Raw genomic sequence first — 72,089 nt, forward strand, 5'->3', positions numbered from 1 at the left:
TTTCCCCCCCCACCCCCCGCTTCTCCTCCGCACCTCTACCCCTTCCCCTTCCCCTCCTGACAGAAAGCCGCCTGGCCGAGGAGCTCCTCAGGTGCTGCTTCATTGCGGGGAATGACGGCAGAACCGCTGCTTGGACGGATATGGGAGAGGATGGTCCCGAGGTGGGAATGTCCTCCAGGCCAGAAGCAAGATCTTCCTCCTGGCTCTCATGTGTCATTGGCAATGGGGTGCCGTGCCGCGCTCCGGGACCACTGGGAGGTCTCTGCCACTAGTATTCCTGGCTATCAGCTCCAGGGCCTCCGCCATCCGTGGCACGTACTCCGTCATGGTGGCAGACATGCTGGCCAGCTGGAGTGATATGCCCCCCATTGTCTGTTGGATCTGCTGACCTAGTGTCAACGTTTCTCCTGGACAAGTGTACCATGTCCCCGCTCAGATCTGCCGCTCATGGAGCAGACCTGCCGCGTTGAACCAACCTACGCTTGGTTGGTGCCCTCCTGGAGACACCTGAGGTGCCTTGTGGCAAGGTGCTTGGGCCCAGTACCTCCACGGTGGATGTGGGAATGGCCCCAAGAGCACTAGATGTCATCGGTGTCAAATGGATTATGGAGGTTGGGAATGCAGGCTCCTCGAAGTCGGCACTGTCATCCATTGAGAAGGGACCCAGCAGATGCACCGGTGAGAATCGGTGCTCCTCAGCACCTGATGGAGGAGAGTCCGGCGAGTCCATTCCCGCGCCCCCACCTTCTAGGCTCGGTGTTGTTGCATGCTGGCTGAGCTGCAAAACATAAATGAGGTTATTAGAGCAGAAGGGGGTGCTAGGGTCACAAGGTGAGTCCAGCGCTACACACAGCATATGCATGGCAAAAGCAACACTGCTATCAAGATCACCACAGACATCACATTTCATGACCATCACTAAATTCTGCATTGCAATGATTCTCATGAGGACATCATTATTTTTAGAGAAGAATTTTATGATTCATCTATCATATAATATTGGTCAGATATGAGTGGGTGTGGCATCTATTGACTTTACATCACGCAATGGTGTATACTTTACTCACGTGGCATCACATCGGGCTCTGCTGTGCATGCGTGACCGACCGTGGGTGGGTCCCCACTCGTGCCAACACCCACTCCTCGATGTCGGTGAGGTCGATGATGACTAGTGGCCCCTCCACCCGTTTGCCTCTGTTCGGCCCTATTCCCCGAAAGCTTCTTCTGTAAAAGGTAACAACAGCACCACATGGCATGAGATCATTGCGTGATATCATTGCTAGATTTTGTCACAGAGACTTAAACAACACATAACGGACAGATGTAATCATGATTATAATGAAAATTATCATTCTTTACCTAAAGAAGTACACTTTGACTGCAGGCTTTGAGTACAACCTTCCCGGTATAAGTGCAAGACATCACATCTGATTTTAATCACTCATTACACTTACAATTACAATTATATAAATATATAAGTACATGTAAATAAATGTAATACTTACTCTGGCGGATCCGACAAGGTCGTTCCATCGCTTGCGGCATTGGTTGCCCTCATGCACCTCGTTGGTTGCCGACGAGACCACCTCGGCTATCTCAGCCCATATCTGCTGGTAGGCCTTTGGGGTGGGCTTCCCATGCCCTCCCTGGGTCAATTGACCCAAGCGTAATTCAACCGCCTGCATGAGGGAGGCATTGGCCTCATCCGAGAATCTTCTTGCTCTTTTGCATCCTCCCAATTTCTCCTCTCCAACTCATTGCTTTCACCAGCGTCCTCAGTCTCTACAGCGTGTTGGGTCACCTCCTCCATTCCTTTCATGTCAAATATTATTTTTTTAACAAAAACTCGGTTCCAACTACCTTCTTTGTGCTTAGTCGGCTTTTTGCTGCTGGTGAATCTCCCTCATGCCTCCCACAACAGCCAAAGAAGCACACACCACACCCACACACGTGTTCAGTCCCTCTCTGCTCCCTCTCTCTCTATCTCCTCTGATGCGCATGTAATGATGACCCCTGACCTTCTGAAACACGGGAAACGAACGTTGCCATGTCGTTGCTATAGTCAGCGACACTTTACGGCAGAAGATCAAACAAATTTAACACGAACGCCCATTTCAGATCGCTCGTGATAATGCCCATTTTCCAAAATAGAAAGTTAGGGTTTTGAAAATGGGCAATAATCCGGCGATCTTAAAACCCATTTTTACCACCATGATTGAAATAATGCCCATTTTTGGCCGATCTGCATAAAAGTGGGAAGTCTAGCCCATAGAGTACATCATCAGTCAGTGTACAACATGTCAATCGCAAAGCAAGAAACCACTATCAGTACCATTACATCCATGGAAATGGCCTCCCAGGGTGTGACAAAGGGTACATGTCGATTTTTCTGAGTTAGAAGGACAACAATTGTTCATTGTGATTGATAGCCATTTGAAGTGGGTTGAGGTATTTGCAATGCGGAAAATAACAAGTAAAACATTAAACATTTTGCGAAGATTATTTTCTTCATTTGGCCTCCCAGAAGAAATTGTTTCTGACAATGGACCACAATTTTGTTCAGAAGAATTTACACAGTTCACAAGTAAAAATGGTGTGAAACATACCAAGGTTCGACTGTACCACCTTGCTTCAAATGGTGCAGCAGTGCGCAGAGTACACATTGTAAAACGTGCCCTTATCAAACAGATATTGGATCCAAATCCAAAGAAATGACAGTTGTCATTGGGCCACAAATTGGCTAATTTTCTAATTACGTATCATAATACTCCTCATTCTTCTGAACAAAATTGTGGTCCATTGTCAGAAACAATTTCTTCTGGGAGGCCAAATGAGGAAAATGAAGAACACCAGCAGAGTTGTTTCTCAAACGACAACCACAAACCAGATTCTTGTTGTTAAAGCCAAACTTGGCACAATCTGTAGAAGAGAAACAATTAAGACAGAAAGAGAAGCATGATAGAGGTAGAGTAAAAGAGAGAAGTGTGAAATTAAATCAGAAGGTGAGAATGAAGAACCATCACCATAAATGGCTAAAGTTGTTACCAGGAAGAGTGGTGAAGATATGTGGTCCTTGCACATATTTGGTCAAGATGTTTGATCATGGACAGGTTAGATTTGTTCACATTGATCATATTTTACTGACAGACATGGAAGGAGTTGAAGGTTGGAATGATTCAATTATTTCTGATTCATCAGATAGTTTTGATACACCAGTAGCATATCTTACATCAAATGTACTGAAAACAAATCCAAGAGAAAGTCAGAATTTAAGTCTGAGTCCGAGTCAGGCAGACAAACAGTCTGAAGTTGTAGAGAGTTCAAATGTAAATCCCTTGGAGGGAAACTTTCCTCAGGATCAGCCTCGAATAAGTCTAAGTTCGTCACCATGTTTGGAAGGTTTTGTTCGAGAGTGAAGGTTTTCTCTTCGAATCAGAAAACAAGTGGTTAATCTTGATTTGTAAATATGGCAAGATAAGTCCATATCTATCGTTATGTATAACCATGCAAGTTATATATGATGATTGTTTGTTATAATTACTTCTTCTTTAAGGAGGGAGAAGTGTAATATATATAGCTCTACCCAGTGGATTACTATGGCATTGCAGTCATTGCTGTTTACGTCAATAAACGGGTCAGGTCACCTGACAGGTTTCCTGAAGTTATCAGCCATCTTACAGCCTGTGTGTGTTTGTGAAGTCGTACTGAAAACATAATATTTTGTGTTAACTATACTCCACAATTTGGTGTTGTCCGCAAGTTTTGAAACTGTATTTCCAATCCCCGAGTCCAAATTGTTGATAGGCCAAAAATTGTAGTCGGAGCCTTCCCACAGACGTAAGCCTCCGACCACTGAATATGATCCGCACCTACCTGCAGTCCCTGCACACACGGAGAATTCCGGTTTGAACCGGCAGAGTCCTGGGTGGCGCATGATGTCACGTCGCCTCGGGTCGCCGCACTCGCGAAGCCTATAGTACACACAAGACCTATCAAAAAGTTAAATTGAATAGGCCACACCCCCAACTTTTAAAAAAATCCACAGTTGTTGTACAGAGCTACCATTGCTATGAATGGAAATAACCTCCAAAACAAAGAAAACACTTTACATAAATTAAAAAAGCACCTCACTTATTTAAAATTAATAGAAAGTGAATTCAATTAAATGTTTTAGAAAAATTTTTTTTTTTTTTTTGATTTTTTGATTTTTTTTAAATGTTTTAATAGTGTCAAAAATAAACTTACCTTAATGGACAAGGTTTTTAATATAAAAAATTAGTCATCAAATTAAATTTTTCTATGTTTTAAAATTCTTATGCTGGTAAAAACAGTCCTTACGCCTGCTTTTACCAGCATGATCATATTGAATGGTGGTGCAGGCTTGAAGAGCCGAATGGCCTACTCTTGCACCTATTTTCTATGTTTCTATGCGTAAGAGTTCTAAGGACAATTGCTGGGCTGGAGTTGGGCAAATAGCCCAAATCTCCGCCCGCGGAGGCTCTTTACTTTCGCATTCGTACAATCTGTCAAAAGAACACCCGAAGAGGCCGCAATTTAGGGCCCAATGTAAATTGTGAACAGCGGTGGTCTCATCCCTGTGGAACACCACTTCCTACCTTTTGCCATTCTGTGCAGCTACCCTTAAGTCCTACGCTCTGTTTTCTATTTTGTAGCCAGCTTTCTATCCATTCTGCTACCTGTCCCCTGACTCCAAATATTCTAACCTGAGTCATGAATCTACTATGAACTACCTTTTGAAAATCAAAATATATTGCATCGCTTGCATTACCCTTGTCGACTCTTTCTGTTATTTCTTCAAAGTTTGTCAAGCATTCCCTTTTGAAATCCATGCTGACTACTCTTTATTATATTCTCCGTTTCTTTGTTGATTCAATTAATGTTTTGAGTAAAGATTTCACAATCTTTCCTACCACTGTCATTAAGCTACTTGGTCTATAATTCCCTGGATTGGTTCTAGTTTCATTTAGAAATATAGGAATCACATTAGCTGTTTGCTAGTCCTCTGGCTCCATTCTCTTTTCTAATGATTTTATGTATATTGATATATATATATATATGTTATATTGCCTCTGCTATCTCTTCCCTAATTTATTTTAATATGTGCAGATGCAATCCATCCATAACGGGGTTTTATCCTCCCTAATTTGATAGTGGGCAGCGGTCATCTTCTCACTATAGATTTTAAACAGTTATCTGATCTTCCTCAAGCTGTTCAATAGCAGTGACAATTGTCTTTCTGAATAAGGCATTGCTCTACATTTACATTTAAAAGTAAAACAATTAATTTGCTCTAAACAATAAAGTTAATAAACATAAATCTGGATTTAATTCCAGGTGTTGAAGGGTTGCAAAATTTGTGGGAACCCCCCCCCCCCCACCCCCCGCCTCCCCCCACCCCACCCCCCCGCCACGCCCCCAGAGTGTTTGGACTCATTCGAAAATAAATTTAATTTGGAACTATCTACCAGAAAGTTTGAAATCCTAAAGTGCACATGAAAGAAACTACAAACTTTAATCGAATTTGGGATTTTACAAGGCAGATTGAGTCTGTGTGGGCAGGACTAAGAGCTAAAGGATAATTATCCTGCAAAAATGCCAGTTTTGAGTATTGAAGCTGTTTGGAGTATTGATACTAAAGCAAATTATCTGGAGAATTGTGGATACTCTAAAACCTTTCTCCCCAGGAGACATTAACATAGCAAGAATTGACCCAGAGATAGCTAACCATCATCCCAATCTGGAAAACCATTCCAGCGCATACATAATAACAATGGCACATCCAGCCCGCATGAAAAACCTAAGCACAGACAGACATTGCAAATACCAAAGCTAATATTCCCATCAAGAAAACAGATTTAAAAGATCGACACATCCGAGACAGGTTAACATTTAATGAGCCCGCCAAAATATGACAAAGCAATATCAAGCCCGCCAAAATTAAACAAAGAACCCAGGCTGATTTGGCGTGAAGATTAGAACAGCTCCAAAGGTATAACTGGGCCCTGCTTTAACAAAGGACATGCTTATGCTCGGCAATGCTATACTATGCATCAGATCAAGAAGGGAGAAAGACCACCACAGCAGTATTAACTAGCTTCTCCAGCCTCGACGTCCTGAAATTGAAAAGGAAGGAAGAACATCAACATTGCGGCAGCAACCAACCACAGCCAACGCGATACCGCCAAAAGCACCGCGATCGACCAATTTCGAAACAAAACTCCACAAGGAAAAAATTGAAGAATCGAAAGTTTCCACTCTACAACCTAGGCCTGACTACCAACAGGTGAAAACATTATCTAAAAAGACTTTGAAACCTATTTCTAACGAAAGAAAACGGGTACTTACCCCATAAGTCCAAAACACGCTCTACCGCATCAGTGGACACCACCCAGCTGAAGATTGCGCAGTAAGAATTCTTCTACGACGTTCGGGGTATGGCAAGGAGAACCAACAGAATCCAGCGAACCCCGAAATCGCGAACCACTGCCAACTGTTAGTAAAGGATCGGTGAGCATAGTCCCTGTTTGCCCTGGAGTTTAACCTAGTCAGTTTTAGGCGGTGGGAGGTGTAACCCCTTTGAATGTGTGATGTACTGTTCTTTACTTGAGTGATTATAAGTTTGACATTGTATTTTCTTGCCTTTAATAAAATCGAAGTTCTTTTGCACCAAACTAGTTGTCTCTTGCACTTTATCACATCCCCCAAATAAATCCAGAGTCTAGAACCCAGGGAGTGGGAGCGATTTGAACCGCTCAGAAGGTCAGAGGTGAACTTGACTCCACACACTACCCCCTACAGTGTGAATGAGGTGTGTGGGGGCCAAGGCAGACAGGAAACTGTCTAGTGCCCCACAATGTGAGGACCAGAGATTTTAACTCGCAAGCCTTACTTAAATATTCCAACTTGGATCCTGCCCGAACCTGGTGGAAATCATTACATGGTCGGCAGGCCAGAGTGCAATTTTGGAATGCCGGGGATTGAGTGAACAGTCCCCGCCATAATGTAAGTGTTGGGAGGTGGGGCGGGGAATCTGTGGAAATCATGGACTGGTCAGGTGGGCAGAACAGTGTCAAATGGAATTCAATCCCGAGAAGTGTGAGGTAATGCATTTGGGGAGCGCCAACAAGGCAAGGGAATACACAATAAATGATAGGACACTGAAGTGTAGAGGAACAAAGGGACCTTGGAGTGCATGTCCACAGATCCCTGAAGGTAGCAGACCAGGTACATAAGGTGGTTAAGAAGGCATACGGGATACTTTCCTTTATTAGCTGAGGCATAGAATATAAGAGCAGAGAGGTTATGCTTGAAATGTATAAAACACTGGTTAGACCACAGCTAGAGTATTGCATGCAGTTCTGGTCACCATATTCCAGGAAAGATGTGATTGCACTGGAGAGAGTACAGAGGAGATTTAAGAGGATGTTGCCGGGAGTAGAACATTTTAGCTATGAGGAAAGATTGGATAGGCTAGGGTTGTTTTCTTTGGAACTGAGGAGGCTAAGGGGAAACCTAAGTGTATTAGATTATGAGGGGCCTAAATAGAGTGGCTAGGAAGGACCTATTTCCTTTGGAGAGGGGTCAATAACCAGGGAGCATAGATTTAAAGTAATTGGTAAGAGGTTTAGAGGGGATTTGGGGAGAATTGTTTTCACCCATACGGTGGTGGGGGACTGGAACTCACTGCTTGAAAAGGTAATGCAGAAACCCTCATAGCATTTAAAAAGTACTTGAATATGCACTTGAAGTGCCGTAACAAACAAGGCTACGGACCAAGAGTTGAAAAGTAGGATTAGGCTGGATAGCTCTTTGTCAGCCGGCATGGACATGATGGGCCGAATGGCCTCCTTCTGTGCTGTAAACTTCTATGATTCTATGGTTGGGGAAAAGGGAGAGAAACCCATGACAAGGAAGACTCAAGGCTCCCTTCTGGGTCCCAGAGAAGCGCTCATGTTCCTCCTAGCCCACAGGAAACATGAAAGAAATGTAAAATATTGATATTCCTGTTTTTTTCTGGTCCAGATCCTGCTTGTTGCCAGCTTTCACTGGCAGCTCCTGCACTGCCGTAATGGAGAATAAAAATTGTGATCCGGAGTAAATATCATAATTGTGTAATATGATCCTGATATTTAAATATTAATGAGATCCACACTTGCTTGTGGCAGACGCTCCCACAATGCCGAAAACCCAGCAGTTAAAATGGCAGCAGTTGCAAGCGTATCAGGAATGTGGAGGACAGTGCATGGATGCAATTTTAACCTGAATCTGAATAGAATGTCTTCAAGATGGCTCAAGCTCTATTTCAATGCATCCATTATATTAGCATCTATATAACTGGAAGCTAGTCTGGTTAGGGAGGGGCTGTAGCTTGATAAATGTTCGGAATAATTTTAGCCTAACCCACGTGGAAGGAATGGGGTGGATTCAGGTCGGACGCCCAATTTGCACACAACCACACAACCCAATTTTACTCTCCATTAAAGTCAGTGTAAAATCAGGCTGTCCAATCCGAGCCTGCCCTATTCCCATCAGGTGGGTTCGGTTAAAATGGGGGCTCTTGTTAATGGAAGACTCCGCCATTAAGATTCGATCAATAAAGCAGATTATTTTCAAATCCAACCTATTGACTGGATATTTTAATATTTTTAGTAGTTTAATATATTGGGAAATTCACAAACATTTTCCTCTTGAATACATATATCATAATCCTCTATTAACAATTCAGTGATAGAACATAAATAAAAAAGCAATAAAATAGTAGTGTGAAATCTTTGTAAAGTTTATTTTTGCTAATAGCATTTTTGAATTTTAGAGTCTATTATTAATATTCAAGGAATGCTTGAGGAATTTCTTCTTCTGTTACTAAAGTAGTTGTGAATGGCGGTCGGATTTTCATGCTTATCTTCTTCAAAGAATACCATGACCCTTTCCAGTCCATCCATACAATCCCATCATCTGTGCCATGTTTTGCCATTTCACTTGTATATTCTCCACCCCAATAATATCTACCATTTGGATTTGAAGAATGACAGCTGTTGTACCACCAACCACCGCCATCTTCTCTGGCACAGTGTTTGGCTGGGTCTCCAGGTTCCCTGTCAATGTTAAAACAGTTTAAGTTACCCACCTTATGTTGAAATACATTTCAATGTTACAATTTACCATCAAGTTACATATAACAAAAAAAAAAGACTGGAGTATGAGGAATAATATATTAATGTTCCTTTTGGAAAATATATTATTTTTGGAGACAGCTTGAAATTTAGCTCTTTGGATATAAAATATTGGTGATTTGGTTCTCTCTGAAACATAATGGCCTTGAAATTGTACTGTATAATGTTAGATACAGTTGCTAACTGGTTTGTAGAAAATGCCTTTTTTTAACAGAGATCCTAACTTATTTATTTTAAATGGGTTAGCCTCTATTTTAAATTTAATCTGAACATGTTAAACACACATTTGTTTATATTGCATGGCATCATTTCAAAGTCAAAGGGCTAGAAATTTGTCGACTTTGTGGCCATTCTTTGGGTGATATTTCACCATATTTAGCGAAAAACCGGTCAGTGGGAATTTCAATGACGTTTTGCGGCGGCAGTTTTCAAGTATCACTGGGGAGAGGAGCGCCGCCGTGCAAAACCCGAAATAGCGCTTTCGTCCTAAATTTGGCTCTCTGCGCACATGTATTTTGCACGAAAAATATCGACATGTAAAAAGCTGTGTTGCAGCCCTTGGAGCAGCAGTAAGTATGAAGACCTGCAAAAAAAGTAAGTTAAAGTTTTTATTTTTTAATTCTTTTTCAGCAATTCGATAGATAAGTGTCTTGTGAATGTTTTGTGAATTTAATTTTTTCCAATTTTTTCGGGATGTTTTTTACCCCTCCCAAGGCTTCGCTCGCAGCGCAATTGATCTTGGACTACAGTTGCTGAAATTTGCGGTTTGCGCCACGAATCCTCGTGCAACGCTGATTTTTACCTCTGCGCAAATTAAAGCTTGAATTTACGGCCTACTAGTGGTAGCAAAGCGAAAGTGGTATTTTTGCTAAAAAAAACAAATTTCTAGCCCACAATGTTCCTAATTTATCCAAAAATCCATGTGCAGTACCTTAAATGAAAAATGAAAGCTGGGTAAATGTTATAAATGTAATGATTGATAAATATGTAAAAATAATGACCTTGAAGTGTATGTGGTTTTGTAATAAGCCATTTTAAGTGTCGAAGAAATTAAGCAAGACACATTTAGGGTGGATCATATTATAACTGTAGTGTTGTGCAAAGCGATTTGATTTTCCATTGGCGCTGCAGTTATAGTGTAAATGCAGCTTGGATTGGAGTCAAGGTCAACCTGAAACCAGACCAAAGAGAACTGAGGCTTCCTGGAGGAGAGGACCTCACTCCTCTTCACTGCATGATATTCTGCAAGTTTAACATCAATTTGAAACCAAAATACCTACACATCAACACATTAAACTTGCAGAATATAAATTGAGTTCCACATTCACAACAAGTCATGTACCAAATCAACCCACGGCACTTTACATGAGAAGCGATGGACACTGAATGGGAAGTAGGGAAGAAAAATTAGGGAAAGGAACAGTCGAAGGGTGGGTTTTGAGGAGTGTTTTTTAAGATGGGGAGATTGGTAGTGAGACAAAGCGGTTTTAGAAGAGAATTCTAGAGTACAAGCATGAGGTGGCTGATTTCTATACCACCGATGGTAAAATTAATTAATGGAAATTTTTTGCGGGGGAAGTGCACAGCTAAATTTCTGATATGTGCTGCTGGCATGCAAATTTCTGCATTTAAATGCTTAAGATAAAAATATCATCCCGGAAAAACTGATTAAAAACATTAATAACAATGAAATAGGAACAAGTTATTCTCCCAGACTTACCATCTATCATTGTCTCTGTCATACGTGCTGAACATCATATTCTGATGGATTGTCATTGTTCGGTTTAACCCAAGGAGCATTTTAGCCCCTTCCATAAGTGTATTGCCAGCTATTCCTGAGTAGCCGTCAACTGACAGTCGATATTTGTTGATTTCAGATTGCACTAAAAATTTGGTATAATAAGCTGTCAATTTATCATCCTTCCAGTCCTGCATCTCAAAAAGGAGCTCTGTAGGTTTCTGTTTTGTCAATTGGCTGATTTGATCATTTCCAAGCCAATATTCACCTGGAGAAAATGTTATAAAAAGAGCAACTGTGATCGACAGAATATTAGCAAAATAAAGTGCACTATGCTCTACCAAAGAGGTTTCAGTGCAAACCAGGAAGGTCCAACTTTTGATCACTGATTTTGGCTGAGTTAACAGTTCTCAGTTGGGCTCAGCACCCCTGGATTAGGGAGGGGAATATCATCCAGGGCTCGTGCTCCTGATCACAGATGAGTGGCCCATCCTGGGAAGTGTATATGTGGGGACGTCAGGTGAGAATAGGATTAAGCTGAGCTTAGATGCCTCTTCCTGCAGCTGCATATCCTAGCAGTGCTCACACGTCAAGTATAGCTACTTGGGTGAATTAGCAAAGGGTAATGAGTTTCATGGATCCATGACCCCAAAAGACATCAATACTTTCGGTGGGGGTGTGGGGGGAATGGATCTCAGTTAAAAATATTCCCACTTTTCCAAAGTGAGACAACATTTTGCTCTGCTGATATATTAGCTTTATCCAGTTTTCAGCTGAAGGTAGCTGATCTTGACAGGTGTAACAGTGGGGGTGTAACTGGCCCTAAAACACCTGGATTTGGGAAGAAAAATTGGGCATGGCTATTGGAGGGTGTAAATGGGTGGGCATCAGGTGAGGACAGGATTGGACCGATTGTAATGCTTCCTTCAGTTGAATAAATGGTCAAGATTCATATTGAATAAAGACAACTTGGGTGAGTGCCAGAGTACCAGGGTACAAATGATGCTTATAGAACCATACTATAGCAAGTAGTCAATACCTTCAGAAAAGAAGGCAAGAAAACCGACAACAGTTAAAACAAATACATGTAATAAAATGGTTTAGAAAAATATATTATCATTTCTATTTCATTAATTATATTTTTGACATGTTGGACAGTTGATATCATGGTTTGAAGGATTGAAGTCAAAAGGTCCTAAAATTAAAATGAAGATGCCATTTGAAAGCCTACTATTTAATCATGAGTATCTCCAGGAAGAAATAATATTTTAAAATATAAATTGTGTGAGAAGATATAAAAAGAAAAAAATCCAAATGCTGGAAACCTTGAAACAATTGAAAATGCTGGAATGCATAACAGGTCCATCAGCATTTGAAAAGACAGGTAAATCAGAGTACATTGACTGTTTCTTTTCTATCTGTGAGTAGATATTGAAATAAATATGGCTTACAATACAGGGTGAACATAAAAACATGTTCAAGTAATCCCCTTACTGATAATACCTCCAGAATCTAAGAGCTGGTGACACCACTCTATCAGACCCTGACATGACACTATATTCTGTACATGAAAAGAGTCATTTTACTCCAGTGTGATTTTTTTTTGTTTAAAAAAAAATCTACACAGCAAAGCAATGAGTTCAACCATTAGCTGCTAGCAGCAGCTGTATTTAAGGTTCAGTTCAAAAAGAAAATGCAGAAAATTCACGATAAGTCAATCAGTATCTGAAAGAGAATGATAAATTAACACTTTGGGTGCATTCCTTAATCAGAACTCAGTGATTATCAGTTTTGATAAAACCCTAGCTGAAATATTAACCTGTCTTGCTCTTTCAGATGCTGTGAAATTCTAGCAGTTTCAGTTTTTATTTCAGGTTTTCAGCATTCAGAATTTCAAATCCCTTCCCTTCTCTGCTGAAAGTCTTGCTAGATTTTACAAGCTGTATGATACAGTTGAGTAATGAGATTTACTGAAGTTCTGAGGAAGGGTGATTTCAAATGTCTTTTAACATGCCCCAATAACTGTGACAAACCAATGTTTGAAAAGAAAACTGGGCCCTGGAGTTTTTCGGGGAAGCAATCCTGCAACTTAACTGCAGTATTGAACTCACAGGCGCCCTCCAGCACTGACCCGGTTAGGATATGCAGGGTCAGGGGAAGGCACCCAATTAGCATGGGGTCAGTGGGTGCTCGTACTGCTAGGTACTCACTAGCCTTCTCAATTCAGAAACTCCTATTGACAACTGGGGGACAGAGGAGCATTGTGGTAATCCTTCCAACCCCAGGAAAGGACACCGCTCATTAAAGATAATATACAGAATTTTTTTTTTACTGATTCTTCGGGGGTCCAGGCCACTTGGAACCCCCATTAGGGCCAACTTGCACCCTTCTGAAGGTTGGTACACCTCATCTCACTAGGTGTACCAGCCGCCACCATACATCCAAGTCCCACTGATGCCAAGGAAGCAAGAACTCCCAGAATAAGGAATCCCTGCTCCCAGCCCCATTCCCTCAGATGCAGGAGGCCATGTTTTGGGGGGATGGAGGTTCCACTCCAGACAAGGCCTCTTGGAAACTATCGGTGCAAGCTCCCCGTGTATCCTCATGCCAGCCTATTTTCTGGTCCTTCAGCCACACTCCCATTAAAGTCATAAGAGGAGTGCACCAGATGGCCTGCTCGTTTTCGGAGCCCTGATGTTTGCTGTCAATAATAATGGATAATCACAGTTAAAATCCATTACATTTTGTATTTTTCCAATTTCCCTTGTCTTTCCAGGCTACGGAGCATCTATGGACAAAAGAATGGACAAGTAGGCAACTTACTGCCAGACCTTCATAGGAGCATTCACTTGAATTGTTGATATGCTCTCCTCGTGAGCAAGGTTCCTGGCTGAGCGCACAATTTCCATAAAATTACTCCTATAAATGCAAGTAAACCTGAATTGCTTGGGTTTTCATGAGGCTGGCTGCCAGAACTCAATGACCATATGTGGTCCAGGGACCATAGTTTGGACACCCCTGCAACCGAATCATCATTGTAGATGATTTCCCTTTAAATGTTTCACTGTAAGGTAGCTACCGTATTGCAGTGAGCCACGTCATGCTTGTTTGAAAGAGCGGCTAAGTTTTCTAAACCGCCTTTACAATCTCACCTGGAGTATCACAAAAACCTTTTCCCACATCAAAAGCTATGTTACCGAATCCTTTTTTGTAGGCATCCCAGGATCTGCCAAAGTCAACACTACCATCTTGTCTATTTTGAATCTGTGCCCATCCTGGAAAACATTTGTATTGTTACAAATACAAAAGGAGCAGCATTAAATGATATACAGAAATTAAAGTTATTCATTATGAAGCACAAAATGGGTACCTCCTTCTGCAGTTGTCATGTCGCAGTAAATTTTATAGGGTGATTTGAAAAAATCTGGTTGGATTAAATAGAGTTGAGATGTTCTACCACCTTTTTCAAAAATGTCGTTACATTCTGCAAAATAAAGATGCAACCAATTTTGTCTTTTAATAGGAAAAACTGAACATTATATAATGAAAAGGTTGAACATTTGGAATAATTTTTTAAATGTACGAACCTTTGCCTGATACTACTGGTATATTGCAGGAAACTGTGCATGGGCTTTTACAGTACTCTTTCTGTGTCATTACTGCTCGTTCAAGCTTTTGCAGCTTCTCTTTGAGATGGTCTACAAGAGAACGCATCATGCGGATAGTCGAGGGAAGAGTTGTCTCTACCTTTTCTTTTATCAATGCAAAACGTTCCTCCAATTCTGTATTGTATGAACTCACTATTTGATTGTTACCTGCAAAGATGTATATGTGTATTACTGCAGATTGTATAAACAAGACAATGGATGAGTTGCATACTAAAAACCAAGACATTTGTACCTGTGTATTGCGATTGTCTCTGTTGCATCTCATAATCTACCCTTTCCACATAAATGTGCATCGTATTTGTAGATTTTGTAAGATTTGAAACTTTCAATTTTAAGTCTACAATGATTGGTTCCATATTTCTTTCCTCCTTCACAAGACTGGTCCTCAGTTCACAACCATTTGGGCACAGCACTCCCTTCAATGGAAATTGAAAAGTTAAAAGGATATGAACAAGGATTTATGTCAGAATGGTTAGGAAAACTGAATTAATTATTATAATCTTAGGTAAAAACCTGTTTAGCTTTCATTCAGAATGAAATTACAACTTGTCTTCTGAAGCTCAGTTTATTTCAGTAATAAAAATGACCACATCACTTTTTTACATCTGTCATGCAACCTTCTCTCACCTAGAACCTTGACAACCAGCTCTATCTCTCTACCACCTCTCGCGACCCCTCCACTGCAACAGACTGCTTGCCTCACATCCAGTCTTGGATGAACTGCAATTTCTTCCAGCTATCTAATGTGAAGATCGAACTTACTATCTTTGGCCACAGTCCCAAACTCCATTAATCCGTCCTTTTCCTCAGTTACTCTCTCAAGCTGTACCAGATTGTTAGCTACCTCGGTGTCCTATTCAACCCTGAGATGAGCTTCCAAAGTCATATCCTCTCCATAACAAAGACACCATAACATCACCTGCCTCTGCCTCTATTTCAGCTGCCACTGAAATCTTTGTTTATGCCTTTGCCACTTCCAGACTCAACTATTCCTATGCTCTCCTGGCTAGCTTCTCATCCTACACCCTCCACAAGCTTCAGCTCATCCAAAACTCTGCTGCACATATTCTATCCCACACCAAGTCCCACTTGCCCAGCACTCCTGTACTATGTTGGCTTATGGTCTCCTAAATTTAAAATTCACATTCTCATGTTTAAATCTGAACCCACCCCTTCTTCATTCTATAACTTCCACCAGTGCTACATTCCATCTCTGAACTCTCTGTTTCTCTGACTCCGACCACTTGTACATCACCAATCCCTTTGCCGCACTCTGTTGGCGACCATGCCTTCGATCATCTAGACCCTACATTCCTGAATTCCCTCCCTAAACATTTCTATCTCTCCAACTCCTTCTCCTCTATTATGACCCTCCTTAAAACACACCTCTTTGACCAAGTATTTGATTACCCCTGCTCGTCTCTTCATCCTTGGCTTGGTATCTGTTTTTTTTTGCTTTATGCCTCCGTTAAATGACTCGGGGTATTTTTTTCTACATTAAATGCAAGTTGTTGTAGTAGTAAATTTAAGAAATGTGCTGCAGGACCAATAGATTAGTCTGACAGGGTAACGGCAGATCGGTGTCCTCCTCCTCCTATGATGCCTCACACTCCCTGGATCCAAACATGCTTTATTTTCAATTTCCTCCTCTTCCTCCTCATATGTCAGGAAGAATGGGATCCGAAATGGAACTCCCAAAATAATAAAGGGGGATGGAGGGCACCCACCCCTCATCAGATTTCCCCTAAAATTTGGGGTCTGAGTACTCCCCTCCTCCAGGAACAAAGCTGATTAACGTCAGCAAGATTTCATGTCTTGAAAAATTGACAGCCTGTCACTTTAAGAGAAAGTAGATCTGAAAATACAGCATTCTCTGATCCAGCTCACACTGAAATAGGGGTAAACTGCACCTCTCCTATGATCAGTGGAAATGGAGGAATGGTGGTGATAGGTTTAATGACCTAACCCGATAAGTATATACTTTCAGTAGCAATGCCTGTCTCAGGCACAATAAATCAAACCCAGAATTTGATAGGTATTGCAATCAAGGTGCAAAAATTCCCAGAAATGTTTGAGAAAGAGACTGCAGAAATATAGGCCCAATTTTCCTCTGCAGTGTCCCGAAATTAGATGTAATTGGAGCTCAAAGCAGAGGAAAATTGGCCCTATATTTCTGCATTCTCTTTCTCAAACACTTCTCTTTTCACAAACTCTCATGATTTTCTGTCTCATTCTTTCTCGCCTTACCCTATCTGCAGAAAGATGTTTGCATCCTCCTCGGTCAGGATATCTGTCAGCATCAAGAACTTTTGGTTGATTGGAACTGGGAGTGGTTTGGTACCTAGATCTTCTACTGCTGGTAGCTGGTTGAGTGTTGCTGGTCTGGTAATTGCCCTCGGAGTCAGATCTGTGGCCATGGGGATTAGAAATTCCAGTCTGTGGGATAATAATCAGAACATTGAGTGACACAACAGCACCACTTATATGCCTTTCTCCTTTCTGACTTATTTCTTCCTCATGTTTATTTACTTCTTTAGTTCAAGGAAATTAAATCAAAAAGAAAAGCATTGATTTTCTCATGCTTAACTCTGCCACAGAAAGAGAATTTTCCATTCATCTGTGCTAGACAACATTTGTTTCTCAACCAACATTTCCAATAATCTAGGTTATGATCATTCATGTCTGTGGGACCTTGTGTGCAAATTGGTTAATGTGTTTATCTAAGTAATATCAGTAATTAATTTCCAAAGTAATTCATTGGACGTGAAGCGTTTTGGGACGTCCTGAGGACATGAAAGGTGCTACATAAATGCAAGCTCTTATTTTCGCTTCATCCTCTATGTTAATAAGTTTTTAACATGGTTTAATATGAGCAAAATATTTCAAACTTAATTCACTCCATGGTATGAGAATCAATAGATAATCAAAATGAGTTATACTGTAAATTTGCCAGATTCCCTCTCACACGCCCACCCCACCCTTGATGCATAGCTTTATGGACATGTCTAAGTGCCTTCCAAGACTACCTCTGAAATTCTGCCCTGTATGACACCAAGTAGTCCAGGGGGACCTACACCACCTGGGACAGCAGACATTGGTTCCTTACTGGGTCTTACTAAGACTCAAAAAAGCTTCCTGGCAAGGCACTGTTTACCTTAAAATTAATGGGCAAATTTGCCTTCCTGTAAATTACGAAATACGCATGGTTGTTTTCTTCGGCTCTACAAGGGCCTTAGACTCGCCATTGTAGCAACATGGTGTTGCTCTGAATGTCTAGCTGGCAGTCAGGGCTGTTGTGTATCTGCAAAGCATGCACTCCCATGTTCCGCCACCAGGGAGCGCATCCCCTGAAGTCCCAAGGGATCCCCAGCATCCCTTTGGAGCACTGTATATAAGCCGGCCCCTGAGGCCTGTTCCTCACTCTGGAGTGTCTTAATAAAGACTGAGGTCACTGTTACTTTAACCTCCCTGTGTGCAGTCTCATCTGTGTTAGGAACACAATAGGGGCAAGCGCATTTGTCGTGCATATACAGGCACAGACCCCTCCGCCTGCAAAACGCCTGGCCATCCCCCCCACCCCCGCCGCCACATCACCCTGACTATGTTCATAATCTAAACTGCAATATGGATTTAAGGCTGAAGAAACTTGACATTAAAATGTCAATTTGGTATACTTACACAAGCTCTATTACATTATTATAATTTATTTGTCAATATCAGATCGTGTATAGGGTAATAAAGGCAATTTTGAGAGAATAGTTCTTTCTCAAATGTTTTTAATGGATTATATTATAATCACCATTTTTGTAGGGAACAAATATATTTTAGCCTGCAGTCTGGATAGATTGCATGAATTTGGTTTACTGCAGACATGAGGAAAGGCTCTTAAGTATTTCACCCTTTTGATGACTGATGATGACATTATATCCAACATTTACTTTTAAAATTTATTTTAGCTTTAATGTAGATTATTACAAGCGTAGCGAGTGCTTTAAAACTCATCTCTAGCTCATGTGAATTACTTCTAGCAGCAACAGGTTGACATCTTGAATATCCTGTCAGTGGGGGATAAAATATTAAATACATGGCCACAAGGCCTTAAAATCTGTGATTTTCATTGCTCCACAGAAAGAAAAAAATTAATTAGAATGTATTTCCAACATTCAGGAGCTGTCAACAGCTGTGAGGAAAAACTGTATGATGTGACTACGTAAAATTTACAGCAGAAACCTCGGAGTCAGAAATGGCTCTGGTAACTAATGCTGCTATTATGCTGCAGGTGTGTAAGACCAGCGCTTCCTTCCACAGCTCTGCAAATCAGCGGCACTGAGTTATACTGCCTGCTCCACACTACTTTTGTCATGGTTAATCGGAACCCTGTCCCGGAATATTTAAACATATAGGGCCCAAGTTTCTACATGATAAAAAACGGGCGCCCCTCCGAGCTGGGCGCCCGTTTTTCGCGCCTAAAACGGCGCTGGAAAAAAAACGAGCGATTCTGGAGCGCTTTGCAGCTCCTTGTCTGCTTGGCGCGGCGCCCAGGGGGGCGGAGCCTACACTCGCACCGATTTTGTAAGTGGGAGGGGGCGGGTACTATTTAAATTAGTTTTTTTCCTGCCGGCAACGCTGCACGTGCGCGTTGGAGCGTTCGCGCATGCTCAGTGTGAAAAAAACATTGGCACTCGGCCATTTTTGTAGTTCTTTGTAGCTGTTTAGTTTTTGAACATTTTTTAATAAAAGTACATTGCCATCAGCACAGAGGCGTCTTGTAGCAGTGAGAAGGCTGTAGGAAGCCTCAAAGTTGAGGCAGCCGTTTCCCGACGACCTCCCCCTTTTGCCGTCGGGAAATGGCTCCTCAATTTCTGAGGCTTCCTGCAGCCTTCTCTCTTTCCCGCCAGCCGTCTGGAACGGCTCCATTCCCTTCCCCCTCCCCCCCGCGTTCGGTCGGCTCTCTCCCCACCGTCCGCGTTTGGTCGGCTCCCTCCCTCCCCCCCCCCCCCCCCTGCGTTCGGTCGGCTCCCTCCCCCCCCGCCCGCGTTCGGTCGGTTCCCTTGTTTTGTGAGGCTTGCTGCACCATTCTTCCTGGCTGAAGCACTTTCACACAGGTAGCAAGATGGTTTATTTAATCTTTTCTTTGCTTATAACTGTTTATTCAGGTTGGATTTATTTGTATAATATTTGTATAAGTATAAATAAGGATTGATTGTAGAATTTAATGAGTTCCCTTCCCCCCCCCCCCTCCCCACCTCGTTCTGGACGCCTAATTTGTAACCTGCGCCTGATTTTTTAATGTGTCGAACAGGTTTTTTCAGTTCTACAAAAATCTTCACTTGCTCCATTCTACTTTAGTTTGGAGTACATTTTCACTGTGGAAACTTTCAAATCAGGTGTCAGTGGCCGGACACGCCCCCTTTTGAAGAAAAAATTCTGTTCCAAAATAGAACTGTTCTACCTGACTAGAACTGCAGAAAAAAAAATGTGGAGAATTGCGAATTCTAAGATAGTCCGTTCTCCACCAGTTGCTCCTAAAAATCAGGCGCAAATCATGTGGAAACTTGGGCCCATACAGAGGGATCTTCTAACTAGCATTGGAATGTTGATTGTGATTTTTAATATCTGCAAAGGGTTTGCAGAACAGTCAGCTCTTCACTAGGGCTAAAGAATTAGGCTGGAAATTAAGCTGTATGATGGATGGTTGATGTGCTCACATGCGATTACTTTGGTATTTTAATAGGGGAGTTAATCCATTTATTTAAATGAATGCACCAACTACCAATGTTTAAAAACACAATATAATTGCAGCCCCTGGGAATTTTTCAACTTTTAATTTTTTTTTAAATTGTCATCTCACACTTGTTGGTTATATATTGCAGCAGTGGAAACCCCAAGTGGTTTGAAACTCACACCTGGTGGTGGTTTCACACCCAAAGTCAAAACCCAATTCACACTATTTCAGATGCCATTCTGAATTATTGAACAGCTTAAACCACTTCACAGCAATGTATAATTGCATATTGACTGGTCCATATAATGCAAAAAAATGATCTCACACAGTGGCAACCTATCACTGTTCTTTTCTTAAAAGTTCTGTGGATTTCAACCTGCTAAGCTATAGGATATTGGCATTGTCCTCATTTCTAAGTGCCAGGAAAAAAAAATGTTTGGATTTTGCAAAAGAGCACTAAAGTACAAATATGTGTGTTGTGCAATGAAGTCACTACAGACACTACAGCACAACATAAGTCAAATTTCTTACCTCAGTGTCTGATGTTTCATAGTCATCGTCATCTAAAATGACAGTCATCGCTTGAACTACTGAGATACAGAAGAGAAGCACTAAAATCAGCTTCATGGTGCTTAAGTAGTGAGCTTTCTTTGCTGATTTCTCACTATACATCTTCTCCTTTCTCTCAAAGTCTTTTTTATATGTTTCAACCACCGGACTTAGGGAATGGAGGATAGAGATTGGAGCAATTGGTTGCCACATCATCAATCTTTATCAGTGAGTTAATATTTAAACATTAGCATTTGTTTACTATAATCAGATTGTTGAACAGAGCACTTGTTTCATCCTTCACTATTGTAACATGACCGATCTGTCATAAACAAAATGTAACTTGATAAATATTTAGGGTCCTGAAGATTACTTTTGTTTCAGTAACATGAAATATATAAAATTCCCCATGTATAATATCACATCTACTGGCATAGCCTAAATATACTTAGGTTCCAGGTAACAAAACAATAAATTAACAGCATTTCAGGGTGATTAAGATTAAAATTATATCCCATTTCTCAATATTTCCATTAGCCTTTATTGGTAAAGTCAACATTTTCTTTACTAAAGCATTTTAAAAATCTTTTCTATCCTCAGTCTCCTTTGAGTACAATATATAAAGGCCCGGATTTTGCGGTTCATTACACTTACAGCTGCCCACAGACTTCCTACGGGATTTTGCATTGGAACTTGTTATGATTAGAAAGCCATTTCAGTGCAGAGCTCTCTACAGGGGATTTGGGGCCTTTGTGAACAGGGCAACTATGGATCTCCTTCACCAATCAGATTAAAGAATTCTTATTGTGCCATGCAGAGTCTGAACTCGGAAGTCCAAGTTCGAATATTCAATGCAATGCCAAATCATGTACAGAAAGTGGAATAAAGAGCGGGAAAGAAAGATGGGATTAAAAGAGAGCGATAAAAGAGACAGAAAGAAAAAGATTTTTAAAATGATTTAAATTTGCTGTCCGATTTACACTTTAATAATGGTGAGCGCTGATAGCCTTACTCTTATTTGTACCGCAAAATCCAGGCCAATAATACTTCAGTTGCAACAGTTGCAGCATACTTATTTGAGTGGTTAGACAAGTTTGGCCAGCTGAGAGTTACTCCAGTTCTTCTTAGGCCAGTATATGTGGCCTCTGTAGAAAAACCTTCTGGTGAGTTAAGGAAATCGGCGCAGGTAAGTGCAGCAGATGCCCGGACAGCAGCAGCAGAAGAAGTAAGAGAGAGGAGGAGAGAGGGGCCGGGGAAGCCTTTCGGGTATAGTTAGATGCGGGGACCAGGAGGGAGGAGGCCATTCGGTCTGGGATAGTTGCGGGGGAGTGGACCGGGAGGCCACTCGGCCAGGGCTAGGTGCGGGAACGGGAGGGAGGAGGCCACTCGGCCAGGGCTAGGTACGGGAACGGGAGGGAGGAGGCCACTCGGCCAGGGCTAGGTACGGGAACGGGAGGGAGGAGGCCACTCGGCCAGGGCTAGGTGTGGGGGAGCCACTCGGCCAGGGCTAAGTACGGGAACGGGAGGGAGGAGGCCACTCGGCCAGGGCTAGGTGTGGGGGAGCCACTCGGCCAGGGCTAAGTACGGGAACGGGAGGGAGGAGGCCACTCGGCCAGGGCTAGGTGCAGGCCTGGGAGGGAGGAGGCTACTCGGCTGGGCTAGGTGCGGGGAGCGGGACCGGGAGGCCCTTCAGCCTGGGATAGGAGCGGAGATCGGCATGGGGGGGAGGGGGGTGACTTTAATAATTTAATAGAGGTAAGTTGCTGCAATATAATTGTGCTTGTGTAGTTGCTGCAATGTATTTTAATGTGCTTGTGCAGGCTGTATGTTTCATTTTCCAGCCTCAGCCTGCATTGTGTCCCTGGTTACCATTGCAACTCGATCTTTTTGGCACAGATCAAGACTCCACCCCCAAAACTAAAGGACAGGCTAGGCTGCGTCAAAATGAAGAAATCAAATGGGGAAACTGGGAAATTTTTTTTGGCGTACTTGGGCCCCCCAAAATGGGTGTAACTCTTCAAGTACTCCAAAAAAAAGCTTGAGCAATCAGGTAAAACTCCTTTAAGCTCATACATATATATATGCACCAGCCCTTATACATGGCCTTCTTCGACCTTACAAAGGCCTTTGACACTGTCATCCACGAGGGTCTATGGAGCATCCTTCTCCGTTTAGAATGCCCCCAAAAGTTCGTCACCATCCTCCGTCTGCTCCACGATGACATGCAGGCCGTGATCCTTACCAACGGATCCATTGCAGACCCAATCCACGTCCGGACCGGGGTCAAACAGGGCTGCATCATCGCCCCAATCCTCTTCTCAATCTTCCTCGCTGCCATGCTCCACCTCACAGTCAACAAGCTCCCCGCTGGAGTGGAACTAAATTATAGAACCAGCGGGAACCTGTTCAACCGTCGTCATCTCCAGGCCAGGTCCAAGGCCACCTCCACCTCTGTTGTCGAGCTACAGTACGTGGACAACGCCTGCATCTGCGCACATACAGAGGCTGAATTCCAAGTCACAGTCAACGTATTTACTGAGGCGTACGAAAGCATGGTCCTTACGCTAAACATCCGAAAGACAAAGGTCCTCCACCAGCCCGTCCTCGCCGCACAGCACTGCCCCCCGGTTATTAAGATCCACGGTGCAGCCCTGGACAACAAGGACCATTTCCCATACCTCGGGAGCCTCTTATCAACAAGAGCAGACATTGACGACGAGATTCAACACCATCTCTAGTGCGCCAGTGCAGCCTTCGGCCACCTGAGGAAAAGAGCGTTTGAAGACCAGGCCCTCAAACCTGCCACCAAACTCATGGTCTACAGGGCTGTAGTAATACCGCCCTCCTGTATGGCTCAGAGACATGAACCATGTACAGCAGACACCTCAAGTTGCTGGAGAAGTACCACCAACGATGTCTCCGCAAGATCCTACAAATCCCCTGGGAGGACAGGCGCACCAACGTTAGCCAACATCCCCAGCATTGAAGCACTGACCACACTTGATCAGCTCCGCTGGGCAGACCACATTGTTCGCATGCCAGACATGAGACTCCCAAAGCAAGCGCTCTACTCGGAACTCCATCATGGCAAACGAGCCAAAGGTGGGCAGAGGAAACTTTACAAGGACACCTTCAAAGCCTCCTTAATAAAGTGCAACATCCCCACTGACATGTGGGAGTACCTGGCCAAAGACCACCCTAATGGAGGAAGTGCATCCGGGTCTCCGATGCACCTCAAGTCTCATCACCGAAAGCATGCAGAAATCAAGTGCAGGCAGCAGAAAGAGCGTGTGGCAAACCAGTCCCACCCACCCTTTCCCTCAACAACTATCTGTCCCACCTGTGACAGGGACTGTGGTTCTCGTATTGGACTGTTCGGCCACCTAAGGACTCATTTTTAGAGTGGAAGCAAGTCTTCCTCGATTCCGAGGGACTGCCTATGATGATGACGATATATATACAGATATAGATATGTGTATTTGCAACCTAATTTGATAAACTGTGCAATTACACTGAATACTGATTAATGTATATTTCGTAACCTGGTCTAAATATCTTTTCCAAATACTGTACATTAAAATCTTGCATGGATGGCTTTTTTAAACACCTCTTCAAAACAGTACACTGTTAATGACGGTACATCATGAAATTCAGTGCATTCGTTCAAAGAAAATACTCAACGAGATGCAATTAATTGGCTGCTTGCACATGATTTACTTATGGATAAGTAGTAACTGGAATTGTGATTAAGATACGTGCCTCATTTGCATTGTTTTCCTCCAATTTACTTATTATTAACAGGCCTGGTTTTTGTAACATCACACTCAAAGTGGGTAGCCTTGCGCACTGTGAGTGTGATTTTGCAAAATCAGCCCTGCTGCTAAGTAAAAAGTGGAAGTAAACGACGCAATGTTATTTCCATATTTCATTATTTAGTACCCATGCCAACTTTTTCAATAAAATTATTGATAGGAAGAATTTCATCCCATTGGAATTCTAAGTCTCAGAATCATACTTTGTGCTCTTCTCTGAACCCTTTCTACCTTAGGTGCTCCAAGCTGCATCTGGTGTTACAAATGTGGTCTCCCCGATGATCTACCGAAAAGTCAGATTAACTTTCCCACTCATTATTTGAGCCACAAATATTTTGGAGATGTTAACACCCTCCACTGCATGAGATGTATTCATTCTAATTCCTTTTCATTTGTTACAAAGTGTATGTTCCAATTACTTCCACATCAAAAAATGACAGAATACTTTACAAACACAAGGAATGGTTCAAATGGAAAAAAACACATGTTTAAACAAAAAAACAGCGTTGTCATTTTGCAAACTGAACCTTTTGATGTAAGATACCATAGCAATGGGTGCATCTGGAGACAACTGGAAGCAGGACAGATGTTTCCTAAAACTGACCCTAGTGGACACAAATAAACATACAAATTGTAAGAAATGTAAGTCTCTGAAAAGTTAACACCTTCATATCAAATTCTTTTCTCTGTAATTGTATTTAGAGACATTAAACTATTTCAAATAAATGGTTCTATTAAAAGCAGAAAGATAATTTGATACGAGTTCATTTTCCTTTGTATGATAACACTGCACACAGTAATTTCCAAGAATTATAGATATTATAGCTGGATGAATGTAGGGCTCACATTTCTCACAGTCTACTCCATGCTACAATCATCCTAGCTCATCAAGTGATTGAGTATGCTTCTAAATTTTAACTTCTGCATACAAGGCAAGAGTTCTAGACAGTGTCAATGTCTGGGAGAGTTCTTCTCAGCAAAATGTTAAGTGAAGCACTGGCATTTTGTGCAGGGTTAATAAGTTGAGATTTTATTTGGCAGAATTCTAAAGGTAGTATAAATAAAGAAACACAAATTATAGTTAACTGGGGTTTAATTATTGGTTGATTGGTTATTGATTAGAATCTTAACAGATCAGAAACTAAATATCCTTAATGTGCTGTACTGCTGGTAAAGTAACTGTTTGTTCCTATAGTTTCATGTCAATCTGTTAAAATGAGACTTAATTTAATATAAAGTACATTGAAGACATAAATAAAATCAAAGTGTATCATCATTTGATATTGGCAAATCACAACAAATGTTTTCCTTCTGCCACATAGACATTGTTTGCAACTGATTTACCAGAAAGTTATCAATGAAGTTTCACATCAGTAAATGTTTTCCATCATTACGCCAGAGCCACATTAAGCAAGACTGATAAATTTGAAGCAAAACGATCGCTATATTTGCTGAGAGAGCAGCGCTATGTCATTTTTTCACTTGGCCAGTTGACATTTAACGATGAAAAAAAAGCTTCATCTTGCTGTACCAGTACATTTTTCTACTTCAAACAACACATTTTAGTTTGCTAATCAATAAAACTCAACTGGTCAATGAAAGCTCAGTCAGTGTTTGCCTTGACAATCAGCATGTACTAACATTAAATAAACATTTACTGTTCTGAACAATATGATTCTACATGATTCATTGTTACAAGAATGACTAAGATTTATTGCACAATATTAAGAGGTAAGTGTTTTTCCAACTGCATCATGAAATTCTACTTATGAACGACAAACTGTGTCAAGGTTTAATCATGAGTGGCATATGTCAAAGTAACATTCAAGACTAGAACCTTGCAATCCTGCATTTTAATAGCTTTGATCATTGGAAATAAAACCAACTGTAGGACAATCTGGAGAAAGAACAGGAGCAATATTGCATTTTGACTCTTTTTTCATTAAAATTTTCCATCTTCCCCGTCACTCCTAAATGTTTTAAAAATTAGTTCATGGGGTGTGGGCGTCACTAGCAAGGCCAGCATTTATTGCCCATCCCTAATTGCTCTCGAGAAGATAGTGGTGAGTCGCCTCCTTGAACATCTGCAGTCCTTGTGGTGAAGGTACTTCCACAGTGCTGTTGGGGAGGGAGTTCCAGGAATTTGACCCAACAACGATGAAGGAACGGTGATATATTTCCAAGTCAGGATGGTGTATGACTTGGAGGGGAATGTGGAGGTAGTGGTGCTACCATGTGCCTGCTGCCCTTGTCCTCCGAGGTGGTAGAGGTCGTGGATTTGGGCTGTGCTGCCGAAGATGCTTTGGTGACTTGTAGATGGTACACACTACAGCCACGGTACATTGGTGATGGAGGGAGTGAATGTTTAAGGTGGTGGATGGGATGCTAATCAAATGGGCTGCTTTGTCCTGGATGGGGTCGTGCTCCTTGAGCTGCACACATCCAGGCAAGTGGAGAGAATTTCAACACACTCCAGACTTGTGCCTTGTAGAGGGTGGAAAGGCTTTGGGGAGACAGGAGGTGAGATACTTGCCACAGAATATCCAGCCTCTGACCTGCTCTTGTTGCCACAGTATGTATGTGGCTTTTAAGTTTCTGGTCAATGGTGACCCCCAGGATGTTGATGGTGGGGGATTCAGTGATGGTAATGCTGTTGAATGTCAAGGGGCGGTGGTTAGACTCTTGCTTGTTAAAGATAGTCATTGCCTGGCACTTGTGTGATGCGAATGTTACTTGCCACATGTCAGCCGAAGCCTGAATGTCGTCCAGGTCTTGCTGCATGCGGGCATGGACTGCTCCATTATTTGAGGAGTGGCGAATGACACTGAACACTGTGCAGTCATCAGCGAACATCCCCACTTCCGACCTTATGATGGAGGGAAGGTCATTGATGAAGTAGCTGATGGTGGTTGGGCCTAGGACACTGTCCCGAGGAACTCTTGCAGTGATGTCCTGGGACTGTGATGATTGACCTCCAACCACCATGACCATCTTCCTTTGTGCTAGGTATGACTCCAGCCAGTAGAGAGTTTGCCCCCTGATTCCCATTGACTTCAGTTTTACTAAAGTTCCTTGATACCTCACTCAGTCAAATGCTGCTTTGATGTCAAGAGCAAACCCTCTGACCTCACCTCTGGATGTCAGCTCTTTTGTCCATATTTGGACCAAGGCTGTCATGAGATCTGGAGCCAAGTGGTCCTGGCGGAACCCAAACTGGGCATCGGTGAGCAGGTTATTAGTGAGTAAAGTGTTACTTGGTAGCACTTTTGACGACACCTTCCATCACTTTGCTGATGATTGAGAGTAGTCTGATGGGATGATAATTGGCCAGAATGGAATTGTCCTGTTTTTTGTGGACAGGACATACCTGATCGGTTTTTCACATTGCCGGGTAGATGCCAGTGTTGTGGCTGTACTGGAACAGCTTGGCTAGTAGTGGGGCTAGCTCTGGAGCACAAATCGTCTGCACGACAGCCAGGATATTGTTGGGGACCATAGCCTTTGCTGTATTCCGTGCACTCAGCCTTTTCTTGATAGCACGTGGAATGAATCGAATTGGCTGAAGACTGGCTTCTGTGATGGTGTGGACCACAGGAGGAGGATCATCCACTTGGCACTTCTGGGTGAAGATGGTTGTAAACGCTTGAGCCTTGTCTTTTGCGCTCATGTACTGGGCTCCACCATCATTAAGGATGGGGATGCTCATGGAGCCACCTCCTCCTGTTACTTGTTTAATGGTCCACCACCATTCACGACTGGATGTGGCAGGACTGCAGAGGTTTAATCTGATCCATTGGTTGTGGGATCGCTTAACCTTGTCTATACCATGCTGCTTCTGCTGTTTAGCATGCATGTAGTCCTGTGTTGCAGCTTCCCCAGTTTGGCATCTCATTTTTAGGTACACCCGATGCTGCTCCTGGTATACTGTTCTGCACACATCATTGAACCAGGGTTGGTCCCCTGGTTTGATGATAATGGTAGAGTGAGGGATATGCCAGGCCATGAGGTTGCAGATTGTGATGGAATACAATTCTGCTGCTGCTGATGGCCCACAGCACCTCATGGATGCCATTTTTGAGATGTTAGATCTTTTCTGAATCTATCCCATTTAGCACGGAGGTAGTGCCTCACAAGGTGGGAGTGACTACTGTTATGTTTAGAATAACTCTACAAGACTGTATATCTTAAGCTCAAACTGTTGTGACTTTGATCTCTTTATTGTAACTCCAGAGTGAGGAGCAGCATGGTAGACTGCCTTTTATACCTGCTTGCCCAGTGTGTGCAGGTGACCCTTGGGTCTCCCACAGGTGCACCCCCTGGTGGCAAGTCTTACACATTGATAATGTTTACATACATAACATAATTCTCCCCCAAAGTCTTATGTACAAGTTGAGGTGATCCAGGGCTCTGCGTTCCTGGATTGATCGCCTGAGTTGAAGTCCTGGCATGAGTGAGCTGGTCGGATCATTGCTGCACGGCCGCGCAGCTGGTCTGATCGGACTGTCGGGCATGGTGGGTTCATCCTCGTGGTTGACCGCGAGGTCGATTGCTGGTTGGGTGTGTGTGGGTGGATCAATGATGGTAATGTCCTCTTCAAACTGTTCTTGGTTATCAGTGATCCGCAATTTGGTCTGATCCAAGTGCTTTCTGCACGTTTGTCCGTTCAAAAGTTTGACAACAAACACTCTATTCCCCTCCTTGGCTAACACAGTGCCAGCAACCCATTTGGGACAATGACCATAATTAAGAACAAACACGGGGTCATTAACCTCAATGTCACGTGATTCAGCTGCGCGATCGTGGTACACGTTATGCCGGTGATGCCGGGTTTCTACATGATCATTGAGATCCGGGGGGACTAAGGAGAGCCTGGTTTTGAGTGCTCTCTTCATTAGCAATTCTGCAGCGGGATCCCCGGTAAGTGAGTGGGGTCGCGTGCGGTAGCTGAGCAGAATCCGACATAACCGGGTCTGCAGGGAACCGTCCATCACGTGTTTCAAGCCCTGCTTGATGGTTTGGACTGCCCATTCCGCTTGACCATTGAATGCGGGCATAAACGGCGTAGGCCTGACATGCTTGATGCCATTGCAGGTCATGAACTCGTTGAATTCCGAGCTGGTAAAGCATGGTCCATTGTCATTAACAAGGACGCGGGCAAACCATGGGTGACGAACATGGCCCTGAGGCTTTCAATGGTACATGACGACATTATTATACATTCAATCCATTTAGAGTAAGCGTCCACTGCTACTAGGAACATCTTTCCTAGAACAGGGCCAGCAAAATCTACGTGGACCCTTGACCACGGTTTGGAGGGCCATGACCACAGACTCTGTGGGGCCTCCCTTGGTGCATTGCTCAACTGTGAGCAAGTGTTACATTGGTGTACGCATGACTCCAACTCCAAGTCAATGCTGGGTCACCAAACGTGCGACCTGGCGATAGCCTTCATCATGATTATGCCTGGGTGGGTACTGTGAAGGTCGCGTATACCTGTTTCCCTGTCTTTTTTTGGCAAAGTTACATGATTCCCCCATAGGAGGCAGTCCGATTGGATGGACATTTTGTCCTTGTGTCGGTGGAACGGCTTAATTTCGTCTTGCATTTCCCCTGGGACCGCAAACCAGCTCCCATTGAGGATGCAGCTTTTTACTAGTGATAGCACAGGGTCCTGGCTAGTCCAGGTCCTGATCTGGCGAGCCGTGACGGGTGACCCCTCACTCTCAAAAGCATCCATTACAAGGAGCAAGTCTGCGGGTTGCGCCATTTCCACCCCGGTGGTGGGCAATGGTAGCCAACTGAGGGCATCCGCACAGTTCTCCGTGCCTGGTCTGTAACGGATTACATAATCATACGTAGATAACGATAGTGCCCATCTTTGGATGCGGGACGAAGCATTAGTGTTAATACCTTTCCTTTCTGGGAGCCACAAAATGAGCGGCTTGTGGTCAGTTTCAAGCTCGAACCGGAGCCCAAATAGGTATTGGTGCATTTTCTTAACCCCGTATACGCATGCTAATGCTTCTTTTTCAACCATACTGTAGGCTCTTTCAGCCTTAGATAAACTTCTGGACACATATGCAACCGGTTGCAGTTTGCCTGACACATTAGCTTGCTGTAACACACAACCGATCCCGTACCAAGATGCATCACAAGCTAGTACTAAACATTTACACAGGTCATACAAGACAAGTAACTTGTTAGAACATAGCTGGTTTCTGGCCTTGTTAAAGACTGTCTCTTGAGTTTTATCCCAAACCCAGTCGTCACCCTTGCGTAGCAATAAATGCAATGGTTCCAGCAAAGTGCTCAACCCTAGTAGAAAGTTACCAAAATAATTGAGGAGTCCCAGGAACGAACACAGCTCCGTCACATTCTGTGGTCTCGGTGCATTCTTGATGGCCTCCGTCTTGGAGTCCGTGGGTCTGATGCCAACCGCCGCAATCTTTCTCCTCAGAAATTCGACCTCTGGCACCAGGAAAACACATTGGAGTGTTTCAGCCTGAGTCCCACTCTGTCCAGTCGCTTGAGAACCTCTTCCAGGTTGTGCAAGTGTTCGGTGGTGTTGCGACCAGTGATCAAGATGTCGTCTCGGAACCGATTTCAGCAGACTCTCCATATTCCTCTGGAACATGGCCACCGCCGAGCGAATCCCAAAGGGGCATCTGTGGTACATGAACAGTTCTCTGTGCGTGTTGATGGACGTCAATTTTTTCGAAAGTTCAGCCAACTTTTGTGTCATGTAAGCAGAGGTTAGATCCAGCTTGGTGAATGACTTCCCCCCTGCTAGCATTGCAAACAAGTCATCCGCTTTGGGTAGTGGGTACTGGGCCTGTAACGAGACTTGGTTGATCATTACCTTGTAGTCCCCGCAGATTCTGACCATCCTATCGCTCTTCAACACCAGAACAATTGGACTGGCCCACTCGTTGAACTCGACTGGCAATATGATTCCCTCTTGTTGAAGTCTGTCCGGCTCAATCTCGACTTTCTCTTGCATCATGTATGGAACCATTCGGGCTTTGTGATGAACGGGCTGTGCATCAGGGAATAGATGGATCTGCACTTTGGCGCCTGTGAAGTTGCCGATGCCTGGCTCGAACAACGACGGGAATTTGTTTAGCACTTGGGCGCACGAGCGTCATCCTCCGAAGACAGTGCTTTGATGTCGTCCCAGTTCCATCGGATCTTTCCTAGCCAGCTTCTGCCGAACAGCGTTGGGCCATTACCTGGTACAATCCATAGTGATCAATCATGCACAGCTCCATCGTACGGTACCTTCACTGTCGCACTGCCAATGACTGGTATGAGCTCTTTGGTGTAAGTGCGCAGCTTGGTGTGGATCGGGCTTAGTTTTGGCCTTTGTGCCTTGTTGCCCCACAGTTTCTCAAAAGCCTTCTGGCTTATAATTGACTGACTCGCCCCCGTGTCCAATTCCATGGAAACTGGAATGCCGTTTAATTTGACTTTTAACATTATCGGAGGGCTTTTGGTGGTGAAGGTGTGTACCCCATACACTTCCTCTTCAGCCTCGGGTTGAGTTGCCTCTCTTACTCGTTCAGCGTGATCCACGCCGGATCGGTCATCTTCTGCTGACTCTGCCACGTGGTGAGTCGCAGCACGTCTACACATTCACTGGAGGTGCCCCATTGTTCCACAGCCCTTGCACATGTAGTGCTTGAATCGACATTGATGGGCTCGATGATTATCCCCGCAGCGCCAACATGGTGCTAATGGATTCGCATTCACACCCCACGGCGGATTCTGAGTCATCCTAGGTCTGGCCTCTGCGGGCGTGTAGGTCCTGCCATGTACAGTTCTGTCTGCTGAAGGCGTTATTTTATGCACAGTACTTGCCAGTGAGTTCTGATGCTGCAATGATATCTGTTTAGTGTTATCGATTGTGGACATAAAAGTCTAGGCTATCGTGATGGCCTTGCTCAGATCTAGGGATTCGGCAGACAGCAGTTTGTGAAGAATGACCTTGTGGCCGATTCCAAGCATGAAAAAGTCCCACAACATTTCCCCCAAAAATCCAGCAAATTCGCACGGTCCCACAAGGCGTCTTACATCGGCAACATAGCTCACCACGTCCTGGCCCTCGGAGTGATGGTGTATATAAAAGCGATACCTGGCCATCAAGATGCTCTCCTTCGGCTTGAGGTGTTCCCGAACCAGAGTGCACAGCTCTTCATATGGCTTCTCCGTTGGTTTCGTCAGTGCTAGCAGATTTTTGATGAGGCCATATATCGTGGACCTGCAAACGGTGAGGAGAACCGCCCTGCGCTTGACCGCGGTTTCTTCCTTTTCTAGTTCATTGGCCACGAAGTACTAGTCAAGACTCTCAATGAAGGCTTCCCAATCATCACCCTCAACAAATCTCTCAAGAATACCAATGGCAGCCATAACTGCGTGAAAGTTCGTGATCTGTTACTCGCGGCAATTGTTACGTTTAGAATAACTCCACAAGATTGCAAATCTTAAGCTCAAACTGTTGTGACCTTGGTCTCTTTATTGTAACTCCAGAGTGAGGAGGCAGCATGGTAGACTGCCTTTTATACCTGCTTGCCCAGGGTGTGCAGGTGACCCTTGGGTTTCCCACAGGTGTACCCACTGGTGGCAAGTCTTACACATTGGTAATGTTTACATACGTAACAACAACCAAGATAGCGGATGGGATGGCAGCTCCCAAGGGAGTTCTCTCTGAACAAACTTCACCCCTGGCCATCTGTTGCCATCCTTCACTCTTCTCTCCCTCAATCTCACCACCCCCCACCGTTTAAGCCCCCACCGGCCCTAATAGTGGGTGCATTTCTGACCCCTAAAATATATCCCTTACCCCTAAAACCCGTGCTACAAGGGCAGCTACCTCGGCCCACTGCCCATCCCCCAATCAAGACTTATCTTCCAGATCAACCTCCCTGCTGCCAAGGTCTCCCAACTGGACCTTCATTTTTTGCTCCCCACTGGACGTGGCCGATTCAGCTGCTCCACCCGATCCCCGATGGCAGTGAGCCTCCGACCATACGTTTGGGCCCTACCTTGTCTCTCCGCCCTCACGCACGGGCCTCTACCCCTCCGCTAACGTTCGTGTGACCACCCCTCCGCTAACGTTCGAGCCTCCCCCCCTCCGCTAACGTTCGGGCCTCCCCCACTCCGCTAACATTCGGGCCTCCCCCCCTCCGCTAACGTTCGGGCCTCCCCCCCTCCGCTAACGTTCGGGCCTCCCCCCCTCCGCTAACGTTCGGGCCTCCCCCCCTCCACTAACGTTCGGGCCTCCCCCCCTCCGCTAACGTTCGGGCCTCCCCCCCTCCGCTAACGTTCGGGCCTCCCCCCCTCCGCTCACGTTCGGGCCTCCCCCCCTCCGCTAACGTTCCGGCGTCCCCCCCCCTCCGCTAACGTTCGGGCCTCCACCCCTCCGCTCACGTTCAGGCCATCCTCCCTCCGCTCACGTTCCGGCCTCCCCCCCCCTCCGCTAACGTTCGGGCCTCCACCCCTCCGCTCACGTTCGGGCCTCCCCCCCTCCGCTAACGTTCCGGCCTCCCCCCCCCTCCGCTAACGTTCGGGCCTCCACCCCTCCGCTCACGTTCGGGCCTCCCCCCCTCCGCTAACGTTCGGGCCTCCACCCCTCCGCTAACGTTCCGGCCTCGCCCCCTCCGCTAACGTTCGGGCCTCCCCCCCTCCGCTCACGTTCAGGCCATCCTCCCTCCGCTAACGTTCGGGCCTCCCCCCCTCCGCTAACGTTCGGGCCTCCCCCCCTCCGCTCACGTTCGGGCCTCCCCCCCCTCCGCTAACGTTCGGGCCTCCCCCCCTCCGCTAACGTTCGGGCCTCCCCCCCCTCCGCTAACGTTCGGGCCTCCACCCCTCCGCTCACGTTCGGGCCTCCCCCCCTCCGCTAACGTTCGGGCCATCCTCCCTCCGCTAACGTTCCGGCCTCCCCCCCCTCCGCTAACGTTCGGGCCTCCCCCCCTCCGCTAACGTTCGGGCCATCCTCCCTCCGCTAACGTTCGGGCCTCCCCCCCTCCGCTAACGTTCGGGCCATCCTCCCTCCGCTCACGTTCGGGCCTCCCCCCCCTCCGCTAACGTTCGAGCCTCTCCCCCCTCCGCTAACGTTCGGGCCTCCACCCCTCCGCTCACGTTCGGGCCTCCCCCCCTCCGCTAACATTCGGGCCTCCCCCCCTCCGCTAACGTTCGGGCCTCCCCCCCTCCGCTAACATTCGGGCCATCCTCCCTCCGCTCACGTTCGGGCCTCCCCCCCTCCGCTAACGTTCGGGCCTCCCCCCCTCCGCTAACGTTCGGGCCATCCTCCCTCCGCTAACGTTCGGGCCTCTCCCCCCTCCACTAACATTCGGGCCTCCACCCCTCCGCTAACGTTCGGGCCTCAACCCCTCCGGCAATGTTCGGGCCCCCACCCCTCCGCTAACGTTCGGGCCTCCCCCCCTCCGCTAACGTTCGGGCCATCCTCCCTCCGCTAACATTCGGGCCTCTCCCCCCTCCACTAACGTTCGGGACTCCACCCCTCCGCTAACGTTCGGGCCTCAACCCCTCCGGCGATGTTCGGGCCCCCACCCCTCCGCTAATGTTCGGGCCCCCAACCTTCTGCTAACGTTCGGGCCTCCACCCCTCCGGCGATGTCCTGGCCTCCCTCCAGCCACTGGCCCCACTCAACTGCGAACTCTCTGTTGAGCACGTGGTGTACACAATGGCCGTAGCCACTCTGACCTCTCCTCCTTCCCCAAAGTGGACCTCTGGTCATCCCAATGCCTGTCCTCAGTCAAGAGCTGATACCTGTGAGAGGGAAGCATTACCTCAAATCTTTCACCCGCACTTTCCACGCCTAGGAATTCTCACCATCTCATTGAAGGATGCTGCTCAGCGCCGAGCCTATGGCTCGCATCCCACCGTAAGCAACTAGGCCCATACAGCAGTGCCTGGTCTCCAGTCGTCTTGGACCCCCTTGCCACTGGACCAAGACCTTGCTCTGCTAGGCCCGAGCGGTAGCCGGTGTGCGACGACCATCCCACGTTAAAAGAACTCGTGCACAGGCATCTTTCACCCCTTCAAAATAAAGTTCGGGACATGTAACGTCAGAACCCTCATGGACAACCCCAACAGCGATAGACCGGAATGCCATACTGCCATAGTTTCCCGGGAACTCAGGTGCTTCAATGTCGACATCGCCACCCTAAGTGAGACCCGGCGGGCAGGGGAAGACTAGCTCTATGAACAAGGTGGTGGAAAGGCAAACCAGAAGAAGAACGCTGCCTCCATGGAGTTGGCTTCGCCAACAAGACCGAGCTGGTCGGCCGCCTCAGAGCCTCCTCCTGTGGGATCAGCGAACGTCTCATGACTCTCCGGTTCACCCTATCCTGGAACCAGTATGCCACAGTTATCAGTGCATATGCCCCAACACTCGACGCAACAGATGAGGCCAAAGAGGAATTCTGCTCCAGCCTCGAACAATCCCTGTCCCAAGTCCCTACGGACGACAAACTGATTCTCCTCGGCGACCTCCACGCCAAAGTCGGTAAGGACACAGACCTCTTGCGAGGCGTGATCGGCAGAGAGCGGGTAGGGAAAACCAACTTCAGTGGTACCCTGCTCCTGACAAGATGCCTAGAACACGACCTTGTCATCACCAACACCTTATTCCACCAGAGGGACAAGTACAAGGCATCGTGGCAACATCCTCGCTCCAAGCATTGGCACTTGCTCGACTACATCATCGTCCGAGCGAGGGACCGCAAGGATGTGCACATCACCCATGACATGATAGGAGTCGATGACTGCTGAATGGACCAATGTCTAATCCGTTCCATCATTAACATTAATATAGGCCCAAAGTAGCGATGGCAACAGAATCAATGCCACAGAAAAATCATCGCCGGGGCACTCAAAGACCCAGCTAAGATAGCCCTATACAGCCAGCGGCTCACTGCCAACCTGGCGACCCTCGATGACCCCGAGACACAGAGTGCCCACAGCACTTGGTCTACCCTCCAGGCCTCCATAACCAGCGCTCGATCACTCAACCAGGAAACACCAGGACTGGTTTGACGAGAATGACCAGGAGATAATAAACTGCAAGCACAGGGCAACTCTGAACTTAAAGCAGCAACCCAATTTTGGAGCAGCAAAGCAGCTCTACAGACAGCTGAAGGCCGAGATCCAACAAAAAACCCGCTACTTAAAGAATTGATGGTGGGTGGAGAAAGCACAGGACATTCAGCAGCTGGCCGACAGCCATGACGTGCGAGGATTCTTCACCACAGTTAAGTCCACCTATGGCCCAAGCACCCCACTGCTGGCTAAGAACGGGGAGACACTCATTAAGGGCACTGAGGCAGTCAGGGCCCGCTGAAAGGAGCACTTTGAAGATCTCCTTAATCAAGACTCTGCCTTTGACACAAGTGTCCTTGACTCCATCCCGCAGCATGCTACCTGCCACCATCTTGGCAAAACCCCAGCCCTGCATGAGGTAGAAAAGGCCATCCGTCAGCTCAAGAAGAACAAGGCATCAGGAGCAGATGGAATCCCTGCTGAGGCACTAAAGTATGGTGGAGAAGCACTATTGGCTTGAATGCATGACCTCATCTCTCTTATCTGGAAGGAGAAGAGCATGCCAGAGATGCCATAATCGTAATTTGAAAAAGGAGGCAAGTCCGACTGTGGCAACTACAGAAGAATCTCCCTACTGTTGGCCACTGGGAATCCTCCTCAACCATCTTCTCCCTGTGGCTGAAGAGCTCCTCCCAGAGTCACAATGCGGATTCCGTCCACTTAGGGGTACAACGAACATGATCTTCACCATGCGACAACTGCAAGAGAAATGCAAGGAACAGCACCAACCTTTGTACATGGCCTTCCTTGACCTCACAAAGGCCTTTGACACAGTCAACCACGAGGGGCTATGGAGAATCCGCCTCCGTTTCAGCTGCCCCCCAAAAGTTTGTCACCATCCTCCGCCTGCTCCATGACGACAGGCAAGCCGTGATCCTGACCAACGGATCCACCACAGACCCAATCGACATCTGGACCCGGGTCAAGCAGCGCCGCGTCATCACGCCAACGCTATTCTCGATCTTCCTCGCTGCAATGCTCCATCTCACGCTCAACAAGCTCCCCGCTGGAGTGGAACTAAACTATAGAACCAATGGGAACCTGTTCAACCTTCATCGCCTCCAGGCTAGATCCAAGGTTGTCCCATCATTTGTCATCGAACTGCAGTACGCGGATGACGCTTCATCTGTGCACAGTTAGAGGCTGAACTCCAAGCCATCATCAACATCTTCACCGAGGCATACGAAAGCATGGGCCTTACACTAAACATCCGTAAGACAAGGTCCTTCACCAACCTGACCCTGCCACACAGCAGTGTCCTCCGGTCATCAAAATCCACAGCACGGCCTTGGATGGCGTGAACCATTTTCCATACCTCGGGAGCCTACTATCAGCAAGGCCAGGCATTGCGACAAGGTCCAGCACTGCCTCCAGTGCGCCAGCGCAGCCTTCGATCACCTGAGGAAGAGAGTGTTCGAAGACCAGGACCTCAAATCTGGCACCAAGATTATGGCCTACAGGGCTGTAGTGATACCTGCCCTCCTATAGGGCTCAGAGACATGGACCATATACAATAGATATCTCAAAGCGCTGGAGAAATATCACCAATGCTGCCTCCGCAAGATCCTGCAAATCCACTGGGAGGATAGACACACCAACGTAAGTGTTCTCAATCAGGCCAACATCCCCAGCATCGAAGCACTGACCACACTCGACCAGCTCCATTGGGCGGAACACATTGTCCTCATGCCCAACACGAGACTCCCAAAGCCAGCGCTCTACTCGGAACTTCTACATGGCAAGCGAGCCCCAGGTGGGCAGAGGAAACATTTCAAGGACACCATCAAAGCCTCCTTGATAAAGTGCAACAACCCCACCAGCAACTGGGAATCCTTGGCCCAAAACCGCCCAAAGTGGAGGAAGAACATTCGGGAGGGCACTGAGCACCTCGAGTTTCGTCGCCGAGAGCATGCTGAAAACAAGCGCAGACAGCGGAAGGAGCATGCAGCAAACCAGACTCCCCACCCACCCTTTCCTTCAATGACTGTCTGTCCCACCTGCAACAAAGACTGTAATTCCCATATTGAACTGTACAGTCACCTGAGAACTCACTTTTAGAGTGGAAGCAAATCTTCCTTGATTTTGAGGGACTGCCTATGATAATGATGAGTGCCTCACAACAAGATGGATGGTGTCCTTAGTGTGAAGGATGGTGTCATTCGCCTTGACAATGACTGTGCTGTGGTTACTGCTACCAATGCTGTCATGGACAGGTGCATCTGCAACAGGTATTTGGTGAGTACGAGGTCAAGAAGGTTTTTCCCTCATATTGGTTCTCTCGCCACCTGCTGCAGGCCCAGTCTGGCAGCTATGTCCTTCAGGACTTGGCCAGCTCAGTCAGTAGTGGTGCTACCAAGGCAGTCTTACTGATGGACATTGAAGTCGTGCACCCAGAGTACATTCTGTGCCCTTTCTACTCTCATTGCTTCTTCTAAGTGGTGTTCAACATAGAGGAGTATTGATTCATCAGATGAGGGAGGGAGGTAGGTGGTAATCAGCAGGAGGTTTCCTTTCCCATGCTTGACTTGAAGCCATGAGGCTTCATGGGGTCCGGAGTCAATGTTGAGGACTCCCAGGGCCACTCCTGCCCGACTGTATACCACTGTACTGCCACCTCTGGTGGGTCAGTCCCACCGGTGGGACAGGGCATGCCCAGGGATAGTGATGAAGGAATCTGGGACATTGGCTGAAAGATATGATTCTGTGGGTATGACTATGTCAGGCTGTTACTTGACTAGTCTGTGGGACAGCTCGCCCAATTTTGACACAAGTCCCCAGATATTGGTGAGAAGGAATTTGCAGGGCCAACTTGGCTGGATATGTAGTGTCGATGCCTGATGGTTTGTCCGGTTTTATTCTTATTGTTGTTGTAGTATTCCTCACTGGGGTATGGTTCCATGGGTGTCAGCTACCCTTTAGCATCTTACTCAAGTAGTCACTTTTCATGCATGAGCCTTGACACTGAACACTGGCAGCTTGTCTAACTATGGAGGACATGACAACCAAATGGGGTTGTGTCCTCACCTGGCTTCTTGAGTCATTTTAATGGCATTTCGATCATAAAATTGATTTGTTTATGTCTGGCCGAATTGGTATTTTATTATGGCATGGACATTACCTCCTTTGGGTGTTTAAAACAATTGTGATCAATGTGGCAAATGACCCACTGTTGATTCATTTGCACCTGAGGTCCTGATGAATGTCAACTTCAGCTGAGTCAAAGCCCTTTGGTACCAGCTTGAGAAGGGGCAAAAAAATGCATTTTGGTCTTTTTCATCTGTCGTCAATAACAGCAGACTAAACTGATGGCATATAAGATAATTGTCTGAACAGTTCTCCTTCAGAGCTCCTAGGCATGTAACAGAAGGTGCAGAAAAGATTTACGAGAATGATTCCAAGAATGAGGGATTTCAGTTACATGGATAGACTGGAGTAGCTGGGGATGTCCTCCTTGGAGCAGAGAAGATTGAGAGGAGATTTGATGGAGGTGTTCAAAATCATGAGGGGTCTAGGCAGAGTAGATAGAGAGAAACTGTTCCCATTGGCAGAAGGGTCAAGAACCAGAGGACACAAATTTAACATGATTGACAAAAGAACCAAAGGCGATGTAAGAAAAAACGTTTTTACGCAGCAAGTGGTTAAGATTTGGAATGCACTGCCTGAAACGGTGGTAGAAGCAGACTCAATTTTATCATTCAAAAGGGAGTTGGATAAGTATCTGAAGAAAAAAAATTGAAAGAATACGGGGAAAGGGCAGGGGAGTGGGACTAGCTGAGAGCCGGCACGGGCTCGTTGGGCCGAATGGCCTTTTTCCATGCTGTAACCATTCTATGATTTTATTATTCTATGAAGGGCTGCCTTTCGCCCATCTGTGAGATTCAGAAGAGACTAGCAACTGGATTTGTGGCAAAAAAGAGAAGCAGTTTCAGAGGCTGAGAGTTCAGGCCTTTGCCGACCTGCTATTGAGTACCCTGGAAGGGAATCAGCTTCACAACAGGCACATGTCTGACAAAGTCACTTACATGACGTAGTTGGTGATGAGTAACCTGGTATGCAGCACAATTGGGTTCTATGATTGGGCTCCAAAAAAGCAAGCAGCATAAGAACATAAGAACATAAGAAATAAGAATAGGAGTAGGCTATATGGCCCTTCGAGCCTGCTCCGCCATTCAATAAGATCATGGCTGATCGTCGACCTTAACTCCACTTCCCGCCCGATCTCCAAATCCCTTGATTCCCCTAGACTCCAAAAATTTATCTATCTCAGCCATGAATATATTCAGAGACTCAGCATCCACAGCCCTCTGGGGCAGAAAATTCCAAAGATTCACAACCCTCTGAGAGAAAAAATTGCTCCTCATCTCTGTCTTAAATGGCCTACCCCTTATCCTGAGACTATGCCCCCTCGTTCAAGAAAGAAAGAAAGAAAGAAAGAAAGAAAGAAAGAAAGAAAGAAAGAAAGAAAGAAAGAAAGAAAGAAAGAAAGAAAGAAAGAAAGAAAGAAAGAAAGACTTGCATTTGTATAGTGCCTTTCATGACCATCGGATATCTAAAAGCACTTTACAGCCAATTAAATACTTTTGAACTGTAGTCACTGTTGTAATAGATACTCCAGCCAGGGGAAACAACCTCTCAGCATCTACCCTGTCAATCCGCTGCAGAATCTTTCAATGAGATCATCTCTCTTTCTTCTAAACTCCAGAGTGTATAGGTCCAGTCTACACAATCTCTCATCATAAGATAGCCCTCTCATCCTAGGAATCAATCTAGTGAACCTTCATTGCACTGCCTCCAAGGCAAAATTATCCTTCCTTAGATAAGGAGACCAAAACTGTGCACAGTACTCCAGGCGTGGTCTCACCAACGCCCTGAGCAATTGTAGCAAGACTTCCTTTATACTTCAACCCCCTTGCAATAAAGGACAACATGCCATTTGCCTCCCTAATTGCTTGCTGAACCTGCATGCTAGCGTTCTGTGTATCTTGCACAAGGACACCCAAATCTCCCTGAACACTAACATTTAAAAGTTTCTCACCATTTAAACAGAGTTTTTCTATTCTTCCTACCAAAGTGAATAACCTCACATTTCCCTAAATTATACTCCCGCAGTTGTAAAGCTCTGCCCTGCCAATTGGTTGAACCAATAATAGTGCTATTAAGTGCCATTTACTCACCAAAAACCTGCTCACTGATGCTCAGTTTGGGTTCCGCCAGGACCACTCAGCTCCAGAGCTCATTACAGCCTTGGTCCAAACATTGACAAAAGAGCTGATTTCCAGAGGTGTGGTAAGAGAGACTTCCTATGACATCAAGGTAGCATTTGATTGAGTGTGGCATCAAGAAGCCCTAGTAAAATTGAAGTCAATGGGAATCAGGGGAAAGCGCTCCACTGAGAAGTCAAAGCAAGATCATTGTGATTGTTGGAGGCCAATCATTTCAGCCTTAGGACATCGCTGCAGGAGTTCCTCAGGTAAGTGTCTTAGGTCCAGACATCTTCAGCTGCTTCATTAATAACCTTTCCTCCATCATGAGGTCAGAAGTGGGAATGTTCACTGATGATTTTACAGTGTTAATTCCATTCACAACTCCTCAGATAATGGAGCAGTCCATGCCCACATGCAGTAAGACCTGGACAACGTTCAGGCTTGGGCTGATAAGTGGCAAGTAACATTTGAACCACACCAGTGCCAGGCAATGACCATTTCCAACAAGAGAGAGTCTAACCACCGCCCCTTGACATTCAACGGCCATCACCGAATCCCCCACCATCAACCTTTTGGGGGGGTCACCATTGACCAGAAACTTAATTGGACCAGCCACATAAATACTGTGGCTACAGGAGCAGGTCAGAGGCTGGTATTCTGCGATGGGTGACTTATCTCCTGAATCCCCAAAGCCTTTCCACCATCTGCAAGGCACAAGTCAGGAATACGATGGAATACTGTCCACTTGCATGGATGAGTGCAGCTCCAACAACACTCAAGAACTCAACACCAGGACAAAGCAGCACGCTTGATTGGCATCCCATCCACCACCTTAAACATTCACTCCTTCCACCACCAGCAGTCCGTGGCTACAGTGTGTACCATCTACAAGATGCACTGCAGCAACTCGCCAAGGCTTCTTGACAGTACCTCCCAAACCTGCGATCTCTACCGTCTAGAAGAACAAGGGCAGCAGGAGCGTGCAAACACCAGCACCTGCAACTTTCCCTCTATGTTACACACCACCCTGACTTGGAAAATATTGCCATTCCTTCATCGTCGCTGAGTCAATATCCTGGAACTCCTTAACAGCACTATGGGAGTACCTTCACCACACAAACTGCAGCGGTTCAAGAAGATGGTTCACCACCACCTTCTCAAGGACATTTAGGAATAGACAATAAATGACAATAAATAAGTGATGCCCAATCCCATGAATTAATTTTTAAAAATTTAATGGAGTACCTTATGCATCCTGGAAGATGATGCGTGTCCCTATAGGGTGAGACTCTGTACTACAAATAGAAAATCTAACTGTGTGGATTTCTCAGTAGCTTGGTTGGTGCCTCGTAAGCATCGTGATGGATTTCATGATTGTCATATTGACTAAAAATAATATAAATGGCTATTCGTGTTGTAACCGGCTGAAATGGCAGAGATTGGAGTCAATCTCTATAGTAGACAGCTACTTCCAGCAATCGGCACATCCTGCTTGTGACCAATTTTGGTTTCCCATATGAACACCTAAACTGTCCCTCTACTCAAGTTGACCTTTACGCCCCTTCCAGCAATGATTCACTTTCCATAATCCTATCCAACAAAGAGGATAGGATTATGTACAAAGAGGAAATAAAAATAAAATCTGGAACTCTCTCCCCCAAAAAGTTGTTGAGGCTGGCTCAATTGAAAATGTCAAAACTGTGATTGATAGATTTTTGTTAGGAAAGGGCATTACAGGATATGGAACCAAAGCAGGTAGATAGAGTTAAGATACAGATCAGCCATGATCTAATTAAATGGTGGAACAGGCTCGAGTGGCTGAATGACCTTCTCCTGTTTCTATGCTCCTTCCTATGGCGCTGATTTTCCACGCTGGATTTTTGGCGCCTGCACATGTTAATGTATGGTTTTTGTGTACAATCATGCCAGGAAAAAAATCGAGACTTTCGCCAAAGAAATATTTGAATTTGGCGCCGTGCTCTCCGAAGTTAGTCTGGGGGAGGGCGGAGCTTCATGTCTGCGCTAAAGCTGAAGTTGCCAGGGCAACCAGAGACGCTGAAGCAAGAGCCTGAAAGGATCTCTCCCCCCGCTGGACCTGCGGCCACTGCTGCCCCCCCTACCCCCCACCCCCGGCTGGACCCTTGGCCACCGCTCGCCCCTCGCTCCCCACCCCCTCTGGACGTGCTGCAATCCCAGGCCAAATGGCTCTCCAATCTCAACTCGCAGGGGAAGTGGGACTGAGAGGGCGGGGGGGGCGTTTGGTCCGGGATTGCAGCGGGTCCAGCGGGTGGGGAGCAGTCCTATGTCCTGGGATTGCAGTGGGGGGAGCAGTCCTTTCGGTCCAGAAATCTTCTTCCCTTGTTCCAAAAAGAGTTCCCTGTTAAAAAAAGTATATTATTTTGTATTCTTATTGCCTCGCTCCTGTCCTCTTGTGCGTTGTGCCGATTCCTTAACTTCACAAATGCTTTTTTTTGGCATTGCTTTTGGCCAGTGTGCGCCGCGCTGAAAAAAATCATGGATGGCCAAAATCGATTAAGTGCACAAAAACAGCATCCGATCCCGTTTTGACTCAGGTCGGCGTCAAAAAATATTGGTGCACACAGTCGGCGCCAGCGTCCAAACATTGGCGAAAGTTGAAAAGGGAGTATTTCACGCCAAAAAACATTTGGACGTCAAAAAAATGGCGCACAATCGTGATGAAAATAGGGGCCTATGTTCCTAATAAGATCTAGATTTATCGATTGTTATTCGCAATGAACATGAGCACTAAGCCCACACTTGGTGATCCTGTAAAGTATATTTGTCCTACTACTTTGCTCAGTTTGAGCAACTTCGGTCCCCGCACCCCTGATTTTCCCTTGTGTTCAAATTGGGGCTATGAAAATTGAAACTGCAACCAAACCACTATTTCACTAAAAGCACAGTATTAAATTTATGAGTTTAGCAGATTATGTTGGTAATTATTGTTGAAGAACCTTCAAGGTTATGTTTGTATTTAGCTATTTTGAAACTGACACTTTGTTTGTACAACAGTGACCAAACAAAGGTAAATTTGCTTTTCGTGTAGACTTTAAAATGCAACATTTTGTCAATATTTAAAAGTTACATCCTGTGCTCATGTTTCTTTCCCAAATCCTCTTACTTGATTAAAACAGCATTGATTAATGTATTTAGCAAGAGAACAAAGGTCATTGGTTTCTAAATTAATGTGAAAAGCGCAGTTCAGGAAGAAGTTGGCAATCAAATATATTGATAGTTAAGCTTCTTTGATAAACATCCTTCAGAGCTTATATCTTACATATGGTGGTGAAATATCCCTTTAAACAAAAATTAATGAATGTCCATAATTAAATGTGTTCTCAGAAATCGTACACTTTAAAGCCACAAGTTCTTGAGATTTGATTGGCAGGCCATTATTAACAAGAAATATCAGCACTCTCCTGTTCTTTGTTAAGAGAGGAGTTTCACCCATAATCTATAATGTTATAATAATGCTGCCAATGTTTCCATCTGTACACCGATCTATGCCATTGTGGCATAGCAAAGGCGACCATATGAGAATGATAGGAAAAGCCATTGCAGGAAATGTGGTGACTATAGGAATGAGGCAGTAGAAATAGAACTATGAAAGGATGTTGCCACAAAGATGAATCAGGAAGATACATAGGCCTAGAAATTTTGGTGCGCCCGATTTGGGGGCAGTAACACTCGTGAGGCACGAGACATTGCTCCATGAGCAGAAATCTCGCCTCTCGTAAGAAATTGGGGTTACAGCCCTCAAATGAAGTGGAGCGCTAAATCAAGAGCTCCATTTTATCTACGGGGCGGTAGCGGAGCACAAAGCTCGGGAGTGGGATGCAGCGTTACGCACTGGGTTGCGTAGCACAGCTGTGTAGGAGGGGCTCTTCCCTGAATTCAATTTTATTCTGCAGAATAAAAAGGGTCCAACCTGGACAGCCAAGAAGCAGGAGTGCCACGTGATCAACCCGGCACTCAAGTAGAATGCCGGGATGAATGATCGCAACACGAACCCCACATCCAAAGCGGCAGTGGTGGGGAAAAAGAAAGCAGACTTTTTTTGGCAAGCAGCCGGCCACCTCCCCTTTAACTTTCGACCCACTAGTGGCCGACAGCCCAGTTCGCATCCCCTGAAGCTGCCACTCTCATTGCCCCGCGCAGCTTCAGGGGCGATACCCAATTTAGGGTCAGGGCGCGAATGGGGCACTGCGCACGGCAATGATGTCACGATCTCCAGGCGCAGGAGATCAGGATGCAACACCATAGCCCTCCGGGGGTGCTAACGGAAGATGCAAATGACCCGAATTTCTCCCCCATGGTATTGAGACAGAAACCACATTGAAGAGATTTAAATAGGGAGTGATTAGAGAGGTGTGGAAAAGGTTGGATGGCAATCATACATTCAAGGGCCTTACGCCTAGAAATTGGCCTCCTTAGCGCCTCCCATTATCGCCTTCGGGGGGAGGGGGATATCAGGGCGCTAATGACTTACCGACCGGACGTGGCGAGATGAACGACTCCCGTTAACTTGGCCAGGAGGTTTGCAATGGCGGTAACATGTTGTGCCATGATCTCCTGCACCAGGAGATCGTGACATAATTACGCAGCACCCCGGTAGTGCCCTGGACTCAAACTGCGGTTCTGCTCCCTGTAGCATCACTGGGCGATAACACCGACAGTTGCAGGAGGCGTTGTTTGGGAGGCCAGGAGCTTCGGGGGTGGAAGTTCAATGGGAGGTTGCCGAGGTAAGTAGGAAAATTTCGAAAATGCTTTTTGTCATGTATGTACTTTTGGGAACACTAGCCACTAGATGGCATCACTGTTGGAGGCCATTGGGCTGCACGCACGTGCGTGCAGCCCAAGTATAAAAGGCCAGCCATTTTGTATATCGGGCACTTTGGGCCTTAATAAAGCAGAGCCAAGGTCATACCTCTTGGAGTTAAACAGTGCTCAGTCTAACAGTTATTGCATACACAAGATTTGGCGACGAGGCAACAAGAACCGTTGCATGCAAAAATGAGCACAATTGGATTGTTGGAGCGATTTGTGGAAGGAGAAGATTGGGCAGACTTTGTGAGCAGTTCTTCTGGCCAACAAAATGGAGGAGGTCGGCAACGCAGATCGGCGCCGGGTGGTGTTCCTCACAGTTTGCTGCAATACAGCGGGACCTGGGGGTACTTGTGCATGAAACACAGAAGGATAGTATGCATGTACAGCAAGTGATCAGGAAGGCCAATGGAATCTTGGCCTTTATTGCAAAGGGAATGGAGTATAAAAGCAGGGAAGTCTTGCTACAGCTGTACAGGTATTGGTGAGACCACACCTGGAATACTGTGTGCAGTTTTGGTTTCCATATTTACAAAAGGATATGCTTGCTTTGGAGGCAGTTCAGAGAAGGTTCACTAGGTTGATTCCGGGGATGAGGGGGTTGACTTATGAGGAAAGGTTGAGTAGGTTGGGCCTCTACTCATTAGAATTCAGAAGAATGAGAGGTGATCTTATCGAAACGTATAAGATTATGAGGGGGCTTGACAAGGTGGATGCAGAGAGGATGTTTCCACTGGTGGGGGAGACGAGAACTAGAGGGCATGATCTTAGAATAAGGGGCCGCCCACTTAGAACTGAGATGAGGAGAAATTTCTTCTCCCAGAGGGTTGTGAATCTGTGGAATTCGCTGCCTCAGAGAGTTGTGGAAGCTGGGACATTAAATAAATTTAAGACAGAAATAGACGATAAGGACATAAGGGGTTATGGGGAGCAGGCAGGGAAATGGAGCTGAGTCCATGATCAGAGCAGCCACGATCTTATTGAATGGCGGAGCAGATTCGAGGGGCCGTATGGCCTACTCCTGCTCTTATTTCTTAAGTTCTTATGTTCTTATTCGATAAGGTGCCACACAAGAGGTTATTGAACAAAATTAGGACTCATGAGATTGGGGATAATATACTAGAATAGATTGACGAATGGTTAACAGACATGAAACAAAGAGTAGGAATAAACGGGTCATTTTCAGGTTGGCGGGCTGTAACTAGTGGGGTACCTCAAGGATCGGTGCTGGGCCTCAGCTATTCACAATCTATATCAATGAGTTGGATGATGGGACCAAATGCAATACATCCAAGTTTGCTGATGATACAAAGCTAGGTGGGAATGTAAGTTGTGAAGAGGATACAAAGAAGACTTAAAGGGGATATAGACAGGCTAAGTGAATGGGCAAGAACATGGCAAATGGAATATAATGTGGAAAAATGTGAAGTTATCCACTTTGGTAGGAAAAATAGAAAAGCACAGTATTTTTTAAATGGTGAGAGATTGGGAAGTTTTGGTGTTAGAAAGCCCTGGGTGTCTTTGTAAACGAATCATTGAAAGTTAACATGCAGGTACCTGCATTCCTGGGATGGGGGGATTGTCCTATGAGGAGAGATTGAGTAGACTAGGCCTATATTCGCGAGTGTTTAGAAAAATGAAAGGCGATCTCATTGAAACTGACAAAATTCTTACCAGGCTTGACAGGGTAGATGCAGGGAGGATGTTTCCTCTGGCTGAGGGGTCTAGAACCAGGGGTCACAGTCTCAGATTAAGGGGTCAGGAATTTAGGATTGAAATGAGGAGAAATTTCTTATCTCAGAGGGTGGGGAATCTCTGGAATTCTCTATCCCAGATGGCTGTGGAGACTCAGTCTTTGAGTATATTCAAGACAGAGACCGATAGATTTTTGGATATTGAGGGAATCAAGGGATATGGGGATAAGAACATAAGAAATAGGAGCAGGAGTAGGCCATTTGGCCCCTCGAGCTTGCTCCGCCTTTCAATAAGGTCATGGCTGATCTGATCTTGGACTCAGCTCCACTGCCCTGCCCGCTCCCCATGACCCTTTACTCACTTATCGCTCAAAAATCTGTCTATCTCTGCCTTAAATATATTCAATGACCCAGCCTCCACAGCTCTCTGGGACAGAGAATGCCATAGATTTACAACCCTCTGTGAGAAGAAATTTCTCATCTTAGTTTTAAGTGGGCGGCCCCTTATTCTAAGACTATGGGCTAGATTTTACACTTTTGTGCAGATCGCCCAAAAATGGGCGGCATTTCTGGCGTTGGCGGTAAAATGGGTTTTCAGATCGCCGTCTTTTTGCCCATTTTCAAAGCCCCAAGTCTCCAATTTTGAAAATGGGCGAGCGATATGAAATCTCTCTGACCTTCTGCCGTAAAGTGTCGCCGTCCATAGCAACGGCATGACAACACTTGATTCCCGCGATTCAGGTCAAGGGTCATCATGGCATGCGCAGAAGAGGAGACAGATAGAGAGGAGCTGAGAGGGAGTGAAGGCATGTGTGGGTGTGGTGTGGCTGCTTTGGGAGGAAGGAGGGAGAGTTTCGAGTTTTAAGCAAATTGGGGGAAAAAAATTAGCTGTTACTAGCCAGATATTTGCCCAAATTTGGTGCCTATAATGGAGGGAGAGGAGGAGGTGACACAGCACATTGTGGAGACTGATGCTGGCGAGAGCAGTGAGCTGGGAGAGGAGCACTTTGGAGGGCGCAAAAGAGCGAGGAGGTTCTCAGACGACGCAAATGCCTCCCTCTCGCAGGAGGTCGAGTTACGTGGGGTGATTTGACCCAGGGAGGGCGTGGGAAGCCCATCCCAAAGGCCTACCAGAAGATATGGGCCAACATAGCAGAGGTGGTCTTGTCAGTGACCAACGAGGTGCATGAGGAATGTCGCAAACGATGGAACGACCTTGTTGGATCCGCAAGAGTAAATATTACATTTATTTACATGTACTTACGTATTTATATAATTTGATTTGTACAAGTCATGAGTGACTATCATCAGATGTGAGGTATTTCACTTTTACCGGGAATGTTGTACTCAAAGCCTGTGGTCACGGTGTACGTCTTTAGGTAAAGAATGCTAATTATCATAATAATCATGATTACATCGGTCGGTTATGTGTTGTATCAATCTCTGTGACAGTACCTAGCAATGATATCACGCAATGATCTCATGCCATGTCGTCCTGTTACCTTTTACAGAGGAAGCTATCGCCGATGAGGTCTGTGCAGAGGCGAATGGGTGGGGGGCCACCAGTCACCAGCGACATCACTGAGATGGAGGAGCGGGTGCTCACACTCGTGGGGAAGCACCCCCGGACGGCCATGCAAGTATCTGCAGACCCTGAAGTGATGCGACGTGATTAAAGTTTACACCATTGCGTGATGTTCTTTTCAGAATGGCAGGCAGTGACTAGTGGGGTGCCGCAGGGCTCAGTGCTGGGACCCCAGCTATTTACAATATACATTAATGATTTGGATGAGGAAATTGAGTGTAATATCTCCAAGTTTGCAGATGACACTAAACTGGGTGGTGGTGTGAGCTGTGAGGAGGAGGCTAAAAGGCTGCAGGGTGACTTGGACAGGTTAGGTGAGTGGCAAACGCGTGGCAGATGCAGTATAATGTGGATAAATGTGAGGTTATCTACACTGGTGGCAAAAACACGAAGGCAGAATATTATCTGAATGGCGGAAGATTAGGAAAAGGGGAGGTGCAACGAGACCTGGGTGTCAAGGTACATCAGTCATTGAAAGTTGGCATGCAGGTACAGCAGGCGGTGAAGAAGGCAAATGTATGTTGGAGTATAGGAACAGGGAGGTCTTACTGCAGTTGTACAGGGCCTTAGTGAGGCCTCACCTGGAATATTGTGTTCAGTTTTGGTCTCCTAATCTGAGGAAGGATGTTCTTGCTATTGAGGGAGTGCAGCGAAGGTTCACCAGATTGATTCCTGGGATAGCAGGACTGACATATGAGGAGAGACTGGATCGACAAGGCCTGTATTCACTGGAGTTTAGAAGGATGAGAGGGAATCTCATAGAAACATATAAAATTCTGATGGGACTGGACAGGTTAGATGTAGGAAGAATGTTCCTGATGTTGGGGAAGTCCAGAACCAGGGGACATAATCCAAGGATAAGGGGTAAGCCATTTAGGACTGAGATGAGGAGAAACTTCTTCACTCAGAGAATTGTTAACCTGTGGAATTCCCTACCGCAGAGTGTTGTTGATGCCAGTTCATTGGATATATTCAAGAGGGAGTTAGATATGGCCTTTACAGCTAAAGGGATCAAGGGGTATGGAGAGAAAGCGGGAAAGGGGTACTGAGGTGAATGATCAGCCATGATCTTATTGAATGGTGGTGCAGGCTCGAAGGGCCGAATGGCCTACTCCTGCACCTATTTTCTATGTTTCTATGTTTCTAATAGATGCCACACCCACTGATATCTGAACAATCATATCTGATAGGTGATTTCTAAAATTGTCCTAGAAATAATGCTTGCCTAATGAAAATCATTGCAATGCACAATGTGTTGATGGTCATGAAATGTAATGTCTGTGATGATTTTGATAGTGGTGGTGCTTTTGTCGTGCATATGCTGTGTGTAGCGCTGGAATCACCTTGTGACCCTAGCACCACCTTCTCCTCTAATAACCTCATTTGTGTTTTGCAGCTCAGCCAGCAGTGTGGCCCCAGGCAAGACCACAGAGGCCAGAAGTTGGGGTCGCGGGGCCAGACTTGCCGGACGATCCTACCTCTGATGCTGTGGAGCTCCGATTCTCGACCGTCAATCCGCTGTGTCTGCTCTCTGCAGATGAGAGCGCGGACTTCGAGGAACCTGCATCGCCACGCTCCAGAAGCCATTCCACCCCAAGGCCACCTAGTGCTCCTCCGGTCATTCCCGCCTCCACTCTGAAGGTACCAGCCCCAAGCAACTTGCCCACAGGGCACCCCATTTATCCCCAGGACAGCACCGACCCCGCAGAGGTTTCGTGGACGCGGCAGGTTTCTTCCACGAGCGCCACATGAGAGCGGAGAGATGGTACAGTTGTCCAGGAGGACTGTAGACATTGATGACCAGATCCTCGATGCATTGGGAGCATATCCCGACAGCTGGCCACCATGACTGAGTATGTTCCGCGGATAACGGAGGTCCTGGAGGCATTGGCAGGAACACTGCTGGCATAGTTTTCCCGGAGCGTGGCACTCCACCCCTAGGTTCTGCACCACCACTGCAAATGACACATGAGAGGCAGGACCAAGTTCCTGCTTCTGGATCCGAGAATATTCCCCCCTCGGCATCCCCTGCTCCCGAATCTGTTCAACAACCACCTCTGCCTTCATCCCCCCCAATGAGGTTCCACTTGAGGAGCTCCTCGGCTAGGCGGCGTGGAGTGAGGAGGGGAAGGGGTAGAGGTGGGGAGAAGAAAAGGAGGGGGGAAGGAAAGTGAGTTGCATATCCACAGGTGATGGCTGTGTTATATCTCCACCCGGGTGTATGCAATTTGTTGTAATGTATGGGGGAAGGTGGCCACCCTCCTGCTTTGCCTTTGTATTCTGTGTTGCTGGACATGTTGACCATTTGATTGATGTCAATGGTCAAAAAAGTGGCGAGGGGGCAGGCGTGGGGTGTTTTCGCCCGTGATACTTATGATTTCAGATCAATGATCGTATTAAAAAAATTGTATTCAACATAACCTTGTTCCGCATTGTCTCAGATAGCTGGACCGTTACACACTAGTGATTCCTTAACATGAAAGGGTTAAATAAAACTTAACTTCAATCAACTTAAACTTTAACTGGCACCAAGGTGATGCACACCATTAATGTCCGAGCTGCACACATACAGCAGTGTGTCACTCACAGCAAGATTCTTTCAGGCAAATCGTTCAGTTATACGCTCCTGACGTAAGAGTCTTGCAGCTATGTAGCCACCACGGGCCCTTTCCTATGGGCTGGAGGGGGGCGGGGGCATGGTTGCATAGTCAGCTTGATTGTCTGGCCCTAGTTCAGCGTCCAGCCCCTTGTTGTCCTCTTCCTCTCTCTCCTGAGTTGGACCATCAGTCCCTTCTGGCAATTCTTGTCCCTTCCTGATAGCCAGGTTGTGCAACATGGAGCACACAACCACAAATTGAGCTACTTGCTCAGGGTTATACTGTAGCTCTCCTCCAGGCATCTGAAGCGCTGCTTAAGCACAGTTATTGTTTTGTGGATCACATTGCGTGTGTCTCTGTGGCTCTGGTTGTATCGCTTCTCAGCCTCGGTGTGGATGTCACGCAGGGAAGGTATCAGCCGGGTGGCTAGGCCATAATCAGTTGTCACCAAGCATCCAGCATTGTCCTTGTGGCTGACTCTTAAACATGTTAAAGACAGCGCTCTCACACAGGATGTGAGCCTCATCAAAGCTGACCAGACATTTGACATTCACTGCCATTATGATCTGGTTGTGGTCGACAATTTGTGATCTTCAGGGAGTGAAATCCTTTTCTGTTACAAAAAAGCTCAGGGTCCTGAGAAGGTGGCCGCATGGCGATGTGAGTGCACTGTATTGCTCCCTGCACCCTGGGGAACTTAGCATTGCAGTAGAATGCTCCAGTCCCTGTCAGTCTGAGCCTCCATGGTCATGGAGAAGCTGATAAAGTCCATCCTATGCATGTACAGAGCCTCCGTGACCTGTCTAATGCAGCGATGCGTGGCATGGTGAGACAGAGGGGAAATGTCGACCGCAGAGGCCCGAAAGAAACTGGACGCTTGGAAAGTCAGTGCCACAGTGACCTTGACCTCAACCAACACTCATGTCCTGAGGGCAGCCTGCATATGTGGCCTAATGAGCTCACTTATTTCAGTGATCACCACCTTGTAGAAACGCAGTCTCTGAAGGCAGGTGTGTTCGGACACGTCGAGGTAAGACCGCTTCTCCCTGGAAGTGCGGGTTGTGTATGGTCTGGACCTCCTCCTCATTCTGGCATGTCTTAAATTGGGCACATAATGATGTGCATTAGACATTGAGCCATTTGCACTCTGCAGCATCTGCGTATTAATCGATGCAGGCTGAGAAATAGCTGACCTCATTCCAATGAAAGTCTAATAGCGATTGATCAGAAGCAATAATTTCCACACTAAAATACACCTACAGTAAACCCCAATCGTCCAGAGTCTGAAAATATGTCTGTTGAGATGGTCACTTCACCTGAGAAGAATTCCAGAGTCAATGCAAATTCCCCCGAAGTTGAAGCAGTCTTTTGAATGAAGCAACCTGCAATTTTAAAAATGGCACCCACACGGCTGTGATTAGTTCAAAACAGTTCCACTTTCTCTGAGCGGTGTTTTGGGCGAGCGATATTGTGGGCGAGATGTGTGCGAGGTGGTGAAAGTAACGCTGGGCAATCTCCTGGGCGTTAGTTTCAACAAATGTGATCTTTACGACAAAAACAGGTGGGCGGTCAGTGTTATTGAATCTCGGTGTTAATTATGTGTGAAAAGTAACGCTGGCCAATATTATTGGCGTTGGTTTCACCCATTCTGATGATTCTGCCCAAAAAAAGTGGGTGGGCAGTATTATTTTTTCCCGACGTTACGCACATGGGGAAAGTAACGCTTGGCAATAGGTGTCTGAAAAATGGCCGACAGTTTTCATTTTGTGGCTAAATGTGCGCTATATGGGCGTTATACCTCATTTCAGCGGTAAAATGGACGTTGTGGACATTATGCATGCAAAAAAAGTGTAAAATCTAGCCTTATGTCCCCGAGTTTTAGTTTCCCCTATGAGTGGAAATATCCTCTCTGCATCCACCTTGTCGAACCCCCTCATTATCTTATAAGTTTCAAAAAGATCACTCCTCATTCTTCTGAACTCCAATGTGTATAGGCCCAACCTACTCAATCTATCCTCATAAGTCAACCCCCTCATCTCCGGAATCAACAGTGAACCTTCTCTGAACAGCCTCTAATGCAAGTATATCCTTCCTTAAATACGGAGACCAAAACTGTATGCAGTACTCCAGGTGTGGCCTCACCAATACCCTGAACAGTTGTAGCAGGACTTCTCTGCTTTTATACTCTATCCCCCTTGCAATAAAGGCCAACATTCCATTTGCCTTCCTGTTTACTTGTTGTACCTGTATACTAACGTTTTGTGTTTCATGCACAAGGACCCCCAGGTCTCTCTGTACTGCAGCACTTTGCAATTTTTCTCCATTTAAATTATAATTTGCTTTTCTATTATTTCTGCCAAAATGGATAACCTCACATTTCCCCACATTATACTCCATCTGCCAAATTTTTGCCCACTATGGGCTAGACTTTCCTATGAGCCCCTCAATGCCTGATTGCCCGCTCAGAAAAACCACTAACGTTTGGTGAGTAACGCTGGCGAGAATTTCCACTTTTATGTTAAAACTAATTAAAGCTAATCACCTGGCGAGAAAATGGGTGTTACACCTTTATTCTTGGCGGTTTTCTCAGCGGTTAAAGGGAAACTAAATAAAACGGGCATTTAAAAAAAAATTTTGTCTGAGGCTGTGGTTGGCCTAGGGAGGGGGGTAAAACTTAAAAAAAAATTCAATAATAAACTAAAAACGTAAAAAAACATTCCCAAGACACTTTTACACTTAATCACCGTTTTAAAATAATAAATAAATAAATAAAGAACCTTTAACTTACCTTTCTTTGCAGAGTACTCACCTATCGCCCTGTTTAAGCAGCTTTTACAGGGCGGTTCCCTCGGCTATCTGAACGGGCTTCCGTTGAGTCCAAACTTACGACCTGGCAATTTTCTCGCCGTTGCATGTCGATGGTTTGGTCCCAGCGGGCGTTTTCAGATTTGGACGATACCACTAAAAAACTAAGGGGGACAAACAGCTGTACCACCAAGAAAATCGCCAAGAACCCGCCGAAAATGATAGGAAAGTCTAGCCCTATATCCCTTTGAAGATTTTTTGTGTCCTCCTCACAATTTACTTTCCCACCCATCTTTGTATCATCAGCAAACCTGGCTACATTACACTCTGTCCCTTCATCCAAGTCATTAATATAGATTGTAAATAGTTGAGGACCCAGCACCGATCCCTGCAGCACCCCACTAATCACTGTTTGCCAACCGGAAAATGATCCATTTATCTCGATTCTCTGTTTTCTGTTAGTTAGCCAATCCTCTATCCATGCTAATATATTATCCCCAACCCCGTGAGTTTTTATCTTGTGCAGTAACCTTTTCTGTGGCTCCTTATCGAATGCCTTGTGGAAATCCAAATACACCACATCCGCTGGTTCCCCCTTATCTACCCTGCTCGTTACATCCTCAAAGAACTCCAGCAAATTTGTCAAACATGATTTCCCTTTCATAATAGCATGCTGGCTGCTTGATTAAATCATGCTTTCCCAAATGGCCTGCTACTGCTTCCTTAATAATGGACTCCAGCATTTTCCCAACAACAGATGTTAGGCTAAATTGTCTATAGTTTCCTGCTTTTTGTCTGCCTCCTTTTTTAAATAGGGGCGTTATATTTCCGGTTTTCCAATCCGCTGGGACCGCCCCAAAATTGAGGGAATTTTGGTAGATTACGACCAATGCATCCACCATCTCTGCTGCCATTTCTCTTAAGACCCTAGGATGTAAACCATCAGGTTCAGGGGACTTTTCCACCTTTAGGCCCATTATTTTACCTAGTACTACTTCATTAGTGATAGTATTAAGTTCCTCCCTCCCTATCGCCCCTTGATTATCCACTATTGGGATGTTTTTCGTGTCTTTTACGAAGACTGATACAAAATATTTGTTCAACGTCTCTGCCATTTCCCTGTTCTCCATTATTAATTCCCCAGTCTCATCCTCCAAGGGACAAACATTTACTTTAGCCACTCTTTTCCTTTTTATGTACCTGTAGAAACTCTTATTATCTGCTTTTATATTTTGTGCTAGTTTACTTTCATAATCTATCTTCCCTCTTTTAATCATATTTCTAGTCGTTCTCTGCTTGCTTTTAAAAATGTCCCAATCCTCTGGCCTCCCACTAGTCTTGGCCATATTGTATGCCCTTGTTTTCAATTTCGTACTATGTCTTATTTCCTTAGTTATCCCTTCTCTTAGCCTTTCCTTCTCATTGGGATATATTTTTGTTGCAAGTTATGAAATATCTCCTTAAATGTCTGCCACTGTTCATCAACCATCCCATACTTTAATCTATTTTCCCAGTCTACTTTAGCAAACTCTGCCCTCATACCTTTTTAGTCCCCTTTATTTAAGCTTAGGACACAGGTTTGAGAACCAACTTTCTCTCTCTCCAACTGAACTTGAAATTCAACCATATTATGGTCACTCATTCCGAGAAGTTCTTTTACCACGAGATCATTTATTAATCCTGTTTCATTACACAATACTAGATCTAAGACAGCCTGCTCCCTGGTTGGTTCCGCAATGTACTGTTCAAGGAAACTATCCCGGATACTCTACAAACTCCTCCTCAAGGCTACCCTGGCCAATTTGCTTTGTCCAATCAATATGAAGGTTAAAATCACCCATGATTATTGCCATTTCTTTTTTCCAAGACTCCATTATTTCTTGATTTATACTCTGTCCAACCGTGTAGCTATTGTTAGGGGACCTATAGACAACGCCCATCAGCGACTTTTTCCCTTTATTATTCCTTATCTCCAACCAAACTGATTCAACCTCTTGATCCTCTGAGCAATATCATTTCTCACTAACGCACTGATCCCATCCTTTATTAACTGTGCTACCCCACCTCCTTTTCCTTTCTGTCTGTCCTTCCAGAATGTCAAATACCCCTGAATGTTTAGTTCCCAGTCCTGGTCGCCTTGTAGCAACGCCTCTGTAATAGCTATCAGATCATACCCATTTGTATCTATTTGTGCCGTCAACTCATCTATTTTGTTACGAATGCTACATGCATTTAGACAAAAAGCTTTTAAATTTGTCTTTTTACCCTTTTTTCCTGCTTGTTTCCTCTGTATTTCAAACTCACTTTCTACATTTTTGCTTTCTTATTCCAGCTTTACTCCCCTCCCTATTGACTCTATTTTCAGGTTCCCATCCCCTTGCCAAGCTAGTTTAAACCCTCCCCAACAGCACTAACAACCCCCCCCCCCCATCCACAAGGATATTGGTCCCGGCTCTGGTGAGGAGCAACTCGTCCGGCTTGTACAGGTCCCACTTCCCCCAGAAGCGGTTCCAATGCCTCAGGAAACTAAAGACCTCCTTCTGTACCATCTCTCCAGCCACGTATTCATCTGCTCTATCCTCCTATTTCTGTACTCACTACTCGTGGCACCAGGAGTAATCCGGAGATTACTACCTTTGAGGTCCTGCTTTTTAATCTCTCTCCTAGCACCCTAAACTCTGCCTGCAAGACCTCATCCCTCTTTCTACTTATGTCATTGGTCCTGATATGGACAGGACCTCTGACTGTTCACCCTCCCCCACCTCCCCTCAGAATACCCTGCAACCACTCGGTGACATCCTTGACCCTGGCACCAGGGAGGCAACATATTATCCTGGAGTCACGTCTAGCAGCCGCAGAAATGCCTGTTTGTTCCCCTGACTATTGAATCCCCTACCACTATAGCGCTTCCATTCTTCTTCCTCCCCTGTGTAGCGGAGCCAACTGTGGTGCCATAGATTTGCCTCTGCCTACACTCTCCAGAGGCACCATCGCCCCCATCGGTACTCAGAACAGAGTACCGGTTGGAGAGTGAGATGGACTCAGGGGACTCCTGCACTATCTGTCTAGTCCTCCTCTTCTGTCCAGCGGTCACCCACTCCCTCTCTACCTGCACACTCTTAAGCTGCGGTGTGACCACCTCTAGAAATGTGCTATCTACGTAGCTCTCAGTCTCGCGGATGCACCGCAGTGACTCCAGCCGCCGCTCAAGTTCCAAAACGCAGAGCTCGAGTTGTTGCAGCTGGAGACACCTCCTGCACACATGGTCGCCCCGGCTGCGCAAACCGTCCAGGACTTCCCACATGCTACAGGATGTGCAATCCATGGGACTGAGCTGCCCTGCCATCCCTCTAGTTCGACTCAGAACTATCAAGTAGAAATAAACTCTAAACCATAGCAAAACATACCCAGCTACTACTCAGCAAACAGCTGATTCAATTAATTCATTTTCTTTCGATAACAAATATCACTTATCTATTTAATTGCAGCTCCTAACTTACACCATTGCCCAAGGTTTTAAAATAAATAAAGAAAAACACTCACCTATCAACCAACCAATCACTTACCTGCTTGGCTGTGACGTCACACTTCAATTTTGATCCTTTTCACTTTTTATCCCTTACTGTTGTTGCTGCTGCAGCTGGCTCCTCCTGATCTCAGGCTCCTCTGACTGCCACCGCCCTTTAGTAGTCCTGCGCCCGCTCAGGTCTCGCGATGCTGACCACTCCTCCCGATAGTGGCAGAAAGTGGAGTTGAGGTAGAAGATCAGCCATGAACTTATTGAATGGCGGAGCAGGCTCGAGGGGCCGAATGGCCTACATCTGTTCCTAATTCTTAAGTTCTTATGTTAAAACCAACTCATCTGCCATAATTTCTTCTTATGTGGCTCGGTGTCAATTTTATTTGTTTTGTCTTATAACACTCCTGTGAAGCGCCTTGGGACATTGTACTACGTTAAAGGCGCTAGATAACTACAAGTTATTGTTGGTGTTGTTTGATGGACATTGAAGTCTCCCAACCAGAGTACATTCTGTGCCCTTGCTACCCTCAGTGCTTGTTCCAAGTGGTGTTCAACATGGAGGAGTGCTGATTTATCAGCTGAGGGCGGTAGATGGTTGTTGTGTATGCAATAACTGTTAGACTGAGTACTGTTTAACTCCAAGAGGTATGACCTTGGCTCTGCTTTATTAAAGCTCAAAGTGACTAATATACAAAATATACAAGTCTTTCATACTTGGGCTGCACACGTGCCTCCAACAGTGACACCATCCAGTGGCTAGTGATCCCAAAAGTACATACATGACAATGTCCCCCCTCTGAGATATTAACGCAATCTTTTACAAATTGAGACGGTCCGGTGTTTTACACTCCAGGGTTGACCGTCTCAGTTCAACTCCAGCCTTGGGTGAGTGTTCAAAGTCTGTTGTGACTGGTGGGCTGGGTGATGACCTTGTGGGAGTGGCAATGGCCATGTCATGGATTGAAAGTCCATTTTCATTGAACATGTCAATGACTGAAAATCCCGATTCACTGATGACCACTGTGTCCTCTGATGACTTAGTTGGTCGTCGATTGTCTCTTCCTCCGACTTCCGGTTCGTCTGTGTGCCGCAGTTTTGTCTGATCCATATGTTTCCTGCATGTTTGCCCATTTTTGACAATAAATATTCTGTTGCCCTCCTTGGCAATGACAGTACCAGTGATCCACTTGGGACCCTGACCATAATTCAGAATATATGCAGGAACATTTACAGAAATATCACGTGACACAGCTGCGCGATCGTGATACCTTTACTGATTTTGTCTTCGATATTCAACATGATTATTCAAGTCAGGGTGTACAAGAGATAGCTTGGTCTTAAGACCTCTCTTCATCATTAGTTCAGCAGGCGAGACCCCAGTAAGTGTGTGTGGTCTTGTCCTGTAACTAAGCAGTATGCATGACAGGCGGGTATGCAGTGACCCTTGGGTTACTCGCTTCATACTTGGCTTTTTGATTTGGACAGCACGTTCTGCTTGCCCATTGGATGCAGGTTTGAATGGTACTGACCTTACATGTTTGATACCATTGAGTTTCATGAAATCTTGAAACTCCTGACTGGTGAAGCATGATCCGTTGTCACTAACAACGATGTCAGGCAGACCATGTGTCATGAACATGACATTCAGATTCTCAATGGTAGCTGTGGATGTGTTGGATGACATGACTATACACTCTATCCACTTTGAATATGCATCCACCACAAGTAAAAGCATCTTCCCCAGGAAGGGCCCTGCAAAGTCTATGTGGATCCTGGACCATGGTTTGGACGGCCACGACCACAGACTCAGCGGCGATTCTGCTGGTGCTTTGCTGAACTGCATGCAAGTGTTGCACTGATGCACACATGATTTCAGTTCAGAGTCAATTCCCGGCCACCATACATGAGACCTGGCAATGGCTTTCAGCATTACAATGCCGGGATGTGTGCTATGTAGTTCACGTACAAATTTCTCTCTCCCTTTCTTGGGCATAACAACACGATTGCCCCACAGTATACAATTCCACTGAATAGACAGGTCGTCTTTGTGACGAATGTAAGGTTTGGTTTCCTCACACATTTGCTTGGGTATGGCAGACCAATCACCTTTGAGGATGCAACTCTTCATCACTGATAAAATTGGGTCCTGGCTGGTTCCGGTCTTAACTTGTTGAGCCGTGACAGGGGTTCCTTCACTATCAAAAGCATCCATAACTAACAATAGGTCTGCCAGTTGTGGCGTTTCCACCTCCGGTGTGGGCAACGGCAGACAGCTCAAAGCACCGGCACAATTCTCGGTGCCAGGTCTATGGCGAATGACATAATCATAAGCGGATAATGTCAGTGCCCACCTCTGGATGCGGGATGAAGCATTTGTATTGATACCTTTGTTTTCAGAAAACAGTGAAATGAGCGGCTTGTGATCTGTCTCCAGTTCAAACCGAAGAGCAAACAGGTACTGGTGCATCTTTTTAACCCCATACACACAGGCTAGTGCTTCTTTCTCTACCATGCTGTACCTCTTTCCACTTTAGACAAACCTTTTGAAGCATACGCGACTGGTTGAAGTTTACCCGATTCATTAGCTTGTTGGAGTACGCAACCCATTCCATATGACATAGAAACATAGAAAATAGGTGCAGGAGTAGGCCATTCGGCCCTTCTAGCCTGCACCGCCATTCAATGAGTTCATGGCTGAACATTCAACTTCAGTACCCCATTCCTGCTTTCTCGCCATACCCCTTGATCCCCCTAGTAGTAAGGACCTCATCTAACTCCTTTTTGAATATATTTAGTGAATTGGCCTCAATAACTTTCTGTGGTAGAGAATTCCACAGGTTCACCACTCTCTGGGTGAAGAAGTTCCTCCGCATCTCGGTCCTAAATGGCTTACCCCTTATCCTTAGACTTTGACCTCTGGTTCTGGACTTCCCCAACATTGGGAACATTCTTCCTGCATTTAACCTGTCTAACCCCGTCAGAATTTTAAATGTTTCTATGAGGTCCCCTCTCATTCTTCTGAATTCCAGTGAATACAAGCCCAGTTGATCCAGTCTTTCTTGATAGGTCAGTTCCGCCATCCCGGGAATCATCACAGGCCAATACTAAACATTTACATGAGTCATAATGTACCAGCAGCTTGTTAGAGCAAAGCAGATTAGTGGCTTTTTCAAAAGCTCTGTCTTGAGACACACCCCACACCCAGTTGTCGCCTTTTCTTAGCAACATGTGCTGTGGTTCTAATAAGGTGCTCACTTTAGGTAGGAAGTTACCAAAGTAGTTGAGAAGACCCAGGAACGAACGCAGCTCCGTCACATTCTGTGGCTTGGGTGCATTCTTGATGGTCTTGGTTTTCGCATCCTTGGGCCTGATGCCCTCAGCAACAATTTTCCTCCCCAAGAATTTGATCTCTGGTGCCATGAAGACGCACTTCAAGCATTTCAGTCTGAGTCCCACTTTGTCCAGACGATGTAGAACCTCTTCCAGGTTGTTCAGATGTTCCTCGGAGTCACGACCAGTGATCAGGATGTCACCTTGGAACACGACGGTTCTGGGAACGGACTTCAGTAGACTCTCCATGTTCCTCTGAAGTATTGCTGCAGTTGAGCGAATTCCAAAAGGGCACTGATGATAAATAAACAGTCCTTTATGCGTGTTAGTGCACGTAAGTCTCTTCGACGTCTCAACCAGCTCCTGTGTCATGTAGGCCGATGTGAAGTCCAGTTTGGTGAACGACTTCCCCCCGGCTAGCGTTGCAAACAAGTCATCAGCCTTCGGTAACGGGTACTGATCCTGTTTCGAAATCCTGTTGATCGTAGCCTTGGAGTCTCCACAGATCTGACTGTGCCATTACTTTTCAGCACAGGAACAACGAGGCTGGCCCATTCATTAAATTCAACCGGTGATATGATCCCTTCACGCTGGAGTCTGTCCAGTTCGATTTCAACCTTCTCCCTCATTATATACGGAACTGCCCGAGCCCTTTATGATGGATGGATCTTGCATTCAAGTCCATGTGGATCTGCACCTTGGCTCACGTGAAGTTGCCGATGCCTGGTTCGAACAGCGAGGGGAACTTGCTTTGTAATTGGGCACATGTATCTTTCTCCGACGACAATGCCTTGATGTCGTTCCAATTGCAACTGATTTTTTTCAAGCCAGTTCCTGCAGTACAGCGTTGGGAAATCCATAGCGGAAACTCATGAACCGCACCGTCATACAACACTTTAATTGTGGCACCATTATGAGTTCTTTGGTGTATGTGCGCAACTTGGCATTGACTGGACTCAGCCTGGGCCTCACAGCCTTAGTATCCCACAGCTTGTCGAATGCCCTGTCGCTCATTATCGATTGACTCGCCCCCGTGTCAAGTTCCATCGATACCAGCACCCCTTTAAATTTCACGTTGACCATTATCGGTTTGTTCTTAGTTAGGAACAAGTACAGTCCATACACTTCCACCTCTGGTATCTCAGATTGCGTATTCGGATCCACACTAGTCTGACCATCATCCTCCACGTGGTGTGTCACAGCATGCTTGCTCATCTGCGGACACTTGCGCTGGAGATGCCCCACTCTCAGACAGCCTTTGCAACTATATTGCTTAAATCGGCACTGCTGGTGCCGGTGATTTCCCCCACAACGCCAACACGGAGAAATCGGATGCATTCCCGCTGGCAGACTTTGGGCAGCCACAGGTTTCACGAACACAGTCGGGTAGGCCCTGCCATGTGCTGCTCTGCTGAACGTCGAATCAATCATATTTACAGTACTTGCCGAATTTCAATTTTTCACTGATATCCGATTTAGACTTTGATCCATCGTCATGCATGACTGAGCGATCGTGATGGCCCTGTTCAAGTCCAACGTCTTCACCGCCAGTAGTTTATGCCAATTTCAAAGAAGTCCCGCGGCATGTCTGCCAACACAGCCCCGAACTTACACGGTCTCGCTAGACATCTCAGGTCAGCAATGAATTCTGCCACATTCTGGCCCTCTGAGCGAACATGCATGTAAAATCTGTATCTCGAGATGATAATGCCTTTGCCTGGTTTAAGGTGATCCTGTACCAGTGTACACAATTCTTCATACGTTTTCTTTGTTGGACTCACAGGCAGAGTAGATTCTTTATCAGACCATAAATTTTTGGACCGCAAACCATGAGGAACACCACCCGACGCTGATCTGCATCGCGGACCTCCTCCATTTTGTTTGGCCATGAAGAACTGGTTCAAACGGCTCACAAAGTCTGCCCAATCTTCTCCTTCCATAAATCGCTCCAACAATCCAATTGTGCTCATTTTTGCATGAAAAGGTTCTTGTTGCCTTGTCGCCAAATGTTGTGTATGCCATAACTGTTAGATTGAGTACTGTTTAACTCCAAGAGGTATGACCTTAGCTCTGCTTTATTAAGGCCAAAAGTGACTAATAAACAAAATGGCTGGCCTTTTATACTTGGGCTGCAAACACGTGCATGCAGCCCAATGGCCTCCAACAGTGATGCCATCTAGTGGCTAGTGATCCCAAAAGTACATACATGACAGTGGTAATCAGCAGGAGTTTTCCTTGCCCATACTTGACCTGAAGCCTTGTGACTTCATGGGTTCCAGAGTCAATATTGAGGACTCTCAGGGCCACTCCTTCCTGACTGTATACCACTGTGCTGCCACCTCTGATGGGTCTGCCCTGCCGGTTGGACAGGACATACCCAGGGATGGTGATGGAGGAGTCTGGGACATTGGCTGAAAGGTATAATTCTGTGAGTATGGCTATGTCAGGCTGTTGCCTGACTAGTCTGTAGGACAGTTGTCCCAATTTTGGCACAAGTCCCCACATGTTAGTGAGGAGGACTTTAGCGGGTCAACTAGACTGGGTTGTAGTGTCCGAAGCCGGTGCCTAGCTCGATGCTGAGTGGCCGGTCCAGTTTTATTCTTATTCTCAAAGCGGTTTGTTATAACTGAGTGACTTGCTAGGCCATTTCAGAGGGCAGTTAAGAGTCAACCACATTGCTGTTGGTCTGGAGTCACTTATAGGCCAGACCAGGTAAGGACGGCAGATTTCCTTCTCTAAAGGACATTAGTGCTCCCATGCGCCTGCTGCTTTGTCCTTCCAGGTGATAGATGTTATGGGTTTGGGAGGTGCTGTTGAAGAAGCCTTGGCGAGTTGCTGCAGTGCATCAGTAGAGATAGACTCTGCAGACATGGTACATCAGTGGTGGCGGGAGTGAAGGTTTAAGGTCATTGATGGGATGTCAATCAAACATTGGGAGAGATCCTACAAAAGAAGGTGAATCCTTTTTAGAGCTGAGTTACTTCCAGGTTTCATGAGAAAGCTCTGCAGATATTGAGCAGGGAAGCATTAGAGGATGTGAGGAAAAAGGTTGGCGGTCTTCCCCAAACTCATAGCTAGTACCATAATTAGTTTTTCATTCTTCTTCCTATGTTTCTTCACATATAGGTATTCCTTGCTGCACTGCAGCATAATAATATGGAATGTATTCTATGTAAGCTCTTTTCCAAGGGGAATCTTACTGCCAGCATTCTTGTCTGCTCAGATAGGTGTGTAAGAGAAGGAGCTGGCTGAGCCCATTATGCAGCCTCAACTGAGCACCTCGCAACACCCTGCATCACCCACTTTTACAGTGTCAACTGTCATCAGAGACAGCACCATTGTGGAGGGGGGAGGTCAGATACTTAGTTACAGAAGGGAGCACTTGGTGAAATATCATCACCATCATCATAGGCAGTCCCTCGAAATCGAGGAAGACTTGCTTCCATTCTAAAAGTGAGTTCTCAAGTGACTGTACAGTCCAATGCAGGAATTACAGTCTCTGTCACAGGTGGGACAGACAGTCATTGAAGGAAAGGGTGGGTGGGGAGTCTGGTTTGCCGCACGTTCCTTCTGCTGCCTGCGCTTGTTTTCTGCATGCTCTCGGCGTCGAGACTCGAGGTGCTCAGCGCCCTCCTGGATACCCTTCTTCCATTTAGGGCGGCCTTCGGCCAGGGATTTCCAGGTGTCAGTGGGGATGTTGCACTTTATCAAGGAAGCTTTGAGGATGTCCTTAAAACGTTTCCTCTGCCCACCTGGGGATCGCTTGCCGTGTAGGAGTTCCGAGTAGAGCGCTTGCTTTGGGAGTCTTGTGTCGGGCATGCGGATGATGTGGCCCGCCCAACGGAGCTGGTCAAGTGTGGTCAGTGCTTCGATGCTGGGGATGTTGGCCTGATCGAGAACACTGACGGTGAGTCTATTCTCCCAGAGGATTTGCAGGGTCTTGCAGAGACAGCGTTGGTGCGTATTTCTCCAGCGATTTGAGGTGTCTTCTGTATATGATCCACGTCTCTGAGCCATACCGGAGGGCGGGTATCACTACTGCCCTGTAGACCATAACCTTGGTGCCAGATTTGAGGGCCTGATCTTTGAACACTCTCTTCCTCAGGCAACCGAAGGCTGTGCTGGCGCACTGCAGGCAGTGTTGGACCTCATCATCGATGTCTGCCCTTGCTGATAGTAGGCTCCCGAGGTATGGAAAGTGATCCACGTTGTCCAAGGCCCCACCGTAGATTTTGATGACCGGGGACAGTGCTGTGTGGCGGGCTCAGGTTGGTGGAGGAGCTTTGTCTTATGGATATTTAGTGTAAGGCCCATGCTTTCGTACGTCTCAGTAAAGGTGTTGATGATGGCTTGGAATGTGCGCAGACGCAAGTGTCATCCGCGTACTGTAGTTCTATGACAGAGGATGGGATGATCTTGGATCTAGCCTGGAGGCGATGAAGGTTGAACAGGTTCCCACTGGTTCTATAGTTTAATTTCACTCCAGCGGGGAGCTTGTTCCGTGTGAGATGGAACATTGCAGCGAGGAAGATCAAGAAAAGCTTTGGCACTATGCGCAGCCATGCTTGACCCCAGTTCAGTCGTGGATTGGGTTTGTGGTGGATCCGCTGGTCAGGATCATGTCTTGCATGTCGTCGTGGAGCAGGCAGAGGTTGGTGACAAACTTTTGGGGGCAGCCGAAATGGAGGACGCTCCATATTCCCTCGCAGTTGACAGTGTCAAAGGCCTTTATGAGGTCAAAGAAGCCCATATACAAGGGCTGGTGCTGTTCCCTCATATGGTTTTCTCATATAGTTGTCGCGCAGTGAAGATCATGTCTGTTGTACCCCTTAGTGGACGGAATCCACATTGTGACTCTGGGAGGAGCTCTTCAGCCACAGGGAGAAGATGGTTGAGGAGGATTCTAGCGATGACTTTCCCAGTGGCCAACAGCAAGGAGATTCCTCTGTAGTTGCCACTGTCGGACTTGTCCCCTTTTTTAAAGATGGTCACGATTACGGCATCTCTGAGATCTTCAAGCATGCACTCCTCCTTCTAGATGAGAGAGATGAGAGCATGCATTCGTGCCAATAGTGCCTCTCCGCCATACTTTAGTGCCTCAGCAGGGATTCCATCTGCTCCTGATGCCTTGTTGTTCTTGAGCTGACGGATGTTGTTCTTGAGCTGACAGAGCAGATGGTGAGGAGCAGCAAGTGCAGGTGACATCAGAGATGCCACAATGTACTGGGTGGAAGGCTTCCTCAAAGTTCCTGCAGTTGCTGAGCTCAGAGATTTGAACCTGCTAGGGCTTTCTACTAATGCAGATCGGTTGCTCAGCATCAGCAGTTCAAGCATTCTTTTCAGAGTATACCAAGCAGCCAGTACAGTTTCCAGCATCTATGACATTGGTGGGCAAAATACGGCCCGCAGGCCATATCCGGCCTGCCAAGCCACTGGATGGGATGGAAATAGAATGCGAGCATGAACTCGAGCTGTACATTCGGCTATCTACTTTCACTTCTCATGCGTCAGAGACAGACCCGAACTGCAGCCAATGAAAAAACTTAGGAATACTTCATTCAAATTAATAATTCGCAAAAATGATTCTCCCTGGGCCGATCTTAAAAGGATCCGTTCCGTCATTCTGGTCCCCAATGGCGGACATCCGTATCCAGAATGCGTGTACTCGAATATGCTGTGGAGTCATGGTTGATCATCTCCACAAATCTTTTACTGAAGAAAGTGACCACGCTGCATCTTTCCTCTCCCGGTATCCAGTGTATGACAGTAGGGGAATTCTCATTTGGCATCAATTGGGACGGCATTAGTAATCTTTGCAGTGGGACATAAGGATGAATGAGGTGGGAAATTGATGCTGACATCGGCTCTAAAGAGGGTGCAGTTCTATTTCTCAGCACTGATTTACAGAGACCAGAAGATACAACATTTTTTACTTTTATCTTCGATTCATTCCTAAGCAGTATCGAATACATGTTATGTATGTAAAATAGTATCTGGCTACAATCTGAATTTATGTTTATGCAATGTTTATATTTTGATGCAATGTTCCCTCTAATTTTATTCATGCGTGGTCTCTTTAAGTTTGTTGCGCAGCTGGCCACTACGCAGCCACGCATGCGCAGTGTCTCTTCCAGCGGCAGAAGCTGGGAAGCGGTTTGCGCAGGACCGCGCGATTGGTGGAGCATTGGTGGACGGCCCTCAACAACTCACCAAAACTTGTTAAGTAGCCCTCTAGCCCAAATAATTGCCCACCCCTGATCTATGGAGTAGCCCACAGTGCAGTGATGAGTGACCACCTGAGTGTATTGCAAGCAGGAATGGGGTACTGAAGTTGAATGTTCAGCCATGAACTCATTGAATGGCGGTGCAGGCTAGAAGGGCCGAATGGCCTACTCCTGCACCTATTTTCTATGTTTCTATGTTTCTATAGTGCAGAGGATGACACATGACTTAGTGAGTGTTATCAAGGGCTTTTTTTCATTAATTTATTTTCCACTCTAGATGCTATTTGCAGAATACAATGTTCCACGCCCCAATTCTATGAGGCGAATGTCGCAATTGTAGAAGCGTATTCTGGCCATGAAAGGCTTCTGATCTTTGATATGTCAACAGATATTCCGAACGGTCAAAGACATGGACAGTGCAATGTGCAATAGTGGAGTGGTAAATAATTGACAGGGTCTTCACATTTCGATAAACAGGATGTTCACGCACTGACTGATGCTGATTTTAGGATTGAAACTTGATGAAAAGGAGAGAGAAGGGACATTTTTTCAAGTCATTGCTGCAGAGCTGCTAAAATGAGAGCGACACTGGCCTTGTGTTTGTTGGCGTGCTTCATTAATTTGGTAAGTTTGCTTTCGTTAGCCAAGAACTAAATGCAAATTTAGCTGTTCACTAAGTCAAAACAGCATATTTTAATTTCCTTAAATTGCTTCTTGCACCTATTAAAATAAATTCGAGTTCAGTAATTCAATTTGTTTATTGGTCCAAACCAACCTAGTTGGGTTAAATGCTTGTGGCTCAGTATTGTATAATTAAAACAATACTTACATTTCTTTCCTTTTTAATTTCTTACAAATACACGATTGAAGATTCAGTCAGAGAGCCTTGCACCGCGCGGTCCTCGGCCTGTCAATCAAGGATACCGACACAGTTCTAAACTGTGTTCAGAGAAGGAATGGCCGACTTGTACAGACGATGAGTGGGTAGGTGGTGCCGTCGTCTGCTGTTTAATGTAAAATGATACATTACAAAGAACTAAACTAATATACTTCTGCATTATTCAAATAGGGCACTAAATGTCCATCTGGGTGCAGAATGCAAGGATTAATAGAGACCAAGAATCAACAAAATGATGACTGGGTACGACAGATTCGACAGATGTTGGAAAACTACTCCAAGACATTTGGGAATACTCACATTAGTGTGACAGAAGCTGTCAATAGAATCAGACAGACTCTGAAAGAATTAGGAAGTGAGTGACTGCTGTGTGTATGTTTCTTAAAGAAGGTTTCAGCTTTTGTTTCCACATTGTGGGGACGAAAATTCTGGCCTCGCCGAGAAGTGCGCACGGACCCGGTGAGGCCTCACAAAATCCGGTTTTCGGGGTGCGATGCGCGTGTGCCAAAAACCGGCTTTTCCAATCTGTCAAGATTTCTAAAGACGGATCCTCCGCATCCCCGGGAGAAGGACATTCATGTGGAAGAGATTGGGCTATTTGCCCAACTCATGCCTAGCGAATGGCTTTCAAACTTTTCCGTCTGATAAAAGCAAGCAGATAGCTTATTTTTAACAGCGTAAGAGTTTTAAAACACAGAAAAAATTAAATTTAAACACTCATATTTATATTAAAACCCTGTCCATTAAGGCAAGTTTATTTTTAACATTAAAACATATGAAAAAGAAATACTTTTTTCTAAAATATTTCATTACATTTAATTTTATATATGTGATGTGCTTTATTTATTTATTATGCTGTGTTTCGGTGTTTTAGGGTTTTTTCTGATATTAATGGGAACTCGTACAAACGGAGTTCCCATTTTTATCAATGAGAATATTGCACAGTGATTGGTGGACCAGGCCCACGTGACTCCAGCATGTACATACGTACCTCAAAGTCATTTCCCCATGCGCTGTGCAGTGAATCTAGGCTTCTGACCGGGATCCTACGTTCCCCCAGGAACACCAGGTACTTTCGTAGATTTTTTTCGTGTCAGAGGCATTCATACTAAGGAAGCCTCTGACAATAATTTTCCCCCCATTGTCTTACGTTCACACCACAAACTCCATTCCCTGTCCACTGATTCGATCTCTCTCCCCGGCAACTGTTTAACGCTGACCCAATCTGTTCGCAACCTTGGTGTCATATTTGATCATGGATTGAGCTTCCTTCCTCGTAGCCATTCTATCACTAAGACTGCTCATTTCCACCTTCATAATATTGCCCGTCTCTGCCCTTACATCAACTTATCTGCTGCTGAAGCCCTCATCCATGCCTTTATCATCTCTAGACTTGAGTATTCAAATGTAGTGGGGTGCCGCAGGGCTCGGTGCTGGGACCCCAGCTATTTACAATATACATTAATGATTTAGATGAAGGAATTGAGTGTAATATCTCCAAGTTTGCAGATTACACTAAAATGGGTGGCGGTGTGAGCTGTGAGGAGGACACTAAGAGGCTGCAGGGTGACTTGGAGAGATTAGGTGAGTGGGCAAATGGATGGCAGATGCAGTATAATGTGGATAAATGTGAGGTTATCCACTTTGAGGGCAAAAACACGAAGGCAGAATATTATCTGAATGGCAGCAGATTAGGAAAAGGGGAGGTGCAACGAGACCTGGGTATCATGGCACATGAGTCATTGAAAGTTGGTATGCAGGTACAGCAGGTGGTGAAGAAGGCAAATGGTATGCTGGCCTTCATAGCTAGGGGATTTGAATATAGGAACAGGGAGGTCTTACTGCAGTTGTACAGGGCCTTGGTGAGGCCTCACCTGGAATATTGTGTTCAGTTTTGGTCTCCTAATCTGAGGAAGGACGTTCTTGCTATTGAGGGAGTGCAGCGAAGGTTCACGAGACTGATTCCCGGGATAGCTGGACTGACATATGAGGAGAGACTGGATTCACTGGAGGTTAGAAGGATGAGAGGGGATCTCATAGAAACATATAAAATTCTGATGGGACTGGACAGGTTAGATGCAGAAAGAATGTTCCCGATGTTGGGGAAGTCCAGAACCAGGGGACATAATCTAAGGTTAAGGGGTAAGCCATTTAGGACTGAGAGGAGGAGAAACTTCTTCACTCAGAGAGTTGTTAACCTGTGGAATTCCCTACCGCAGAGAGTTGTTGATGGCAGTTCATTGGATATATTCAAGAGGGAGTTAGATATGGCCCTTACGGCTAAAGGGATCAAGGAATATGCAGAGAAAGCAGGAAAGGGGTACTGAGGTGAAGGATCAGCCATGATCTTATTGAATGGTGGTGCAGGCTCGAAGGGCCGAATGACCTATTTCTACACCTATTTTCTATGTTTCTATGTTTCTATGCACTCCTGACCAGCCTCCCTAGTTCTACCCTCCATAAACTTGAGGTAAGTCAAAACTCTGCCACCCGTGTGGTAGCTTGCACCAAGTCCGGCTCAGCCATCGGACCTACATTGGCTCCCAGTTAAGCAATGCCTTGATTTTAAAATTCTCACCTT

The 72,089-nt window shown here is 45.7% G+C and overlaps 1 protein-coding gene across 1 annotated transcript; it reads right to left on the reverse strand.

Moving 5' to 3' along the window:
• Positions 1–8,842: 8,842 nt before the first annotated feature.
• On the reverse strand, positions 8,843–20,997 carry fgb (fibrinogen beta chain). Its single transcript, XM_070862268.1, has 8 exons — positions 20,857–20,997; positions 16,848–17,036; positions 14,833–15,016; positions 14,520–14,747; positions 14,303–14,416; positions 14,085–14,207; positions 10,915–11,200; positions 8,843–9,116 (listed from the first exon to the last, which is right to left on the reverse strand). Exons 1-8 carry the CDS (start codon positions 20,995–20,997, stop codon positions 8,843–8,845), a joined length of 1,539 nt encoding a protein of 512 aa, XP_070718369.1.
• Between the last annotated feature and the right edge of the window lie 51,092 nt (positions 20,998–72,089).

The sequence above is a fragment of the Pristiophorus japonicus genome, chromosome 2 (assembly GCF_044704955.1).
Source record: "Pristiophorus japonicus isolate sPriJap1 chromosome 2, sPriJap1.hap1, whole genome shotgun sequence".
NCBI lineage: Eukaryota > Metazoa > Chordata > Chondrichthyes > Pristiophoridae > Pristiophorus > Pristiophorus japonicus.

Excerpts from the sequence above, each read along its gene's own strand:
- fgb (XM_070862268.1), bottom strand. The coding sequence starts at position 20,997 with ATGTATAGTGAGAAATCAGCAAAGAAAGCTCACTACTTAAGCACCATG. Across the intron at positions 17,037-20,856 it reads ATGAAACATCAGACACTGAG|ACTGGAATTTCTAATCCCCA; the intron begins GTAAGAAATTTG and ends ATTATCCCACAG. Across the intron at positions 14,417-14,519 it reads ACCAGTAGTATCAGGCAAAG|AATGTAACGACATTTTTGAA; the intron begins GTTCGTACATTT and ends TTTATTTTGCAG.